At 29.2% G+C, this 72,089-nt stretch overlaps 2 protein-coding genes across 3 annotated transcripts in view; both read left to right on the top strand.

Annotated features, from left to right (window-relative positions):
• LOC107443446 (glucose dehydrogenase [FAD, quinone]) overlaps positions 1–27,095 on the top strand; it is a 27,795-nt gene extending 700 nt beyond the window's left edge. Inside the window, 10 exon segments of the mRNA XM_087158430.1 lie at positions 859–1,061; positions 2,735–2,927; positions 5,417–5,548; positions 10,573–10,694; positions 15,629–15,796; positions 17,147–17,297; positions 18,520–18,668; positions 20,163–20,340; positions 23,887–24,109; positions 25,570–27,095. Coding sequence (XP_087014556.1) covers positions 859–1,061; positions 2,735–2,927; positions 5,417–5,548; positions 10,573–10,694; positions 15,629–15,796; positions 17,147–17,297; positions 18,520–18,668; positions 20,163–20,340; positions 23,887–24,109; positions 25,570–25,705 — 1,655 coding nt within the window. The 3' untranslated portion in view covers positions 25,706–27,095.
• A 23,060-nt stretch (positions 27,096–50,155) lies between these two features.
• On the top strand, positions 50,156–71,304 carry Cds (CDP-diacylglycerol synthase). 2 transcript variants are annotated; one of them, XM_071188366.2, is made up of 12 exons: positions 50,212–50,482; positions 50,586–50,710; positions 52,293–52,453; positions 52,528–52,624; positions 55,373–55,549; positions 58,101–58,220; positions 58,312–58,394; positions 59,705–59,861; positions 62,919–63,071; positions 65,515–65,646; positions 66,094–66,197; positions 69,372–71,304. In XM_071188366.2, exons 2-12 carry the CDS (start codon positions 50,642–50,644, stop codon positions 69,487–69,489), a joined length of 1,371 nt encoding a protein of 456 aa, XP_071044467.1. In that variant the 5' UTR covers positions 50,212–50,482; positions 50,586–50,641; the 3' UTR covers positions 69,490–71,304. The 2 variants fall into 2 exon arrangements, with proteins under 2 accessions (XP_015912789.1, XP_071044467.1); XM_016057303.5 differs by lacking the exon at positions 50,586–50,710 and having other exon boundaries at positions 50,156–50,379.
• The last annotated feature ends 785 nt before the right edge of the window (positions 71,305–72,089 follow it).

The raw sequence follows: 72,089 nt of genomic DNA, 5'->3' as shown, positions 1-72,089 counted from the left end.
AGCAAAAAGTAAACAAATTTTAATTATCTTTCGCTCTACCGGTGTTCAAATAATATTATATGATATTTTGAAACTGCTGAGTAATGAAATCAATCTACACCTGATATTAGATACATCAATTTGAAAAGAAAAAATCTTTGTTACACAAATAAATTAATATTTTACATAAATATATGGACGTCCTCAAATCATAAAATTTTTCGAGAACATTCCCCTGATTTTTAGTCGTTAGTCTACAGATGTTAAGGGGATACCGGAAGTTCAAAATAAGAAAAATTATTCTAAAATTCATTATTCGGTTTTTTGAGGTATTTAAAAAATTTACTCTTTACTAAGTAATGTGCAACTAACCGTGTTTAAGTCAGAGTTTTCCTTTATGAGATTATGAATTTGTGAAGGATCCATACATCAATATGTAGTTCTCGTTGACAAAGTTGCTTTTTCTCGTAATGGAACTTTTCCATGTTCTCATAACTTCAAAAAATTCATCGTGCCCCAATTTTTGCCTTATCGATGTTTAAAAAAATTTCAGATACTCTTCGATATGTAGTGTTTAATTCTAAAGGCTTTTGATTAACTCAATAATAACTGAACAAACATAATTAAAGCGTGTTTTTGAAGAAATGTTTGGTGACAAAATAAAAATTTAAAGCCTAGTTACGTTATATTTTTATAAGGTTGTCATAACCACTTACCGCTTACACAGTGACAAAACTGTGTACAGAGCTACTGTGCTACTCTTAAAATTTGAAAGTGATCGAATAAAAATGGCACTTTTTTTTATTTGAATGTCCCCTTAAGATGAATTATTTTTGAGTGAAATAAGAGTTTATTTCTAATGAAAGCGTTTCTCTTCAGTTGGTGGAGGTTCTGCAGGTTCAGTGGTTGCAGCTCGTCTTTCAGAGATACCTTGAGTGAGTGTCTTGCTTTTAGAAGCAGGAAAACAGCCACCGATTCTGACAGATGTACCTTCTGTTGCGGGAAGTTTCATTGCGAGTGATATCGATTGGCGGTACAGAACAACCCCTCAACGATATACTGGAGCATCCCTTATCAATCGGGTATACAATTAATCATATTGTAGTTTTCACAGCGTGCAGATTGATTAACATTTCAGCTCTCCTTTATTTTTTTACTGGCAGATATACCCACGCTATGCTTGGGTAGAAAAAAGCAATTTATAATTGTTGTTGTTGACGTAGGAAATTTAGGAAAGGGGTGCGATTGTTCTTGTTTTCCAATGGCGACATCTATGGCTCAGAATTCGACTTCTGCCACACAAATACGTCAACCCCATTTATAGGGCAGATCCATTCATTCATCCACTGATCATCATTTTGACCTGAACCAGAGAACGATCCATCTCCAACTCAGCACCTCCCGGAGGCATAATTTGTTATTGGAACAGGTAGGACTTTGTGACCCGGCAGATTTAACGTGCACTAGTCACCATTGACTACACGGGTAGTCTTCGGCCGGCTGGATTTCAACTCCCGCTCTCACTGGCTTGAGTTCAGCGCCCTGTCAACCAGGTTATCCCGGACCACAATCAATTTATTAAGAGATCTGTATGAAATTTGCGTAAAAAGTATTTGTGATATTGCAAGTTTATAACCATTCTTAGCAAACAAAGCAATATAGTATTAAATTTTTTTTTCGCTTTTATAATACTGATTCGTGATAGTCAAGATTTAATCCAATCAAAAAAGTAATTTTCGACACTAATTTCTAATGGAAATAATGTTTTTATATTCATTTTTGGCGAACTGATAGCATAATACTGCAATTCTTTTTTTTTACCTCCTACCATTTATCTTGCTGATTTTGATTTTAATATTAAAAAAAAAAAAATTCTGTGATTATTTTTGCTGTTGTTGCACTTTCTAGTGCATTTACGTCATAAGATTTACTAAAAAATGATTTCGAAACGTAAATTATCAAAAGGAAGAAGAACTATATTCATAATGTTATTCAATCCATGAAAGTCAAAGTTGTCCGCAAACACAATTTTCTGAGTGAATTGGCAATAAATAACTTCTTTTATTTCTATAATTTTTGTTGACCACTCATTATTTGTTTAGCTGTATTGAAACATGTTTTAAAAGCACAATCATTCACTAAAGAAACGCGTTGTTTCATATACTTTTCAAAATACGGTGGTATCACCCTCATAAATTATCCATGCTAATTTTACTTGTGTTGACTTATCACAGCTAATGAAAAATAATAATTATTTAAAACTTTACAGGTGACGCTGTGATATTAAAGGAAGCCTCCATTTTTTCTTTAATTTTTATCAATTTCATTTTATTTCTTCTTCTAGATCATTGTTAACCATCATTTTGCTATAACGATAAATTAAAAATAAATTAAAAAACTAATCAGTCACTAAATTAAAAATAAATTAAAAAAAGGAAAGGAAAAGGAAGACTATTCCCGATTTAGAGTCTAGTCCTCCTTTTAAGATTTTTTTCGTTTTTATAATAAAAGGTACTAACGTATTATACCATCGACCATTTTCGACAACACTGCTCCTAAGTCATTTTGGTGTCTTTCAAATTTATTTTTACCCAGTATTTATCATAAAGAAATAGAGTTAATTTATTGTATGAAAAAATGAGGTAATATTTAACTTTGAACTACTTCTAAATTTATTTTCACACTTGGCGAGAAGGGTATAATACATAAGTACTGAAGATATTCAAACAAACTGCAGAAGTATTTTTGTTATTAGCAAATACTCTTTCCCTCTGCCAAAACTCTTGGAGGTGGTGGTAGTTCTATTAACGCCCTTATTGCCAATCGTGGAAACAGGAAGAATTATGACGAGTGGGCATCACTGGGTGCAGCTGGCTGGAGTTATGAAGACGTCTTTCAATACTTCATGAAGCTGGAAGATAACGCCAATTTGGAATCCCTCTCACAAGGTTAGGTGATGAAAATTATTGTAACAAATATAATAATGTAAATTAATATATACCTTTATATTCCAGTATTAAAAACCGATATTTTATGAAGCTAATGCAAATTTCAATTGAGAATTGTAAAAAAAAAAAAAAAAATACAGAAAAAAATATTTATAATAAATAAAAACAGTACTTAGTGAATCTTTACTTCGATTATAAGGACTTTGAGTTGATTTACTACTTCATGAAGCTTTCACCGAGCGCAGAACCACCAGGGTTCAGTACCCAAGCATACTTGGTACTCATTTTATCGACCCACTGAAGGCTGAATCGACCTTGCCGGCCGAAGATCGAACCCAAGACTTATGTCAGGAGATCACCACTCGGCCACTGGGCGTCTATTTGTAACTACTTAATTATTATGTACGTCAATAATATTATTGACGTTTTATTACGCTTCTCCTCTACCAATTAGTACCACTTCTCCTTTAATTTTACTTCTTAAATACAAAATACTTTTTCTTTTATTTCAATTACCCTTGATTTTAAAATTATTCAGTTCTACAAAAAAACCCTTTAAAACTGCTCCAATTACCGTGATGCCAGTAGTGCTTAATATCAAAATTGAGTATCATCGGTGTCAATAACAGTAAGGCGACTTCTTGCAGTTCCTCGTACCGAATAAGTACATTTTCTCCATTCATTTTACTTTCAATGACATAGCTTATTATTTTTCTTTCTATTAGTATCTAATATCAAAATTAGCTAAGCATCATTGACGTCAAAAACAGATTGGTGGCTTTTTACGCTCTATTAAATGAATTAGTACAATTTCTCCACTAATTTAGGCTTCTTGTACATTACTTATTATTTTAATTCAATTTGTAACTATTTATGAAGTTAATTTCAATAGGTGTCAATAATACTATTGGTGTTTTTTCTGTTCTTTTTTTTATTTATTTCTTATTTTTAACGTTTATCCTCAGTAATTTTACTCTTAAATTTGCTTTTTAAGACAATACATTTTTTTTATCACAATGGCCGCTGACTTTATTATTGTTGTTGTAAATGTTGATTAACGTCGCACTGGAGCAGCACAATGGGCCAAGGCGACGGTCTGAGGATGATCCGAAGACATGCCATAACAATTTTTATTCTCTGCAGAGGGGATGGCTCCCCTGCTTCAGTAGCCCGACAACCTGCGCGCGAAGTCGAACACTTTACAGTAGAGCAGTCTAACGAGGACCGATACCACACACCCTCGGTCCCTTTGCAGGCTGCTCAAAGTGGTCAGCCACCCGCACACTGATCGCAGCCAGTGATGCTTGACTTCGGAGTTCCACTGGAAACCGTGTCTTAACGATCAGTCCACTGCGGGAACTGTTGATTTTAAATTATTTAGTTTTATAAAAACACGTTTTAAAAACATAACAATAAACAAAATAAACGAGTGATTTCAAATAACCTTAAAAATACTTCTTTGGTGTCGTAGTCCGCCTATACTATCACGATCTTTCGGTGAACTTGTCACAACGAATAAAAAATAATGAAACATTACAAATCCCTCAATAAAAAACTTTTTTGATTAGAGCTGTAAACTAGCAAATATTAATGATGTTATCTTTAAAATATTTTTTAAAAAAATTGATAATGGTTCACTTTAAAATAATGGCTTACGCTGAAATAATGAGAAAAATCCATTTCTTAAAAGTCTTCTAATTTATTTAAAAATATAAGTACAAATCACAAATCGGGCTTCGTAATAAGTTTACAATTGTACTCATTCAATCTCATGTTAAATTTTGTACTCTTATAATCTACCCTTTACCCACAATCCGGTATAGAAACATACACTCACAAAATCTTTATTTTATTATATGTATAGATATATAGATTGTTTATCATGTATTAATATTTGCCACCGACAACATTATTATATTTTCTTAAAATATTAGAAAAAGATAATACAATTAGTATTTGTTGTTGTGGTGGCAGTGGAATATTGTCACTTCGATATAAATTCCCTAAAATTAAGGTGTTTGACTATCTGTTGAAAAAAACGGGACAAAAAAATGGAGAAAAGAATATAGCTATTACATTGATAACTAGCTTGTTTAAACTATCTATTGTTTTAAAAATGTTTGTGATAAAATAATAAGAAGCATTGTATTACATTAAATATTATCTTAAATGTAAAAAATAAAATGCATCTAATAATATTTGCTATTATCATAAATTATTTTATCGGTTGTTGAAAAATTCGATAATAAGATGTTCTAACTTTTTAGAACACTTTAATATTAACCTTATTTTTAAAAAAAATATCACTCTATTCTTGGTAAATTAAAAACAACAATGTTTCAGAATCAATTTGCATGCGATTCATTCAGAAATATTATGCTTAAAGCTTAGAGTTATGAAACAACATATTCAACAAATCAAAATGAATTAGCGTAATGAGAAATGTCTATGAATTGTAGTTTAATGTGTCTTTATTTTATATTTTCTAGGATATCACACAAGAGGAGGTCCGGTAGACGTTGAAAGGCCTCACTATCAGGCAGAGATTAAAGGCCCAATCATGGAAGCAGCGAGGGAAATGGGATTTGAATTTGTAGATGTCGATGGGCCAAGGCAGCATGGTAACTAAAAATCTGTATCATGTTAATTTCTATTTACCCTGAACATTTTCCTGACTTTTTTACTTTTTCATACCTTCTAAAATCCCGAAAAAATTTTTTAAAAAATTAGTGACAAAATTCCGTTATTTTCGAGATAGTCCGAATATCGATTTTAGATCCAGATCAAGCGTGATTTAAAGAAAAGAGTATTTGAAAACATTTTTTATGCCCCCCCCCTCCCCCCACAATTTGTTATTTAGTTGGAGTAGATATTCATCATTTTAGTGCAATATTCAATTTATGAATATTAAAAATGACTGACTGATTTCAAAATTAAAAAATCTCAAAAACAAAAGGCGATAGAGGTATGAAATGAAATAAACAGTATGTCTATTGTGGAAGCTGTAAAATTTTAAAGCAGAAATTTCTTAATTTAGTTACAAAAGTAGCCGAAAGATAGCGCTGTACTCTGCTCAGTGTTTTTTAAAAGAAAGGAATACGAGTTGGACTGCAACTTAACCTGTGATATTCTAGTATCAGAAACACATGTTGTTTAATAGAATACATGGTTTCAACCTCCTAGACCGGTACGACATTCTTCTTCCACGTTTTAACGAGTTCAAATTAATGTAATTTGAATGTAATTTTGTAATTAAATTCCCAAAATTTCTGCATCAAATTTTAAAAGCTTTGACAATTTTTTATTACATTTCTTCATCACCCTTTTTTTCTGAGAATTCTAATTTTTAAATTAATAAGTCCTCCATTAAGCACCCAGCATACATATACAGGGTGTCTCAGTTAAGCGTTTCAGAACTTCTAAGAGGGGTAGGGGGCATCCTGACGACTCGAAATCATATAGCAATGTGGGGTAGGAAATGCTTTCCTGAAGCTGTGACGTACACAGAAGCACCATAAAGAAAAGATAGCGTAAGTGAAAAATCGCTATAATTATACATTGAAAAAATTATATGGCCACCTCGGTCACCCGACCTATCATGTCTTGATTTCTGGAGTCATATGAAAACACTGGTTTATGACACCCCTGTTGATAATGCTGGTTGCAAGAATCGTAGTAGCTGCCTGCGAGATATGCCTGGAGTATTGCAGAATGTTCGAATGTCCATGCGCCGGAGATGAGAGGTGTACATTGTAGCCGGCGAAACTTCGAACACTTTTTTTGGCCCATGTGCCATATAATTTATTCAATGAATGTATTATTATAGCGATTTTTAACTTACGGTCTCTTGTCTTAATGGTGCTTCTGTGTACATCACAGCTTCAGGAAAGCATTTCCTACCTGCTATATGATTTCGAGTTGTCAGGATGCCCCCTACCCCTCTTAGAAGTTCTGAAACGCTTAACTGAGACACCCTGTATTTAAGGTGGAGCGAATCAGAACGCTTATTAAAGCTTTGGTAAAGGCGTGTTCGATTAGAAGTAAGGAAACACTGATCTTTAACGATAAGCAACTACTGTCTGCTTCATTCATGGTTGCCAACATTTGTTCGATTTGAGAAACTTTTTTCCTATGGGTAATGAAATATCAGTCAAATATTTTTAGATTTCTTCAACACTTAAAAGCAGCTTATAATGGTTATTAATAAATCTACTATACAGAACTTTAAATTATTAATAGATAGTGGTAGTCAAAATAATTTTACATTAAAATTAATAAATCACAAATGAAATATCAAAGCATAAATTTTGCTACCATTTAAAATATAATAAGAAAATCTTCCGTGGAGAGTTGGCATCTGTACCGATTATTTTACTCATTTAAAAATCTATTTAGTACTGAAATCGATCCGATTTTTTTCTCCAATTTATTCCGCTTTGTTAAGAATTTTTTCTAGTGGTAATAAAATCTATTTCTAAACGAGATTCCGGTGGAAAAATGTAAAATTTGTTTAAATTTTAACCTTTTTGAGTAATTTGAATTTAAAGTGATGTGTATTTTATGCTATGCATTTAAATGTCAGCTTGTACAAGTTATCACGCATAGATGTTTAGAAACAAAATTTGACAAACATTAGTTTGAAAATATCTAACACTTTATTACATCCCTTGCAGAAAGTGGTGTAAATCTGTAACCGACAGGGAAGTTCACAACATGGGAAAATTTAAAAAGTGGTGATCATGAATCCCTTGGAAATTTTGAAGGCTCTCATTTCATTTTAATTTTAAAAATTAAACTAACCACTTTTTAACGCATTGATATTATTTCCTTCAATTTTACAAACATATTTCGATGGACGTGAGTTTATAAAAAGAATATGTTTCTTCAAATTTTTTCTCTCAATTTTCAAATTTTCTCGGTTGAGTACAAACTTGATGAACCTTTTATTGGGTCACTTTTTCATACTAATGTTTTTGAAATTGAGATTGATTTGTTCAATGCTCTCTATTTATTTGGCTTTCTACCTAAAATTAATTTCATTATAAAGACTATATACTTTTTTTCTTTGGTGAGAAGGTGAGTGGGAGTTTTCAAAATTTTCCTTACTGTAAAGAATTGGGCATAAACTCGAATTTCTGTGAAATGAACGAAAGCATAATGAGCCTCCATCTCTCTTTTTGGTTTCACGCTACTTTTACTGTTATGTATACAAGGTCCTTTTCATTCTTTTCTCCTACTTTCGGAAGTTGACAACAGATGACAGCACACGTCATAGGTGAGACTTACCATCTGCATTTAAAAATGAATGAATGTAGCAAGAAGTACGCTGCTTACGATCTTATAAAAGATTAAATAACTTACCACCACATTTTAAGCTTTTGAAATAATTTATTGTATCACTTGTGATAATGTGGACAGAAATGCAATATAATCTCTGCAACATGGTTCCTTTTTTTTCCCCCGAAAGATAAAAAAAGACAATTATTTCCTTACCTCTCTTGACTTCGTTACTTTAAACAGTTTGCTACATCAAAACTAAAAAATTTCCAATTTAAAGATCCCAAACTCTCTTTTATAGAACTTAGGCAGAAACAATTTCCGATATTGTTGCCCATCCTCCAAAATTATACAAAATATTTTCACAGTGATAATGAACTTTAGAAAGACTTTTTAAAACAGTTAGAAGTTTTATAAACTTTCTTAAGAACATGTCGTCCATCTGTTTAAATTATTGGTAGATAATGGTGAAAAAAATGGGCAGGCCACATTATAAGAATGGAGGATAGCAGGACAACCAAAAAAGTTTTCTGTGCCAGGCCAACAGGTACAAAAAAAGGAGGACGACCAAACCTAAGATTTTTAGACTGCCTTGAAAAGGACCTACAAATTTTAAAGATAATTAACTGGAGAACCTTGGCTAAGGGAAGAATGTCTTGGCATAGGCTTGTTGAGAAGGCCAAGGCCCATCCTGGGCTGTCGTGCCAATGAGAAGAAGAAGAAGAAGAATGGTGAAAAAAAACTTTTTTCTTCTAAATTATTAAAATATTAGATTACCTTTGCTACTATCTAGGATAAAAAATTTCTGGAACTACGTAAATATCAAATTATTTACGTAGCATATTTTGAAGTATTCGAAATACGCTATATGCGTAAAATTTGAACATAATAATTTTGCTCGGCTTCCTTTGTAACTTCATTCACACATATATTTTTTGCTTAAAATCCCAATTAATTGTGTTTGTGTACTAATATTTTTTTTTTTTTTTTGAATTTTAAATAGTATTCATTATTTTGATTGCCTACGCATGCTAAACACCGTTTTACGTTTAAACAAATTTTAAAAAATAGAAGTGAAAAAAAAATGTATAGATCATAAAATTTATTGAGAATTTGATATTACTTAATTAGCTTTTAATAAAGGTAAAACAGCGACTGAAGCTCTTTATCATAAGATATTGCAAAATAAGATAATATGTGATTACTTTAAAATATTTTTACGAGTTTGTAGGTGTATAATTTTGTGAATTTTCTTTTGAGTTAAGGCTAAATATCTCAAATGGACCCTAAGTAAACAGTTTAATAAGAAAATTTACAAGAGAGTCACGTAATTCTAACGTAATTTAAAGCGAAAATGACGCCTAAGGCTTTTCTTATGGAAAACACGGATTAGCGACATTCTTGCCACCTTAGCAATAGTTGTGGTAATTTTGGCCACAAAGAGAAATATTCAGGAAAAATTGAATTTTGGGGTGATAGGATTAATATTATGGAGTTATGGGAGAATATTTTAGAATCATGTCGAAAACTCCAGGGTTACGCCTCCAAGCTTATCTAAATAGGAGTTCTTCTGATGAGTATTTGAAGTCTTAAGGACTGTTTAATTCATCGCCAATTGAAACGAACCTCTGTGCTTTATAGAATATGATAAAGGAACAATATTTTTAGTTTAGAGCCTCCAATTTCGCGTAATATTCAAAACGAAACTTTAAGATGACAGAAAATGTCATTAAAAAGGAAGGGTAAATACACTCATGGACAAAAAAATTAGCGCACCAAGAAGGTGTCGTCAAAATGAAATGAAATTTTACATACGTAATGACTACTTTGATATAAGTAAATGATTAGAAAATCAAAGAAAAACGACAATCTTTGATTTTCTAATCATTTACTTATATCAAAGTAGTCATTACGTATGTAAAATTTCATTTCATTTTGACGCTTGGTGCGCTAATTTTTTTGTCCATGAGTGTGCTAATAAATGAGAGATAAGTAAATCATTTACAGATTAATAACGTGAAAACTTTAATTCATTTTATGATGACGACAGCCAAAGTTATCAATATCTTTCTTAATATGAAGATCATAGCACGTGATCTTTTTAAAGAATACGAGAAAGGATAATCACCATTTAATTATTATGTGTAATTAGATTAAAATTTATTTAGAATGAACAGGATACTTGTACTTAATAAATATGTACCAATATTATATATACAATAAATTAAAGGTGAATTCAAGAATACCGGACCATCGTCTACTCGCCACAAAGTTCTCGACTTTTTCAAATTTTCCAAAAGATTTCATTTTAAAGTGATGTCTAAATTTATGTCTTATTTTTGGTTCATATATTTCATGACTTTTTAAGGGTTTTGGGACCATCAGGCTACTCTTCGTCGAAGTCAAAGATGTAACGCAGCCAAGGCATACCTTGTACCCAGTGAAAATAGAACTAATTTGGACATTCTTTCGCGGGCAATGGTTACTAAGGTATTTTATTCTTCTACTTCTTTTTTTTAATTCTATATTTAATCTTTTTTCACGCATAGCGTGTATTATTTATTTAGGGATCTTTTCTTCGTACTTCTTAGTACGACTAAACTCTGCGTCTTGGAGAAGAGGTTGGCGGCATACCTGAAATGGTTAAGCCGCCACTAGAGCTCGAACCCCAATCCTTAAAAGTGACTGTTCAATACCTTAACTACTGTTCCATCGCATACTAACATCATAAATATATCTAATATATATAATTCTCTTACGTGGCTCCCAAATTTTGGCTGTATTTCTTTTCCGCCGGTAGTAACGTTTGCTTTGTTTTGTTTACGTTACTATTTCTCTTACACGGCGAATCGACCCATGATTGCCGCTAAAAATGTCACATGCTAAATCTACTGAGGTGGCTCAACATATAGTGCTTTTAAAAACGGAAACTGAAATAAGCAGAGAGCATCAGCTGCGGCAATCTCATACTATTAAGCTAGGCAGAAGTGTGTAGTCTTTGTCGATAGATCTCTATTTTAGTATTTTGACGAAAGCGCTTTTTTTTACGAATTTATATATTACGAATTTATTTGACGATTTCTGATTTATATCACGAATTATACTATAGCACATTTCTAATAGGTTTAACAAATTACATGTCATTTATTTGAATTCTTATTTATTTTAATGACTTAGTACTTACTAAAAAGATGTAATTTGTTTTTAAAAAAAAGTTTTTATATGGATTTGAATGATTGTTTTGAATTCTTAGAGTTTTGTGCATTTGCAATGTACCTAAGTTAGTAGCGAGCGAAGCGCTACGAACTACTACAACCCCCGCTACTAACTACTAAGTTAGAAGTTAGTAGCGGGGGTTGGCGCTACTTGTTAGTAGCGCCAACCCCCGAAGATTGCGTAGCAATTTTCGGGGGTTGGCGAGCGATAGCGAGCAGGGGGAGCAGTCCACTAGTATAATTAAATTATATGTTAATATTTTACCTGGCTCACTAATATTTCGAAATAATATGGAAAGTGGTTCCAGATTCGTGAAAAAAATGAAGTAGATATTCCAAAAATATTAAAATGTTTTGAGGGATACGAATATTTTGCTATTCCAAGATAAATGCTTGGTATGAAATAATCGGGTTAGCTGTTTATGAAAAAAGAAACGTGAAACTGCGTTTGAGCGATAAATAGTTTTAAAAAGAACTACATCTCTAGGCCTGAAACCTATGATCTGTAGAGATTCTCTCAATCAAAAATCAGTGTTAATGATTGTAACGTTAATTTTATTACGTGATTCTCTGAACCGTAAAAGGTTAAGCGCTTAATTCATTGCAGTCCATATAGTTAGTGCAATTCTCAGTGCATATCAGTTAAGTGCATATTTTAAACTTTTTGTAAAGTAACGCAGTATCAAAATTTATTTACAAATAATTTAGTAAAATAAGTTAAATTCACTTAAGAGACAGCTGACAACTTGTGGGTGGGTTGATGTGTTTCATGCTAAAAAAGGATAAACAAATTATCATTCCACTATCAGTAGAAAAAACTTTCCTGAAACAGCAAAAAACTATGAAATTATGTCAATATTTCAATTTTTCCTCTCCAAACTTGTTTGTGTCAACTTTTGAGAGACTCAGCCATTAAGGAACAAAAAGGAAAAAAATAAAATACACAAATTGTTTGAGAGTTTTGTTATTTAATCACAAATTTAAAAAACGAGTAAAAGAAATATGAAAATTCGAAACAACGTAATAGCCAATGTTTCTTTGTAGGACGTTCCTTCCCACCCCAACAACAAAAGAATACTCAATCAATCTTTAATGCCGATCTAATTAAGAAGAGAAAATACAGAAATTTTTAACATTTAAGAGAACATTCATGTTAAACAGAATGAGATGAAGCTGTCACATTTGCTGTTTATATACAACTACAGTTCAACGCCATAAGTATTAAAACATGAACCAATTAGTAATAGATCTAGAGGACGTACAAAACTTTGATGTCTGGACTCCATTTATGTTGATTTTAAAACAATTAGTGTATTGAATTGATTTAACGACAAAGAAAACGATAAGGAGAAATGTTTCAACTTATTTATTAAGAGTAACTTATTTATAAACTCTATGTGTTTCAAGGAAGGCTCCTATTATGACAAGGATGATGATGAATTTTCAGTTTTCACCTTCCTGTATAGTACACATTTAAATTTCTTTTCTTTTTTTAATTTTCATTCGTCTACTGAATTATATTTATTTTTAGGTTAGTTGTTTGGTGAAAAAAATACGTACTTTTTTAGCTTAAAGTTCAATTTTGAAAGTCTTCTCGTTGAAATATTTTAGAGGAGCAAAGAATTCAAACAATTGATGTTTTGGAAAATGAATTTTTAAATGAGATAATATAGGCAGTAAAATTAGGTATTTGACGAGGATTAGGATAGAACACCTGACACGAACTGCTGTATCGCGTGTAATTTTAAGAATTTTTAAAAACTATTTAGGATTCGCTCTTAGACTTAAAGCAGTTTCTTTAAAAATGAAAATGGATAGATTTTTCGGCCTAATACACTCTTATGCTACCTTTAAATTTTGTAAAAATCCGCCAAATGCCATATTATTTATGATTATTAAAATAAAATGCATTGTTATTATAGTCTCAACTTAAGGGTAGGGCATAAATCAATAATGCTAAATCTGACCTTTTTCGATTTAACTTTTCTCACCATCTAAACAAGTTATCTCTTCAGATTTTTTTCACAGATTATTTACATATACATGTTAACACTGGAAAAATGTTAATGCATATCTTTGGCAGAAATTTAAAAAAAAAAAAATTATGAACTGTAAAATTTTAATTTCTTAAAAAGTTTAATCAAACATTTTTCTATTTCTCAAAAAGCATTCCCGTGAACGTTAAAACATTATCACAGCATACAACTGATATGATCTCCAATATCCCCAAAAAATTTCAGAGCTATATCATAAGTAGAAAAGGTACATCGTAAAAGGTGAGCATTAACAACCCTATATCGACTGCCCTTAGCAGTGTTAAGTTTAAATCACCTTTCTCTCCTCAGATCATCCTCTTAAAAATAGATTATCTTTCATTTCTGATAATCCCATTAAAAAAAAACTATATGAATTTGTTTTGAATTTATATTAATAGAACTTAATCTTGGTTTTTAACTATCAGGATTTCTTTATCAACATTTTCCCCTCACAAATGAGTGTCACTAGTAAGGCAGCTGATGTTGTTATCGTGCGAAAGTATACAAACTTATTAAATTTCGCTCATTTCGCAAGATTTTTTATCTTACAGATAGTCATTTTACATCCTAAACATTTGAATCTTTAAAAAAAGAAAGATTTTAAAGGAATCGGAAAATTCTTAATTTTTTCATTTTATAATACTTATGGACAACTGTTTACATGTACTTTGTTTATATTAAGTAATTTTACACTCATATCAGTTTTATTTTAGGAATTATTAAATTTAAGACAGCAAAAACATTCAATGGAAATTTAAACTAATTATAATTATTTTATATTTAAAAAAACTGAATCTAAATTTTTTTTAGCAATTTTGTGAAACACAAAATTCAAAAGAAAAAAATTCTCTATAAGAATATTTACACAGATCTCTCATTATCTGATTGTTCACAATCAGATAATGAAACAGCATTTAAGATTTTGATGACCACCACTAAAGGTCATTTTTCAAAATAAATCTGTTTTAAAGTTTCGGCCTAAGAGAATTCTAAACAATAAAGTAGCGTATTTAAAAAAAGTGCCTGATAGTTTTAACAATCATTAACAAATTTTTTAGGCCCAGTGAAAACTCTTTTCTCCCAATCTATTACTACATAATAATCCCTATCAACTACTACATAGTAATTAAGTAAACACATAATTTAGTGCTATTTGAGTTGACTCAGTATGCTACTTTAAAGTAACTATTTCTGAAAAATGGCATTATAACATTATAATACAAACGTTTTTACTCATTTGAATGTTAAGGCATTTCTTTTCCGTTCGATCAGATTTTTCTTGACAGATCTAAATACTTTCGTATCTCTGATACTAATTCTGTTATCGCTTTCTCTCTCTAAGATACAGTTTTTTAATGACATTTTTAGTCTATTTTGTGTTGAAATCTGCAAATTTGCAAACGTTATATATAATGGGGGGGGGGGTCACGTAAATGTTGCAAAACATTTCTAAGGGAGTTAGGGCACATCATCAGAATTAAAATTGTACAGACACCCATGCTCTTCCCTATTCTTTTTGTACTTCTGGACAGGTCACTAGAGGGAGGCGCCTCTAGCCGCGTGCGATGACATTTTCGAGAATGGGTTTCTTGCTGATGATGTGCCCTAACTCTTCTAGAAACGTGTCGCAACATTTGCGTGACCCGTTGTTATATATAACGTCTTTAAACTTGTATATTTCAACAAAAAATGTCATTTATAAAAAGACAATCAGTAGCTTTAGGAACAAAACATTCTACAAGCACTTTGAAATAAGGCAAGAGCAAAACACTATTGATTAAATCGAGATCCTATTGATTAAGCAATTAACACTATCGATTAAAGCAATTGTATAAACGCAACAAAACACTTGTTCTCCGACGTAAGTAATGAATTAGACGGGAATTTCATTAAGTAGTAGAATTTTAGCAGGCTGTCATTTAGGGAAATAGTATTTGAAGAAAAAAACGATAGCATTCACATGAAAAAATGCTCAGAGGTTATGGTCAAATTATTTGCCTTATTATTACAAAATGATTAATTGTTTTTCCCTTCAGTTAGCAATAATTTTTAATGAAGTATTATAATAATTATTAAAGTCTAGTTGTGAATAATAGCTATTATTATTACTATTTTCAAGAATAACCTTATTAATACTATTAGCGAGAGTAAAATTGTTGTTTCACTTTCCTAGATCCTTATAGATAATCATGAAGCTACAGGAGTTGAATTTGACTTTAATGGTATTAAAAGAGAAGTAAGAGCTAGAAGAGAGATCATACTATCTGCAGGTAGTGTAGGGTCAGCTAAATTACTCATGTTGTCTGGAATAGGTCCCATGAGTCATCTCATGGACTTAAAGGTAAGAACATGAAATTAGAATTACAAAAATACGTCATCTTCGGAAATTAATATTCACCTAGTCTAGTTTCGACTACCGTTGCGAAAAAGCAAGGCTTTGTAGTGATGTAATAAGCACCATTATTCTTAACGAAGGTGTTCGGGATCGTTAGACAGAAGATATGTTGGTCATTGAGAGGGGAAAATGCAATGTCATGCTCATCAAGTCCCATATGGAAGGATGCATTCACAATCAAAAATTTCTTTTTAAAGGATACAAGAAAATTTGTTTTGTTTTGATGATTCCATTTTCTCTTTTTGTGAAATCTTCTTGGGTGGTCTATGTTCAAGTTAAAAACTATGGTATTCACATGATTTTGTAGGCTGCTCATAACGTGTCCTCCCCCCCCCCTCTTATAATAGGAATAATCATTATTTAAAATGGTATTTTTATGTAAAAAAAAACTTTTTGAACAATTGAAAATCATTTGTTAATACCAATCATTCTTGCAGTTTCTTAAATATCGCATTGTTTGTCAAAATAGTTACATAAAAATATTTACCCTATTTTTGTCAGCACATCTCACTTTATAACATTTATTTTGAATGATTTGGAGTCGTTATATCGAGCTCTCACTATACTAATGTAACACAACCCAGCTGGCAGTTCTTTAATTTAAATTTAGAAATCGTTTTTGTCATCAGTAATCTGTCGTCACCTTATTTTTATTCGAAACAACGCAATTTACTGAAGTAGAAAAACAGATTAGTAATAAAATTGTTGCAAAGACATCAAAGAATCTGATAGAAAAATAAAGCAAGTAATTTCTACCCCATTAATAATATCATTTGGTTGGGGAGGGAAAATAAACCTTAAAAAAAAAAAAAAAAAAAAAAAAAACTTGTCATGTTTCTTGGCCTATGCTAACCTCGGCATAAAGGGATAGTCAAATCGGGCATTAGTTAAAAAAAAGGTTTATCAAAACAACAAAGAAGTATCCGTCATTCAAACAATATTACCGAAATGTTTTTGTATTTCATTTCAGCATTAATATAAGCAAATATTGAAAGAATAATGATTGGTAATAATGAAATTTTAAAAGTTCTCAACTTGTATTATATGTCAAGTAAGCATATTTGAAACAAAACTTATCGTAGTGTCACTCATTTTATGCAAAATTTAAACCAAATTAGAACTTTTGCATGCTCACTTTTTCAATACAGAGCGCTATTGTAAGTGAAAGATCTAGAAAAAAAATATCGTGTTTTTGATCCTTCACTACTGGACTCATTTATGCTTAGACTAAATTGATATTTTATTGTTCTTTATAGTTTGAAACTATCGCAGTCTCCTAATTAAATTTTACTACAGATTCCTTTAGTGGTTGATCTTCCAGTGGGTTTGAATCTTCAAGATCATCAAGCAGGATTTATTGCCTTTGAATTAAATGATTCTGTTTCACAAATACATAAGAGATTGTTCGACGAAAACAATATCCGAAATTACATCGATCATCGCACAGGTAAATTCCCCTTTTCAACTCTGTTTCGTATTTTACTTATTTAATCAACCAAATGATAATCACGAAAATATAGGGAATCCGTGTCCTTTGAAAACAGATGGTCTCGTCTTAGAGCAAATATAGTTCGATTATTATTGATCTAATGGTTGCAATACGACATTTTTTCTCCCCTCCCTCTTTTTCATGATGATGGACGGTCACGAGTTTCACAGTATTTCCAATTCAGAATAATTACATGAAAACGAAATCAATCTGTATTTTCTTAAAACTATTTCGATTCCATGTTCTTATTCATTTTCATTTTTTTTACCATTTCCACCACCTTTAAAAAAATAACTATTCCTAAGATTATAGGGAAAAAGAGATATCGAAGTAATTTTTGTAGTTAAAATTTTAATTAAAGAAATTTGTTGCCTACTTTTTTTCCCCATTTATCTATTAAGTATTATTATTCTGTATTTGCTTTGGTTTATCCAGTCATATGAATAAATCTTAAAGATTTTAATAGAAAATACTTTGAATACCTTTGTGTGTCAATGTTTGAATACCAAATACTTAAAACTATGTAAAATTAAAACTGTGTTTAACTGCCGAAGAATACTTAACCCATTCATCTCATTTTAGCGAGTAAACTCGTCATGCATGATTTTCAAGTAAATCAAAAGCGATGCCTAATATACTTTGCTATCAGTCTATTTCAGAAAAAGAAATGATGCATTTTTAGTAACCACATCTTAAAGCAATGTATTTAGTGTAGGAACCAAGTTAGACTTGGTAACTTTTTTTTTTTTTTAATGGCGGGCACTTGGAGCTATTGTCCATTGGCCACAGAAAGTGCCAGAACTGCTAATTCTCTTTTCGTTACCCAGTGGGCACCTGTGGCGAAGCCACGGCGGTGGAACAGCGTCGCCCACGTCACACTACCACAACCCGTTTATAGGGCGGGTCACATTCACACACAAAGGAGAAAGGACATAGAACACAGATAGAGGGAAAGAAACATCCATGCCTTGCCCGGGATTCGAGCCCAGAACCTTTCTGATGCAAGGACAGTTCCCTGCCCCCTACACAGACTGGTCGGCAGACTTGGTAACTTATCAACTAAAAAAAAAAAATCCTCTTCATTTTAATCGAAAATTAGATTCCAGTTTTAAATTTTGTTCAATCCTCTTAGTTTGATATTTATATTAATGGGTTAAGAATTTTTTCTTCTTCATTGTAGGCCCTTTGGTGTCAACGTCTGGTATAAGTCTAATGGCCTTTCTTAGTAATAACAAGAAAGGTGAAATCAGTGACATACCAGATCATTTGTTATATTTCTTGGAATTACCCGCTCTTCTTGCAAACATCAGAGTAGGATTCACAGAACATGTAAGTTTTCTTTTGTGCTGATAACAATGAAAAGAAAATAATATTCACTTTAAAATCAAGGAAAGAAAGTTATTCTTTTAACGTTACCATTTCATTAATTAAAGGCTACACATATTCCTGACAGATGTAGTAAGTGGGATGCTTTTAAAATGCGTTTTTGAACTTCTTACTGTGAAACAGTGGTTTTTAAAATTAGTTATAATTAGAAATATTACTAGATATTAATAGATATCACTAGATATTACTAGATATTACTAAATACTAATACTGCTATTACTAGATATATACTTGGACTTGGATAGCTTTAAGCTAGCAAGAGCGTTGAAAAATATTTCGTATAGTGATACCAAAATAGTAATTGGGTTAGTAATTAATCAAACGTTATAACATAAATTCCGTTACCACTAGAAATTTTTTCCCCTCATAGCGAAACATGTATCGCTGCTATTCGTAACCAGTATTTTCAGTCGAGGGAATATTGCAGAAATGCAAATTAGTGTCCTAAGGATTACCATATTGTAACAGAACGATTCAATTATTTTCATGGATGCTTCGTCAGAAATGCATTTTTTCCTTTTACAATTCTTCGGATGCAGACTCTGATTCTTCAAGCTTATTTTTATTTCCAATGCCCACCTGTGTTAACATTTCGTCAATTCAGGCCTTTTTTTTAGGGAAGATTTGGTGGCCACTCCTTCAGGGGCACCCTATTAGGTGGGCCAACATTGCTCCCACAGTAAGGACAAATAGTAGAGAGGATGAGAGAACATCCATGCCATGCCCGGAATTCAAACCCAGAACCTTTACGATGCAGGGCCAGTTCCCGGACCCCTACACAGTCCGGTCGATTTTTTCAAGCTTATTTATTTATTTAGGAAAAAAGTAGTAATTTTTTCCTACAGCAGTTGAAAAGTTTGACATTCAATTTTTCATGACAGATTTAAGCCGGCCAGGTGGCCAAACGGTCAGGGTGCCTGATTGCGAAGGCAAGGGCTACAGATTCAAATCCCTCTCGAGGCATGGATGTTTTTCTCTGTATGTTGTCCTATGCTGTGCGTATGTGGCCCACTCTATGAACTTGTCTGTGGTAGTGTTGCGTAAGTAATGTCGCTCGCCTCCCAGACTTAAGTTGTAAGTTCACAGGTGCCCACCGGGTACCATTACAGCATCTTCCGAGACGAAGGGAAAAAAAGTCAAGTGTGCCTACCATTAAGAAAAATACTTCAGATTTACAAACAAATCTGGAAATGTTCAAATTTAGATTTCAACATAACAAATGTTTTAATTATAAATACATTAAAAAATCCTAATTCCTATTTCATTAGTCCCCCAGTATTCAAAGTGGAATTGACGAAGGGATATCAACTCTCATATATTCCCACTATTAGTATAATTACTATTATTAATCGCTTTAAAAAATAATGAGAATGTCTTTTTTTTTTCATTAATTTTTTAATCTATGCAGATCTAAATGATTTGGGCCATTTTCCCTAGGCATACCGACAAGTTTTTGGTCCATATGAGAAAAAGCCTCTTATTGTGTGCCTATCGCAAATACTTCACCCTAAGAGTCGGGGAAGTGTGAGATTAAGAAGTAGAGATCCATACGATTTTCCAGAAATTGATCCTAATTACTTCGAAAATCCACAGGATTTAATGGACGTTGCCGAAGGTAACTAAAGAATATTTACTGCTCGACATAAAAGCGACAAGGTATAGGTTCAATATCTCTTACTACTTAAGATCAATTTTTATTAAATGTTAATCTATAAACATTTATCTATACATATAATAAAATGCAAAATTCGTGTGTATGTGCATAAATGCCCGTATACTAGATTGCGGGTAAACCGTAGACTCTAAATATACGAAGAAATAAGCTGAATCAGTACAATTGTAAACAAATGGTGAATCCCAGTTTTCCATTTCTCTTTAACTATATTTTTTATTCAGAGACATTAAAAAAAATGGAATTTTCTCATATACGGCTTAACGGAAACCATTGTTTTTAAGTAAACTATTTACCTTATTTCTGACTGAGGTTCTCTCTATTATCAGCAGATGACAGTACAATAAGAGGCGTTTATAACTTCCTCTTGTTCGTACGAATGCATTGATTTACCCTAAACCCTCAAATTAGAGTATAATTGTAGATAGAGGAGCCTTCATTTCCACTCATCCGTGCTGCTATGACGTCATAGGAGGACTGAGAGACTTTCGAATGTTTTGTTCTTTTAGGATAATGCTAGAAATTTTATCAAATAATTTGAAAATAACATCAATGATATTTGCTAGGTTATAACTCTGATCGAAATAGTTAGTTTGTTGCACATTCTGTATTACTTAATTTTTTTTATTCGTTACGCCAGGTTATCTAAATGATCAACTGGATAGTGATAACATAGGCAGATTATACTATATAATGCAGTTAATATTTCTAAAGTTACCAGAAACCACGTGTTTATTTCATTTATAGTTATGTTTTTAAACCGTGTTACTATGAAAGGGTAATTGAATTCAAAGAAAACAGTTTCGAACTGAAAAGCAAAATGAAGGGAGAATTGTATTAATTCGCTTAAGTGAGGGTAAAAAGCACTATTATTGATACCCATGATGCTTCATTTTGGTCATAGGTGCCGCTGCTATTAATTTTATTGAATTCGTCTTGATGACACGATAATAGAGTTAATAATACACGATATTATGGTAATAAATTTAATAATAGGGTTCAACTCAAACTGAAACATAGAGTTTCTCTCAACAAATAAATAAAGTCACCAGTAAATTTTCGTGATATTATAGCATTAGAAGCCAATAGTATAGTTCAAAATTAAATTGATATTTTTCCTTCAGATTGCATAAAAATGATGCTTAGAAACATGTAAAAGCAGTTTATAAAGTATCCGTTTGCATGAAAAAACTTTCATATTTCAAGACTTGGTAGAATAAATTAAGGTTCTATACTTATTGCAGAAGATCCTAAATTGTTTGAAAATTTGAGTGTTGGCAAAATGTTTCATAGCATGTTCCTAGGTTGGCAAACTATTGCTTAACCTGGGTAAGCATGGTTCTTAAAAAATTTAAAAGGGCGTGTTAGTATTCTATTACAGTAGTTACAAATTATTTATTAGTTTTCACTTTAAAATTCGTCCCTTCGTATTTCACGACAAGATATGCCTGTTTTAAAATATTGAGAGTTGTGGGCAACACAAATTAGTAAATTATATCTTATTTTCTATAATTTTGTAATTATTTTTTTAAAAAATTTTTACAAACTGTGACTGAACACATCTCCTGTTGAGGGGCTTTCTGTATTTATAACACTGCATTTATTAAGAAAAAACTGGCAAGACATTTATGCCTAAAATAAATAGCTTCTTCCTGTCATTAGCTACCACCTTTAGTTCAAAATTCATAGACAAATAATTTGGATACAAATAATGGTATTTCTATTCATAACATGTTATAGGGTTGGCACATCGAAATATTAAGTCACCACACAGAATTTTTATTCTTTAAAAAATAAATGAAAGATAAAGAAAAGAAACTGTTCCTAAAATTGTAACATGTGTGTCAAAAGAACGGGAAAACTTTTTCGTTTACAAAATTAAATAAAAATAAAGAAATTTTGAACGGAAAAAATAAAAACTGCTTTTGTGTGTTGAAGTTATCAAAATCTGACACCTTATCAAATCCCCCCACCCCTCAAAATTATTTTGCGTATTCGGCTGTGACAAAACCTTTCTTTCATAAATCTATCACGATTTTCCTTAATGGTAGAGATTTCTATCAGTTAAAAAACTATAGCAAATGGATATTGATCACGTGGTTGTGCACGGTATGTTAATTTGCTTAACGATTGGGTTTATTATCACACTGCATCGATTTTCGGTTCAATTTAATTGGATATCGGATCAATTTAATAGGCACGACGTTACGCGTGTGTGTCGAACCCGATTGGCTAACGTCCCTTTCAGGTATCCAAATGGACTGCAATTTCAAAAATCAAAGACCCGTGAGCTCGGACAACTCAGAAAGAACTATTTATTATGAAATCAATTTACAATGTACTCAACAAATTTAGTGAATGTTACTCCGAGCCTTAGAATATTTCAATAATGGTTGTAAATTTTAAAATAATAAAACATAGGTCATTACAAATAAATTGATCCGATGGAGAAAAAAAGTAACCTTCTTCAAATGATAGTTACCACTTTTTACTTTAAATGCCTTCGCCAGGTATATCTTAAGATAAGATGCAAAATCTCAGAATTAAACAGAAATTTTATTTTTTAAGGCATTGATTATGCCCATAATGATTAAACGTTCTCATGAAGAAGAAAAAAATTTATACCGAGAATGAATGAACTTTTTTTTGTTGCACATAGATATTTAGGCTTACTTTCTTATATAAGAAACATTAGAACGGCTTATAAGCCCTTATAAATTGAAAAACTGAGAGCACAAGTTGGTGAAGGGCATGACAAATATGCATTTGAGCCCGCTGCCTTCATGCTACAAAACATTTGATGGAATGGCCAGGGAGATCCAACTTTTTAAAATAAAATTTTCACATCAATATATTTTCTTCTAATAAAATAATAATGAAAGTGGCTTAAGAGATAGAGCGTTCCCAATGAGGTGACCCAGTTTCAAATCCCAGCGGTTTCTGGTTGATACGAATTCGGCTCCCATCGACAATGAAGCTGACTTACAATATCCTCAGTGGTAGACCGATCTTGGGTTAGAATCCACTTGCCGCTGGGCTAACCGTGGGAGGTTTTCGTAGTTTTCCTCTCCATTTAACGCAATTGTGGATTAGTTCCCCACAGAGGCTAGTTTTCCCCAATGCTTGATCCAGGAGTTCCCTTGTCTCCTAGGTAGGGTTCAAAATTACAAAATTTTGGAGTTGAACATCGATACACTCAGAATTGGGTTGGCTGTTCAAAGCCGGTTAAAAGAAAATATGGGTGAACGGAATTCTTTTAAAATAGCGATGTTGGGTTTTTTTTCCCCAGCAATTTTTTTAAATTTTTCAAACCTATGGAGACCTTGTTTAAATATTTTGTGGTCATTTTTTTAGGGAATAGAGAATTTTTTTAATGCAATTTTGACCATCATTTATTTATAAGGGATAACAGCATTTGTATGAGAACTGAGAGTAACATAAGAGTGGTATCTTAAAAAAGAAAATTAACTGTTGAATCTGGACTTTTAGGTTTAAAGACATGCATTCAGATTCTTTCAAGTCCTCCTTTGGCTAAACTGGGTGCTCAACTTTTCAATACAACGTTTCCTGGCTGTGAACCATTTCAGAATGATTTGCATATGAGAATCATGTGTACCATAAGATCGGCTGTCATATCCATTAGTCATCCAGTTGGAACTGTAAAAATGGGAGATCCAAATGATCCCACAAGTGTCGTCGATCCCCACCTCAGGTACGAAATTTATTTTTCTTCATCAGAATATAATTCAATCTTGTTTAATAATGGAATTTGTGATGACTACAACAAGCCTCTGAAATGAACACTTTTCATTTAGAATCCTTGTCAAAATGGCAAGTGTGTGTAACAAAATGGCAACAAAAATAAACGAACCACCCTAAATAAATTTTGATCTAAGGATCGGTTCTTCACGTTCTATAAGATAATCTGGATGATGCAAGAGGGGAACTTTAAATATGTTAATTGATTAGCGGACGATATTTTAAGTTGCGATGTTAGACAGAAAACGTACTTTCTTTGAATAAACTTACTTTTTTCGACGGATTCGGATCTCTGACCCTCAAATAATAGGGGTGAGGGGGGGGGTAGCTACACTCTGTGAAGTAGGGCCCCCATAGTTGGGTCTTCATAAAGATAATTTTACTTCTTCCATATTTCAGTACGTCTCAACTTTTTAAGTAACTAAAGAAATTTTGCACACAATTATAAAATTCTTTTATCCAAAGTTTTGAAAATGTTACATTTTAGAAATTCGATTTCTCGGAAACTATTCGACCGCTTTCGCTCGAAATTAGTATTTTTCTATGTAAAATTGCGTTCTTTAAAATGAAGTAAAAATTATGCGCCTTTCCATACAAAATTTTTCCGACTATAGTTAAATAAAATAAAAAAATAAAAAGTAATAGTTATTTAATAACAAAACTATATTTTGCATCTTTGTAAAAACGAATTTTTTAACTGTCGAAAATTTCAATTCTCGAAATACGCAAAGAGTAAAATTAACATTAAGGGATCCAAACTTTGGACCGCCCTCCTGACAACATATAGTATTTCCCTGATTGTAGATACCCCTATATTTTGTGGGTCAGAATTTCGAATTCGTCGAAAATAGGTATGTTTATTCGGAGAAAGTACGTTTTCGAGTCAGATTTCGTAACTTAAAATTTTATCTGAATGAATTAAAAAGCGTATTTGATATCACCCCCTCGATCTTTTAAGATTGAGTCCTTGAACGTCATTAGATCAAAAGTTGTTCATCAGGGTTGCCGTTTCTTATTTTGCTCACTGTATATTAAGGTTCTGAATTTAATATTTGAGAAAGAAAAAGAAAAACATTATCAAAATATAAACCATTATTCAATGATGGATCGTTATTGAAAAATGAATCATTCATAAATGATGAATCATTATTTAGTGAGAATCAAACTATAATGTATCATTACTAAATACAATAGAAAAAACTAAAGCTCCAACAATTAAATAAAAACTCAACTAAACCATGGAAAGAACCTTTAACTTATTATTAAATCGAATAAAAATATAAAGATTCGTTATTGAATTGCTATAAAAAATAAAATTGTTTAAAAATTTCTGACATTTTTCTCATTCATTTTTAAAAAATATAAACATGTCCAATTTCAATTTATATTAATATTTTCCGCTTTTTCTTTCAGGGTAAAAGGAATTGATAAGTTACGTGTTGTGGATGCTTCTGTTATGCCAACTATTACTTGGGGTAATACAAACATACCAACCATCATGATTGCTGAGAAAGCTTCTGACATGATCAAAACCACCATCACCTGCTGATGATGATTTGGAATTGATTGGAGAGGAGTTTCTCTAAAAACAGGACCCCCCACCACTCTTAAAATATATTTCATAGTGAAAGTGGCATCTCAAACGCCCTAAAAACAAATTCCATTTATTTTATGATTGTGTTTTAGAGTTCCGGCAGACCTCTAGTGCTTTTAACGTTTTGTTGATACCCATATGAAAATACAATAGGGTACTGTTGTTAAAATGTATTTGGCTGAAGAAGTAGGCCCACAGGCCATTTAGAAATGTGTAGAATAAACTTAGTTATAAAAACTTCGAAATGAAGATTTTTTAGTGAATAATGAGTGATTTGACGACGTGGAACTTCTTAAAATGTGCTCAGTTTGGAATATGATAATATCGAGCTCAATGGTTATTCATTCGTTCGCTCATCCGTATTTCGATATTCCATATATAGGATGCGTGAGTTACGAAAGATATAACAAAACGCTTTATAACAGAAATATGTATTTATTAACAACAACGAAGAACGATATTAGCGTTATAGTGTCTGAATGGAATCTGAATATTAAGTAATAATACATCACTACGCATAACGCCATCAGTGAAATATATTGTTAACACTTCATCCCGATGAACTTTCAATTCATTGAAAACTAAACATTAACAAAGTTATATCTCTCAAATATTTTGAAGAAGCAATATTTTTAAAGAATATTATACACAGTTTAATAAGGGTGAGTGGAACACATCTGAAAGATATACATGCATGTTGAACATGATGAGGAACCATTATGACTGATCTGTACAGCTCAAACGTAATAAAATGAGAACACATTTTCATGCAGGTTGAGCAACTGAAGTCACTCGCTTGGGAAAATTATATGCAGGTTGATCATGATTAAAAGACCTGTTGCAGGACTCACAGGGGTCCGTCAAAAATACTCAAGCAATAAACTAATCACTGAAGCAATTGAAAATTTTTCTGAGTTGTATTATTACTTAAGTTTAAAGAAGTTTCCCCTTGTTTGTGTCAGATTTCTATTCATGCATTTGTTACCGAATTATTTTAATAATTAGAAAAATCCAATAATTTTTTTTTTTTTCCGCAAAGCACGTTTTACCAAAAAAAAAGTAAAAATTCCGTCACTTCTTGTCAGACCGTTGAAAATCCTGCATCTGAAAAATTATGTAAAGGCTGTAAACTATTTCGAAGAGTAAAAATCGAATATAAATATATTTTATTTAAAATAATGTGCAGTGGCGATCACGAATATTCTGATGTATCGATGATTGTTTAATCTTTTATTATTTTTCTTCTTAAATTTCTAAGACCCAAATGTAATTTGGAAAAGGATGGACGTTTAATATTCTCCCAAACCATGTTTAATATGCGTCGAGAAAATAACTGAAAAAACTGTCAGCTTTAGTCATTGTTATAACTTGTACTTAAATCTGCATCTTTTTTAAATAAAAAGTTTTTCTTTCCTTTTTTTTTTTTCATTACGAGTGTACACATGACTCATAAAATGCAGAAATGGTGCGTCAGTAAAACCCTTTGTTGCTTAGGATTAAAAATGGCACCGATAATTGATGATTTTTGTGCAAACAATAAAGAGTTACTAATAGGAAGATTTTGTAAAAAAAAAAAAAAAACAATCACAGCACAATTCATTCAAAATAGATCAACGAAATCGTTCTAATATATTTATCACAGATCACTTTCGTTATTTCTATAATGGCTTTCATTATGTTGTAAATTTACCTTAGTTTTGATAAAATGAAGACCATGAAGAAACAACTTATTAGACGCTATTTATACCTTCTTTTCGTAACAATCTCTTCATTTTCAAGAAATACCCGTTTTTAACATCAAACGATAATAATTTTACTATTTCGTTTGAAATAGTTAAACTAATAATAATTATAATCCTTGCAACAATTTTTATTCGTTTCTTTTTATTTTTTTCGAAATAACTCATGAAACAAACATACATGTGTAAAAAACTGAAACACCCTGAATAACTTTTGATCTAGTGGTCATTTCAAGTACCGTCATTCGGGGCTACTTTGTGCAGCGGGGGCTACTTGGTGCAAATTCGAATTTGGCATTTTTCAAGTGCTACTATTCAGTATTATGTTTATTTCACGGTAAAAATGTGTGGAATTTGAAGATAGAAGTCTTTTCTATTATTACAAACATTTTTTCGAATTTTAAAACGATCTCAGAGTGTGTTTCGTTCATAAAATGTCAACAATTTTCCGAGGACGTCGGATGTCGAAAAGTGTGCGTGGAAACTTTAGCTGTGAAATGCAAAGACGTTGATAAAACAATTGTCGTAAGTGCAAAATCTTTTATTTTTGTTTAATAAACAATTATATCATGTTAGCGTTAAAAAAAATTTAAAATTAATAACAAATAAACGAAAAATGAAAAAAAATGCACTGTGGGGCTACTTTGTGCAAAGTTTCATTCGCTTTTTTTTCGACAGAAAAATTGTCAGACGTTATAAAAAAAATACCTCGAACGAGAAATTACCTTGATTACACTTTAGAAAAGCTGCAACAATGTTTACAAGCAGTTGCTGGTGGTATGTCGATTGCAGAAGCTTCTCGGAAGTACAAAATTCACAGAAATACTATCTCTAATAAAATTCACAAGAAACACGTGAAACGTGCTGGTAAACTATTATTTTTCGTCTAATGAATTAATCAAACGATTTAACACATGAAAATACATTTTATAGGACATCAGGAGATTTTGACAGAAACTGAAGAGCAAGTTCTGTCGTGTTCATTCAAGCATGTTATGTTCAAATTTATCAATATTATAAATGCTAATGAATATGTAATAATTATTATTTTTGAAATATCATCCATTTCTATGCTAAAAAAAAGTATATGGTTTCCTTTTGTTTAAACTCAAATGTTTTGAAATAAACATTCTTTTTAAGAAAAAATTCTTCAAAAAAAATGGTTTTTTAACGCTGAAAATTATTTTCAAACTAATATCTTTACATATCTTGATGTTTTTGTCTTTAAAAATGTCAACAATTAACTTTTTTTACAATTTTATATCAATATTTTACTACAAACATGATTATTAAACTGAATTCCTATCGCTGCACAAAGTAGCCCCCAAATGGGGACTACTTTGTGCAAGGTATGTTTTGACTTATTATTCGTAAATATTACATACAAATAATGCCAATATTGATCAAATTCACTCGTCTGAGTCCAGTTATGAATATAATATCGATAAATTTTACTAAAGTTTGAATTAACATAGTTTTTTTACATGTCAAAGTTCAAAAACTGCGAAATCCTGCACAAACAATGACAGTAGTAGGACATTCGATCCTGAGTACAGACGATATTTTGAGTCACAAAATCAGACACAAAACGAACTCTCTTTGAAGAGACATAACCTTTTTTTCGATGGATTTGGACACTGGTAGTAGCCGCAGTCTAGGAAATACAATCTGTATAGTAACAAGGAGAGCGGTCCAAAGTTTGGACGCCTTTATATTAGTTTTATTAAAGGAATAATGTTATTTTTAAATGAACGACTTGAGTAGTATGCATAGGTTTATAGTAGGCAAGGCGGGGGAGGGGAGGAAAGGGGGGAAGGGATGTGTGTAGGGTGAGAGGAGGGGGTGGGGAGGTTCGGTCAAGGGTTGACGTGGTCAAAGGTCATTGCCACGAGTCGTAGTCTAAGAGGACGGTATTTTGGAATAATAATTTTATTTTTTGTTATTTTTTTTTTCAATTAGTTTTAATTATGAATAATATTATTGAGCTATTAATAAAATGCTAATGCTATATGGTTTATTTAAATTTTAATTAGTAATATACACACTTTAATGATATATGACCCTTTTGTATTTTATAAAAACGTAATATTAATAACAATTTCTATATTTTATGGTATATATACATGTCCGATTAATTTGATTTACGGCTGGGGAGGGAAAGTTTTTTCTGAGCTCCTTACAAGTTCAGACATGGGTTCGTAATTCAGATATCAAATAATTCGTGCAATTTTTGTGATGATTGTTCTGTAATAAAAAACATTTTCTTTTTAAAAAAAATTGGGTATTCAATGAGTGAAAAAAAAAACTTCTTTTTTTTCAGGATTTATTTATTTATTATATATTTTTTTAATTTTTCCTGCATAGATAACTATTTTTTTCAGGTGTTTCTGGAGTTTTCCACTGTCTTTTAATTCTCGTAGTAATTTTTTTTTTTAAATATTTAAGCAATATATATATTATTTCATTGAAAGTACTATTTTGTGTCTTTCAAAAAAATATTTTTCTTATTTAAAACTATTAATTATAATTACATTTAAATATGTAAATAAAAATTTATAGAAAAGGATAATGTTTAGACACTATATAAAATAGAAACAGAATTACTAATTCAAACTGAATAAGCTTTATTATTTCTTAATTATCATTTTTACACCATATCTCATTTTTACAAATTGAAATATTCGGAAATCATTTTGTCTTCCGCTGAGTTTCTGAACAATACTTTTCATACATAATCCTTGACAACGTTTTACAATAAAGTAAATACAATATTGTCCACAGACATTTGAAGTTATATTTTGTAGGGAAAATTTTATTCCAATTCACATTTGAGATTTTTTTACAAATCTTGATATATCTTGGCCATATGTCTCTGGTGGTAAGCCAAAGGAATCAAAAAACTCCACATTAGCAGCATTTGGAATAAATATAGCTAACAAATGAGTTCCTGTTTGGTCGTGTTTATCAGTGTTCACTAACATTGCTGCTGGAAAGCGTTCAGTTCTAGGTATTTAATCTGATGGATAAATTCTTACAAAAAATTTCAGTGATGAGGGATCGCGAAATAATATTTTTTGAATTTGTAAGGAGTACATTAGTTTTCAAAATCAAATAGAATATTTCGATCTTTTTTTATTTCTACAAGATTGTCGAACTCTGCGTAAGCCAGTAAAGAAATAGTTAGCTGCAGTGGTGAGCTGAACTTCGCTTCTAACCTTAAATTGCTATGTCGTACCAAATTTAAATGATTTCCATTGCATAAATCTGGCGTTAAATCAAAGCGAAATAAGGAATATCCATCTGGAAATCCATTTCTTCAAAGATAAAGGCCACGTTCTTCATCATTAAGAAATGAATTCTGGAAAGCGCGTATATAATTATTGTTAGCAAATTCAGGCTGCAGAGGATTGTGAGGAACTGGTTGACCATCAACATATACACCTAAAAAGTTAATGCTACACTGTTTAAATTCAAAATGAGATTTCTTATAATTTCCATTAAATGCATCATTATCAACGCAAGATAGGACAATACGTTTAGGCATTTGTCCAACAAAAATATTATCTTGAACAAAACTCATATTTCCTGCTGGGATTGAATAAACTTTACAGAGTACTCTATTTATAGGAAATTTTGATGTTGATTTCTCCAAACTTTTTGCGTGACCAAGGACGACTCCAGGACTGACTTTAACTTTTCGAACGAATAAAGATGCATGTTCTAATACAACTTTATAACCACCTTCTCCCAGTAAACAAAATTGAGGCTTGCTTCGGATTAATTTTATTTTCATCTCAACCATTCTGAAATTGAGGGTGATTGTGAGATCCCCTCTTTAGATAAGGTTTTTATCAAAAGGAAGATTTTTATTATCTCTTCTTTGGAAAGTGGAAGAATTATTTGTATTTTCAGGACTTAGAAATTTTTCGCAAGCTAGTATATTTTATTATGCTTTCAATATTTAAATTAATGTGTGAATTATCATTTTCTCAATAAAGCATTATAATTTCATTGATTTAATTTTAAAAATGAACCTTCAGAGATTACATTTTTATTAATTTTATACTATATGACTAAAAATTCTAAACCGATGAAATAGTTTCATGGTCAGAATGTTTGTATTTAAATTAGCCGATATAGTAAATATGTAATAATCATTCTATACATATTCAGTTGAATAAAATGGCTTATGTTTTCATTACTTAAATTAATGTTCCAATTATTATTTTCCCATTAAAGCATTATAATAACATTGATTTAATTTCTAAATGAACCCTTCTTTTGAGATTACTTTATTACCAATTTTAAATGATGTGTCTAATAATTATAAAGTGATAAAATAGTTTATTAGTCAGAATGTTTGTATTTAATTAGTCGATATAATAAATACGTAATAATCATTCTAATAGATAACTATACATAATCAGTTGAATAAAATGATTTATGAGTTCGAAAAAACTTGATGAATTTGTCTACACATTATCAGTAATATAGTGAAATTATTATTCATTAATATTTTTCCGTTAAAACTCGTTTGATTAAGGCAGTTTTTGAAAATATCGATAAAATACTAGCGTCTTTGACATTAACCTAAGAAAAGCTAAGTACACTCATATCGTCACTCTGTAACTAAAGTTTTCGACAACTATGTCTCGTTTTTAATCACCTGTGTTCCAAAACTCATCAGATTGGTTGTTAATTTGATGTTAGAAAAATTTTCAGAATGTTTGTACTTTGAAAAGTTCCAATGTTAATGGTACTTAGAAAATTTCTGAAGTTCTTTGTACTTTGAATAACTTTCAAATTGTTTTGAGTTAGAAAAACTTACGCATTTTTTTTTTTTGTACTTAGAAATACCCTGAAGTTGTGCGAACATAAAAAATATTTTTAGTTGGTTAATACGGTAGTTATAAATTTTTTAAATTGATTGGCATTTCAAGAATTTGAAAAATTTGGATGTGTTGTTGGTAGAAAATTTCCGAAGTTGTTTGAACTTTGTATTATTTTTAAATTGTTTTAACTTTAAAATATTTTCAAAATTTTTGTCCTTTGAAATATTTTGAAGTTTTGTAAACATGTAAATTTTTGAAGTTGGTAAAAATGTATTTAAGGAGTAGCAGAAGTTTATATTTTTAGTAATTTTCAACTGACTCCGACTTTGAAAAATTTTGCAATTATATGTAATTTGAAAAATTCTGAAGTTGTTTGAACATAGAAAAGTATTTTAGTAGAAAAAACGGATTTACATAAAGTCGCAGAAGTTTAGTCGTGGAAAAAAATTTCTAAACTGTTTCGAATTTGTAAATTTTTCAAATAATTTGTAGTTTGAAAAATTCAGAAGAAATTTGTTTTTGAAAAATTCTGATAATGCTTAGAATTAGGAATATTCTGAAGTTATTGGTATTTTGAAAAATTCTGAAGTTTTTAAAAATGTACATGTAAAGAATTGCAGAAGTTCGAAGCTAAAAAAATTTTAAAACTGTTTGTACTTAGAAAATTTCTTAATTTGTTTGTACTTTGAGTAGCTATCAAATTGTCCAAACTTTTAAAAATTTTCCAACTTTTTCTACTTAGAAATATTTGAAACTTTGCCAATTAGAAAATTTTCATAGTTGGGAAAAAATAAAATTATTTACGGAGTTGTAAATGTTTGGTGTTAGAAAAATTTTAGATTTGTTTCGACTTTAAAAATTTTTCAAATAATTTGCACTTTGAAAAAATTCCGAAGTTGTTTGAACATTGAAAATTATTTTAGTTGGAAAAAAGAAGTATACAAAAAGTAACAGAATTTTTTTTTTTCAAATTGTTTTGACTTTGAAAATTTTCTAAATTATTTATACTTTGAAGAAATTTTGAATCTGTTTTTGTTAGAAATATTCTGGAGATGTATGTGCACAGAACTGTTTTTAGTTGGAAAAAATGGGTATATATCTAGCAGCAGGTGTTTGGTCATGGAAAATTTTTCAAACTGTTTTAAACTTTGAAAAATTTTCAAATTTTTTGTAATTTGGAAAATTTTAAATTTGTCGGATTTTAAAAAAAATTCTGAAAATGTTCAGTATTAGGGAAATTCGGAAGTTGTTGTGACTTCTAAAATTTCGTAAGTTCTTTTTAAAAAAATGGGTATATTATGAATAGCAGATGTTGTAAGTAATACTGTTGTACTGTTCATACTTTGAAAAATTCAGATGTTGTTGGCATTTAGAAAATTTTCTCAAATTGTTTGTTCTTTGAAAAATTTTCAAATTTTTCGTATTTTGATAGAAAATTCTGATTTCTTGAAAATTCTGAATTCTTCTTGTTTTGTAGTTAGAATTGTTTATAAATTCATTGAACATAGAATATTATTTTAGTTGGGAAAAACGGGTATATAAGAAGTCGCAGATCTTTTTTTTTTAAATTGTTTTAACTTCAAAAAATTTTAATATTATTTATACTCTGAAAATTTTTTAATCTGTTGGTTTCAGAAATATCCTGAAATTGTTTGAGCATAGAAAACATTTAGTTAAAAAAAAAAACGCATATATAAAGAGTCGCAAAAGTTTGAAATCAGAAAAATATTCAACTTGCTGAGACTGCGAAAAATTTCCAAATTGTTTATACTTAAGAAGAATTCTGAAGTTGAGTGAAGTCTAGAAAAGGTTTCAAACTTTTGTATTTAAAAAAATTCGCAAGTTTTTTAAATGTGAAGTTTTTTTTAAGTTTAAAGAAAACGCATTTAAAAGGAGTAGCAGGTGTTTGGACGAGGAAAAGTTTTTGAACTGCTTCGACTTTTAAAAGTTATAAAATATTTCGTGCTTTGATAAATTCTGAAACGGACGGTTATAGAAAAACTCTGAAGATGTTTAGAATTAGGTAAATTCTGAAGTTCTTATAAACGGGTAAATAAGGAGTCGCAGAAGTTGGAGGTTAGAAAAAGTTTCAAACTCTTTATATTTTGAAAATTCAGATGTTTTTGGTATTTGAAAAATTCTGAACTTGTTTGTGCTTTGAATAATTTTAATTTTTTTTTTGTACTTAGAAATATTCTGAAGATATGTGAATTTAAAAATTTCTGAAGTTGGGAAACAGAAAAGGTATGTAAGGAGTTGTAGAATTTTAAAGATTTTTTTTTTTTTAACGTGTTTCAACTTTGATAGATTTTCGAATTCTTTGCACTTTGAAAAATTCTTGATCTGTTGGTTTTAGAGAAATTCTGATGTCGTTTGAATATAGAAAACTTTTTGAATGTGAGAAAAACGGCTATATAACGTATAGCAGAAATTTGTTCTTGGAAAAATTTCAGTTTTGTAATTAGAAAAACTCGGATATGTTTATTGCTTATAAAAATTCAGAAAATGTTTCAACTTTGAATAATTTTCAAATTCTTTTGGCTTTGAAAAATTTTAAAACAGCTTGTACTTAAACATATTTTGCAAATGTTTAAACGTAGAAATTTATTTATGTTAGAAAAAAGCAGCTTTATTACGCCTAGCAGAAGTTTGGTCTTGGAAAAGTTTCAATATGTTTTGACTTTGAATATTTTTCAAAATATTTGAACTTAGAAAAATTCTGAAGTTGATGGTACTTGAAAAAAATTTTAAAATTGCTTTAAGTTAAAACATTTAAAAATTTTCTTTACCTAAAATGATAATGAAGTTCTTTGTACTTTGAATAATTTCAAATTGCTTTGACTTAGATAAACTTTAAAATATTTTCTTCTCAGGAATATTCTAAAATTGTTTGAATATAACACAATTTTTGATGTTGAAAAAAAATGGGTGTATAACGAGTCATAGATGTTTGATCTAGGAAAAATTTTCAAATTGGTGCAATTTTTGAAATTTTTTTGAATTGTATGCACTTTGAGAAATTATGAAACTACTGGTATTTTGAAAATTTCTAAAGTTATTTGTACCTATAAAGTTTTTTAATTTGTTTCGATTTAATTTTTTGTTGATACTTTTAATGTTGTTGGTACTTTTAAAAATTCTGCAGTTGTTTCTACTTTGAATAATTTTCAAATTGTATTAAGATTTAAAGAATTTTCAAGCTGTTAGTAGTTAGAGTCAAATCTTAAGTTGTGTGAACTTAGAAAAAATTTTCGATCTGTTTGAACTTTAAAATATTCTGATATTCTTGAACATAGAACATATCTTGAACATCAACATCTGGATGAATTTAGAAAACTTTTTTAAGTTGGAAAAAACTGGTATATACTAAGAGTAATCAGTTATACCTAATGAGTGAGGTAGTACTCTCATCCCTACTAGAGAAGCGGACTGCAGCTCTTGAATAACTTTCAAATTGTATTGACTTTAAAATTGTTTTCGAACCATTTATACTTAGAAATATTTTGCTCACATTCAAAAAGTTTTCTATATTCAAACGACATCAGAATTTCTCTAAAACCAACAGATCAAGAATTTTTCAAAGTGCAAAGAATTCGAAAATCTATCAAAGTTGAAACACGTTAAAAAAAAAAAAATCTTTAAAATTCTACAACTCCTTACATACCTTTTCTGTTTCCCAACTTCAGAAATTTTTAAATTCACCTTCAGAATATTTCTAAGTACAAAAAAAAATTAAAATTATTCAAAGCACAAACAAGTTCAGAATTTTTCAAGTACCAAAATCATCTGAATTTTCAAAATATAAAGAGTTTGAAACTTTTTCTAACTTCCAACTTCTGCGACTCCTTATTTACCCGTTTTTAAGAACTTCAGAATTTACCTAATTCTAAACATCTTCAGAGTTTTTCTATAACCGTCCGTTTCAGAATTTATCAAAGCACGAAATATTTTATAACTTTTAAAAGTCGAAGCAGTTCAAAAACTTTTCCTCGTCCAAACACCTGCTACTCCTTTTAAATGCGTTTTCTTTAAACTTAAAAAAAACTTCACATTTAAAAAACTTGCGAATTTTTTTAAATACAAAAGTTTGAAGCCTTTTCTAGACTTCACTCAACTTCAGAATTCTTCTTAAGTATAAACAATTTGGAAATTTTTCGCAGTCTCAGCAAGTTGAATATTTTTCTGATTTCAAACTTTTGCGACTCTTTATATATGCGTTTTTTTTTTTTAACTAAATGTTTTCTATGCTCAAACAATTTCAGGATATTTCTGAAACCAACAGATTAAAAAATTTTCAGAGTATAAATAATATTAAAATTTTTTGAAGTTAAAACAATTTAAAAAAAAAAGATCTGCGACTTCTTATATACCCGTTTTTCCCAACTAAAATAATATTCTATGTTCAATGAATTTATAAACAATTCTAACTACAAAACAAGAAGAATTCAGAATTTTCAAGAAATCAGAATTTTCTATCAAAATACGAAAAATTTGAAAATTTTTCAAAGAACAAACAACTTGAGAAAATTTTCTAAATGCCAACAACATCTGAATTTTTCAAAGTATGAACAGTACAACAGTATTACTTACAACATCTGCTATTCATAATATACCCATTTTTTTAAAAAGAACTTACGAAATTTTAGAAGTCACAACAACTTCCAAATTTCCCTAATACTGAACATTTTCAGAATTTTTTTTAAAATCCGACAAATTTAAAATTTTCCAAATTACAAAAAATTTGAAAATTTTTCAAAGTTTAAAACAGTTTGAAAAATTTTCCATGACCAAACACCTGCTGCTAGATATATACCCATTTTTTCCAACTAAAAACAGTTCTGTGCACATACATCTCCAGAATATTTCTAACAAAAACAGATTCAAAATTTCTTCAAAGTATAAATAATTTAGAAAATTTTCAAAGTCAAAACAATTTGAAAAAAAAAAATTCTGTTACTTTTTGTATACTTCTTTTTTCCAACTAAAATAATTTTCAATGTTCAAACAACTTCGGAATTTTTTCAAAGTGCAAATTATTTGAAAAATTTTTAAAGTCGAAACAAATCTAAAATTTTTCTAACACCAAACATTTACAACTCCGTAAATAATTTTATTTTTTCCCAACTATGAAAATTTTCTAATTGGCAAAGTTTCAAATATTTCTAAGTAGAAAAAGTTGGAAAATTTTTAAAAGTTTGGACAATTTGATAGCTACTCAAAGTACAAACAAATTAAGAAATTTTCTAAGTACAAACAGTTTTAAAATTTTTTTAGCTTCGAACTTCTGCAATTCTTTACATGTACATTTTTAAAAACTTCAGAATTTTTCAAAATACCAATAACTTCAGAATATTCCTAATTCTAAGCATTATCAGAATTTTTCAAAAACAAATTTCTTCTGAATTTTTCAAACTACAAATTATTTGAAAAATTTACAAATTCGAAACAGTTTAGAAATTTTTTTCCACGACTAAACTTCTGCGACTTTATGTAAATCCGTTTTTTCTACTAAAATACTTTTCTATGTTCAAACAACTTCAGAATTTTTCAAATTACATATAATTGCAAAATTTTTCAAAGTCGGAGTCAGTTGAAAATTACTAAAAATATAAACTTCTGCTACTCCTTAAATACATTTTTACCAACTTCAAAAATTTACATGTTTACAAAACTTCAAAATATTTCAAAGGACAAAAATTTTGAAAATATTTTAAAGTTAAAACAATTTAAAAATAATACAAAGTTCAAACAACTTCGGAAATTTTCTACCAACAACACATCCAAATTTTTCAAATTCTTGAAATGCCAATCAATTTAAAAAATTTATAACTACCGTATTAACCAACTAAAAATATTTTTTATGTTCGCACAACTTCAGGGTATTTCTAAGTACAAAAAAAAAAAATGCGTAAGTTTTTCTAACTCAAAACAATTTGAAAGTTATTCAAAGTACAAAGAACTTCAGAAATTTTCTAAGTACCATTAACATTGGAACTTTTCAAAGTACAAACATTCTGAAAATTTTTCTAACATCAAATTAACAACCAATCTGATGAGTTTTGGAACACAGGTGATTAAAAACGAGACATAGTTGTCGAAAACTTTAGTTACAGAGTGACGATATGAGTGTACTTAGCTTTTCTTAGGTTAATGTCAAAGACGCTAGTATTTTATCGATATTTTCAAAAACTGCCTTAATCAAACGAGTTTTAACGGAAAAATATTAATGAATAATAATTTCACTATATTACTGATAATGTGTAGACAAATTCATCAAGTTTTTTCGAACTCATAAATCATTTTATTCAACTGATTATGTATAGTTATCTATTAGAATGATTATTACGTATTTATTATATCGACTAATTAAATACAAACATTCTGACTAATAAACTATTTTATCACTTTATAATTATTAGACACATCATTTAAAATTGGTAATAAAGTAATCTCAAAAGAAGGGTTCATTTAGAAATTAAATCAATGTTATTATAATGCTTTAATGGGAAAATAATAATTGGAACATTAATTTAAGTAATGAAAACATAAGCCATTTTATTCAACTGAATATGTATAGAATGATTATTACATATTTACTATATCGGCTAATTTAAATACAAACATTCTGACCATGAAACTATTTCATCGGTTTAGAATTTTTAGTCATATAGTATAAAATTAATAAAAATGTAATCTCTGAAGGTTCATTTTTAAAATTAAATCAATGAAATTATAATGCTTTATTGAGAAAATGATAATTCACACATTAATTTAAATATTGAAAGCATAATAAAATATACTAGCTTGCGAAAAATTTCTAAGTCCTGAAAATACAAATAATTCTTCCACTTTCCAAAGAAGAGATAATAAAAATCTTCCTTTTGATAAAAACCTTATCTAAAGAGGGGATCTCACAATCACCCTCAATTTCAGAATGGTTGAGATGAAAATAAAATTAATCCGAAGCAAGCCTCAATTTTGTTTACTGGGAGAAGGTGGTTATAAAGTTGTATTAGAACATGCATCTTTATTCGTTCGAAAAGTTAAAGTCAGTCCTGGAGTCGTCCTTGGTCACGCAAAAAGTTTGGAGAAATCAACATCAAAATTTCCTATAAATAGAGTACTCTGTAAAGTTTATTCAATCCCAGCAGGAAATATGAGTTTTGTTCAAGATAATATTTTTGTTGGACAAATGCCTAAACGTATTGTCCTATCTTGCGTTGATAATGATGCATTTAATGGAAATTATAAGAAATCTCATTTTGAATTTAAACAGTGTAGCATTAACTTTTTAGGTGTATATGTTGATGGTCAACCAGTTCCTCACAATCCTCTGCAGCCTGAATTTGCTAACAATAATTATATACGCGCTTTCCAGAATTCATTTCTTAATGATGAAGAACGTGGCCTTTATCTTTGAAGAAATGGATTTCCAGATGGATATTCCTTATTTCGCTTTGATTTAACGCCAGATTTATGCAATGGAAATCATTTAAATTTGGTACGACATAGCAATTTAAGGTTAGAAGCGAAGTTCAGCTCACCACTGCAGCTAACTATTTCTTTACTGGCTTACGCAGAGTTCGACAATCTTGTAGAAATAAAAAAAGATCGAAATATTCTATTTGATTTTGAAAACTAATGTACTCCTTACAAATTCAAAAAATATTATTTCGCGATCCCTCATCACTGAAATTTTTTGTAAGAATTTATCCATCAGATTAAATACCTAGAACTGAACGCTTTCCAGCAGCAATGTTAGTGAACACTGATAAACACGACCAAACAGGAACTCATTTGTTAGCTATATTTATTCCAAATGCTGCTAATGTGGAGTTTTTTGATTCCTTTGGCTTACCACCAGAGACATATGGCCAAGATATATCAAGATTTGTAAAAAAATCTCAAATGTGAATTGGAATAAAATTTTCCCTACAAAATATAACTTCAAATGTCTGTGGACAATATTGTATTTACTTTATTGTAAAACGTTGTCAAGGATTATGTATGAAAAGTATTGTTCAGAAACTCAGCGGAAGACAAAATGATTTCCGAATATTTCAATTTGTAAAAATGAGATATGGTGTAAAAATGATAATTAAGAAATAATAAAGCTTATTCAGTTTGAATTAGTAATTCTGTTTCTATTTTATATAGTGTCTAAACATTATCCTTTTCTATACATTTTTATTTACATATTTAAATGTAATTATAATTAATAGTTTTAAATAAGAAAAATATTTTTTTGAAAGACACAAAATAGTACTTTCAATGAAATAATATATATATTGCTTAAATATTTAAAAAAAAAAATTACTACGAGAATTAAAAGACAGTGGAAAACTCCAGAAACACCTGAAAAAAATAGTTATCTATGCAGGAAAAATTAAAAAAATATATAATAAATAAATAAATCCTGAAAAAAAAGAAGTTTTTTTTTTCACTCATTGAATACCCAATTTTTTTTAAAAAGAAAATGTTTTTTATTACAGAACAATCATCACAAAAATTGCACGAATTATTTGATATCTGAATTACGAACCCATGTCTGAACTTGTAAGGAGCTCAGAAAAAACTTTCCCTCCCCAGCCGTAAATCAAATTAATCGGACATGTATATATACCATAAAATATAGAAATTGTTATTAATATTACGTTTTTATAAAATACAAAAGGGTCATATATCATTAAAGTGTGTATATTACTAATTAAAATTTAAATAAACCATATAGCATTAGCATTTTATTAATAGCTCAATAATATTATTCATAATTAAAACTAATTGAAAAAAAAAATAACAAAAAATAAAATTATTATTCCAAAATACCGTCCTCTTAGACTACGACTCGTGGCAATGACCTTTGACCACGTCAACCCCTGACCGAACCTCCCCACCCCCTCCTCTCACCCTACACACATCCCTTCCCCCCTTTCCTCCCCTCCCCCGCCTTGCCTACTATAAACCTATGCATACTACTGACTTGTTTTAAAATCCGATTTTTCAGTTACTATTTAACCGATTTCGTTCAAATTATGAATTTTGCCATACAAATGCATACAGGAATAATTATGTTTATAATGAATTCGTCAGTTCTCGATAGCGATTTTTTTTTCCTCCAGCTTTAATATTAATTTGTGCCCCCGTAATGTGTACATTTTTTTTTTCTTGTCTGGATATGCTTTAACGTTTGATTCATGATTCAATAAGTTTTTTGACTCATGTCTCACGACTTATGAGTCATTACATGGCTCATAAATAACTCAAACATGTATGAGAATGATTTTAAAATCACGATTTCAAAAAACGATTTTTTTTTTTTCGCTAAAGTTTTGGCCACATTAAAACATTTCTGTGGCAAGAGGGGCAATGGATAAAAAATTAAAAAAAAAGAGTTTTGAAAATCTTTATTTCCGATGTAGATGGTTACGATTTCTCAGAAACTATCACTCTGATCTAATAGAAATTTTTCTCACTTCTAAATTGAATTAACTAGTGATTAGATTATTATATTTCTTTTTTTCGTTTAGCAAGTAAATTTTTCCGAAAAATCGTAATTTTAAATAAAACCCTGCCATAAAGTCAAATTTCAATTTTCTCTTATATCCTTCATTCAATCGCATTAGCTTATATTATTTATCTACAGTCAAAACAATTTAATTTCTTTCTGTATATTATGTATAGCAGTCATGAATCATCCTGATCACCAAAGGATTAGTTTTCCCAAAGGGGTCTTTAAAAACCTGCTTTCAAAGTTTTTGTTAAAAAAGTTTTGGATGATAATTTTATAAAAACATGTTCAAAACTTATGCACAAAAAATATTTAATGAAAAAAATTATCTGAAAAATTAATCTTTCAAAACCCATACAACACTTTGAAATAATAGCTATTCTGTGGAGCTAACCGAAAGGGTCAGAGTTAGCAATTATGTATAAATACTGTACTTTACACACCGAGAAAAACTTTTTCATTCAAAATTATCATCCAAAGTTTAAGCTTACTTTTATTAGTTTTTTTTTTTTTTGTTGAAATTTTAAAATCGATGTATATCAGATATGTAGCCTTCGCACCAGCAATGAACATTTAGTGGTCTGATAGGACCACTAATAAACAAAACAAAAAAACAAAAAAAAAACAAATGTAGAGATAAAATTTCAAAAATGAGAAAAATATTATATGATGCCAGATATAAATTTTAACACTGTTATGGAAACCTTCAAAAATATAATGAGGATGAAAACCGTTTTAAATTTGAACTGTTACACGGGTTATCGTTATACGTTGTTCACGAATTAAATTATTTCTCGTTTATTGCTTCTCATTGCTTTACGCACACATCCCAAAGTTCATTTTTTCTTTAATTATAATTTTCAGTTTGATTATTTTTCAAATCCAACAACTTGTTCAGTTCGTTAACACACCAACAAAGTGTTCTTACATAAAATTATAATAATTATATATTTATAAACAAAATTATCTTTTTACTGAAAGAAAAAATACTTTTCAGAAGGAAAAATTTTATACGAGGTAACCACGTGGGTTGGTGAGCGGAGAAATCAAGGGGCGGAGTCTTAATTTAGTTTATGTAGCTATGATGGAATTACAATTTATGTATTTTAAACAAAGTTTTGATTATCTATAACTGCTAGTTTGTAACGAATGAATAGAGCCCAGCAATCCCTTAAATGGTAACCTAACCATGAAGTTGTTACTTCGTTAGTTTAAAAAAAAAGAGTTGCTATTTTGATAGCTCTGAATTCGACTAATTCTAAGATATATTTTGATCTCCCATTCAGTGCGACCTTGACGAAAATAATCGCACGCGTTTGCGGAAAGGCAGTTCAGAAAAACAAAAGGATAAAAACCAATCGTGACTTGTTCAAACATTCATTGAAAATAAAATTTATACAGACCGTTTCTTTTTACTGTAATCCATCCAGTTTTATGCGAATGGAATTTCAACACAGAATTTCCTGCATAGGCTTCTAAATAGGCTTAGCAACCGCGTGAGTTAATTTAAAATCTGCGGTAGTAAAGTTTCGGATATTAAAGGATATTCGAAATTCACTGTTCTAATTTAAGACTTATGTTTCTAACAGGTTTTATTAATGTATTTAACAGATATTATTATTACGGCAACGGGATTTGCAGATTATTATACCATTAGCAGATGATTTTCCATCTCAATTTTCTTTTTATGGTTAATAAGAAAGCAAACAATTAAAAGGAAATTGCTGAGATTTTTTTTCTTTTGTGAATTGATTGCAGGCTTAATTGTATACAGATTTATTCCATTTTTTTAGTTTCATTTTAAAATAGTATCATTTAATCTTGTTATTATTCATTTATTTTTTTGTTAAAGCATCATTTGTTTGTTTTTTTAGTATCATTAAATTCAACTTAAATTTAAACATCAAAGTTTTTATCAATATGGACCTATATATTTGCAAATTTTGCTATGTTAGATTAAATAATGATAATGTTAGATAAATATGTTAGATTAAATATGAATTTATACAATAATAATCTCTGTCTAACTGCGTTGAGATAGTAAACAAATTTAGATTTATAAGGATAGGGCTGCGGAGATTCATTCTGGAAATTTTTCTAACGAACATAAGCGTATCGTGAAGATTAAATTTATTTATTTTTTTCGGGGGGGGGGGGGATGTCATGCTTATTGTCATTTATTACAATATCATACTTGTTAATATACTTATTATTTATTCTCTAATCAAAAACGCTACATAATAGGTAGACGAAACATAAATGTATTTAAATGATAGAGAGAAACGTTTTGCATTTAATTGAGGTAATAATGCTGTGTCCTTAAAAGAACGTCTGGAGACATGTTAAATTCAAAAGGTGAGAGATGACAAGAGCGAAACTACATTTGATTGGCCGAAAAGAAAAATTTATCGTTGGAGGTTATAATGGAAAATCCTCCATTCAAATAACGTGAAGTGGAAATCGTTTGCAGTAGGAATTTAATATTCTGACAAAGCAAAGGTGCATACAAACTTTATTGCTTAATTTTTTGCAACAAGAAACTTCATAGATGTAAAAATTGCTTAAAAAAATCAGGTGACTTCTTCGTTATTTGAATTTATTTTTACTGTTACATACTCTCGTACACTTATTATCATATTTAGCTCGTTACCGAATGAACAATATTGTTACGGATTTGCATATATGTGTATAATTTTGTGAATATTCCTTTGTTATGAGGCTAAATACCTCAGACGAACTCTAAATAAATAGTTCAATTGGAAAATTTGCAAAGAAAGAAGCGTAATTTTAATGCAATTTAGACAGAAAATAACACCTAATGTATTCCTTACGAAAAATTCGATTTAGCGACATTTTTGACGACATGGCGATAATTTTGGCGACTTGCCATATTTGGCGACCATTTTGGTAACATAATTTTAGTTCTGAAAAATAAGAGTTTCGAAACGATATGGCAAATATATTTACGGTGTTATGTATGAGAATTGTCTAGAATTAAGTCGAAAGTTCCGAGGTTTCTATGCCAAGCCTATATAAATAGGAGATTGCATCGCAGAGAGAGCGAGTCAGAAAATTAGATGTATGTAAATATTGTAAATAGTTTTTCAGAATCTCATCAAGTTTTTTTTTAAAATTATTATATCGTAAATCTGCGCTACTTATGCCTCGCACCCCCTCTTCCCTCATTTTATAAAATTCACTTTAGATGAAGGAGCAGAGGTAGAGAGAGTAGTAGAGCCTTGGTCTGTTTGTGACTGCAATAGTGTTCTGATTTGCATTGAATCGACTGAGGTTTTCAAGCCTGTGTACTACGTTGTTACTTAAGTTGTAATTGGGTACTAGAAATAGCTGTATTTTCTGAATAATTCTGCTAATAAATGTTTGGAGTATAGAGCACCGTTTCAATCATCTCCAATCGAAACGAACCCCTGTGCTTGATACAATAGGGTGAAATAGTTATTGAATGTCCTAAGACCAATTTTTCAATCTAATCTACCCTAAACAATATTTCTATCTATATTATTCAGTATTTTTTCATATAAAGCCTTTATAATCGAATTACAAGAAATAAACATTGTGCGGTATTTGTCTGACGTTTTGGCGCCATGTAGTGCTTGCCGTTTAAGTTGAGGCTTCAACCATTGAGGAGAGCAGGGCTGCAATTAAAAACTTATTTTAGCTGCCGGAACAACTAAAAAATTGTGAACCTACCATATTGAGGAATTTATCTGAACTTATTACTGACATCTGGTACTTTGAGATTATGCCAACGAATTGGAATGTTAGCATTTTGTGTCCAATTCACAAGAAAGGAGATTCTATGATGTCGTGGCATTAGTCTGATTTGTATAACTTATAAAATTGTATCAAGAATTTTATTTCTCAGGATGTTACCAGTCTTTAACTCACAAATAGAAAAATATAATTGTAACATGCTGGAAAATCAACTAAAGTTCAGATATTTTGTTTCCCTCAGATTTCAAAGAAGTCAATGGAATTTAACATTGAAACACATCAACTTTTTGTTGATTTCAAGGCTGCTTTTGATCAATTGAAATTTTCTTCTTAAAACAATGAAGTATTTCAAAATACCTTCAAAACTCATTAAACTGACGAGACTTACATTGAAAGATACTAAGTGTAAGATTAATTATCTGGGATCTCTGTCAGAAAATCTTGATACATTTAAAAGTGTCAAAACAGGGAGATTTCCTATCCTGTCTTCTTTTTTATTTTGCACCTGAGAGAGTTATTCGTAATTCAAACATCAATACCAGTGGTCATATTTTTACTAGATCAGTACAACGACTTGCATATGCAGATGATATTAATGTTTGCTCGTTTCCTTCCTGCCCTGAAAGAGGCATTTCTTGTTGCTGCAAGACAAATGGTCTTAGTCATAAATGCAGAGAAAACAAAATACTTGTTATTCTCTAGAAATAGAGTCCTAGATTCCTATCTTGAAATAGATTCTTATGGATTTGAAACAGTAAGGAGTTTTACTTACTTAGGATCAACTATTACTATTGATAACTGAATGTCTCCCGAAATAAAAAATCGACTCTATCTGGCAAATAAGGGCTGTCTATGGGCTGGGAAGATTTATTAACCATAGGTTTCTTTCTAGAAAGACAAAGTTCTTAATTTACAAAACTCTTGGCAGGCCGATCTTGACATATGCTACTGTAGCTTGGACAATGAAAAAACTGTTGGAAAATTGCATCGCGATATTTGAGAGAAATATTTTGCGGGTATTTTGCTTGGTGGTATAAATGAAATCAATAACTGGAGAAGGAGATTTAACTTTCCACTGTACAAGATTTAAAAACAACCTGATATTAATAAATACATAAAAATAAATGGAATGAACTGGATGGCCCTCGTGATTCGAATGAGTGATGACTATACAATAAAAAAGATATTGCTTTCTAGACCTATTTGAACAAGAAAGCGGGGAAGGTCGCGTTTGAGATGAACTGATTCGGTAGAGTCTGATTTTCTTGCAATTAGCGTTAAGAATTGGAGTTCAAAGATAAATTGGAAGTCGCTATGGAGACATCTTCAGAGGAAAGCATTGGCCCACGTTGGGCTGTCTGGCCAACTATGATGATGCTGATGAGTGTTTGCAGTTTAACGTTTGGTTACGTTCTCGTACATGTTTTTAATTTAAACCATGCGTTAGCAATATTGATTAGTAATATTGATTATAGTTTTGTGTAATAAGTATGCATTTCAGAATGAGTGTAGAATTTATTTTCTAAAAAATTAAAAAAAAAAAAGGAGAAGAAGTTTTTTTTTTAAATACGATATTTTAAACACTATATTTTAAGTAACAAAATCAGTCACAAAAACATACAATTTTATCAACGGATTCGGATTTCCCCAAAATATAGGGGATAGTTGCAATCTGGGAAATATAGTCCTAATAGTCAAGAGAGCGTTCCAAAGTTTAAACCCCTTAATGTTAATTTTGCGTATTTCGCCACATCCCAAAAGATTCTTTAGCGAATCGAAAACTTTTTGCACATAATTGCAAAAAAAAAATTTTCAAAAAAATTCGATGCAAAAAATATCTTTTAATAAGATTTATTATTATTATTTTTTTTAATGTTTCATTTTATAATAGTTTAAAAAAATTTTGAATTGTAAATTATACAATTTTCTACGCTCTGTATTTTTACATGGCAAATTACAAAATTTGACCGACGATCATTAAATAAAAAGTTACTTAAAATGATGCATTTTTTTATTATTAATTTGTTTATTTATTTATTTCTTTTTTCGCGTACATGTCTTCCTAACGGCTTGAAACAATCGAAAGTAAAGGATATAATCTACAATGAACTAAAACACATTTAAAAATAGGTTACTTCGATGGTCTTCTATAAGAAGAGAGTTTGTTTTTTATTTAACTTTTGGGTTCTTTTAGGCAATTATTTGTCGCACAAAACACTAGTACCATCATTTACCCATTGAAAACATCAAAGCTATTTAATTGCCGGAGAAAACAGATAATGTTCATCAAAAGCAAGAAATTGTTTTTTCAGGCAATCTAACCGGTTTAATGTTTTGCCCTCTTTTTTCTTCACTCGCAATTAAAAAAAAAATCGCTAAAATTTTTGTTCTCTCCTCGCTTAAATATTACGTTACAACCCTTGTTTTTCATTTTTATTTACCTCTTTTGTAACAAGGATTCTAAAACTATACGAAGGAGCGTACAGCTGCCTCCCATGTATATCCTGTAAATAACATATAGCTGGGAGTCATACACTCCCTCAAGTCTCATGCAGTGCAAGAACATACGGTAGCAACAAAAAGAATGATAAGCACTCAATGCACATCACTTAACCTTGGCCAGGCAGTTCAAGCACCTATATCGTTTTTCTCAGCTTTATGTTAGTAGGGAGTCGTATACTCTTTCAAGTCTCATTTATATGCAATACGGTAATATATGATATAACAATAGAAGAAAGAATGTTGTTCACTCGACAAACCATCATCCAACCTTATTCAAATACTTATTTCAGTTTTTCAGAGCATTAGCTTTTAATGGCTACGGTAGGAATGCCACGCAATTTTGACTCGAATTAAAACGTGGACAGCACCTGAGCCGGTAAACTTTCTCTAAACTTCCATATCACGATCAACGAGAGGACTTTCAGTCACGAAAGATTAGAAGATTTTCTGGCATGAGCGTTGCAGGTGTCCAAATTTTGAGGGGATTAAAATACCCAACCACTAATTCTCTAAATTTCACCCATAGCAAAAAATATTTCTTCAATTTCCGTATGTCCCGCAGTGGACTGATCGTTAAGACACGGTTCCCAACAGATCGCATCACTGGCTACTGTCAGTGTGCGGGTGGGTGACCACTTGGATCAGCCTGCGTAGGGATCGAGAGTGTGCGGTATTGGTCCTCGTTAAACTGTTCTACCGTAAAGTGCTCGACTTCGCGTGCAGGTCGTCGGGCTACCGAAACGGGGGTGCCATCCCCTCTGCAGAGGATCAAAATTGTGATGGCCTGTCTTCGGATCATCCTCAGGGATGCTTCCCAGACCGTCGCCAATAGCCCATTGTGCAGCTCTAGTGCGACGTAAATGAACAACAATAACAATCAATTTCCGTAAGTGCACAAAAAAATTAATTTCTTTAATGTAATCAAATGTAAAACTAATTAAAAAAACTAATTAGTTTCACATTTCATGAAATCGTGTATGATGAATGAAAAATTTAGTTATCTATGTGACATATTGAGTGAGACTTTGGGATTTCTAATTATTGAGAGGCATATATACCCAGCCCCCCCCCCTTTAACGACGCCTGTGTTTTCTGGAAACTAGATTCACACAGGAGCCTTCGACTACGGAAAAAGTTTACGGGAGGTAGATAATAATAATAATAATAAATATTCTTTTGTAATTCCAAAGGAAATAAGCGTAAAATTTAACCTTTCTTTCGTTCAATGAACTGCAGAGATGTCCAAGTCAGAGACTGAATTAAATCAGTATACCACTATCATTCAATCAATTTCTTACCATTCAATCTATTTCTAGTGGTTGCATCTGTTACAGATTGATCATTGATGGTTTCCAGTGGACAGGTAAGGGAAATGACGTCAAATTAGACATATCTATGGGTGGTGTTTTCAATAGAAATGTAAACAATGCCAATCTCGAACTCGGCACCTACTCTAGTTACGGTTAAAAAGTTTACAGCTGCTTACTACATGTTATTCTGATAGGCGATGTTTTCAAATGAATAATTTTGTTTTCAATAAAAGAAATAAATTAGATAATTTCTGAGCTCAAATCTGCCATATTTCATACGATATTAATGTTAATATGTAATTCTGGTGAGTTTGAAGTGAAAATTTGTTTTAGTTTTTTAGAGATATATTGTTGAAAAAGGTGACATGGTTGCTAGATTTTGAATAACTCGCTTTTTTGGCAATCTTGATATGGCCTCTTTCCATAAGTTTATTAATGTTTCTTCTTGTTGCAAGCTGTGCACCATCTTACGTTAGTGTTAACACTTTTAGCATTGTAAACACCAGTATTGTTAGCATTGTAAACACAAGTAATAAGTAATCAAATACATTGTTTGCAGGAATCTCAAAACACAATGATGCCAAATGGCTTTAAAATACAACGGAAACAGTAACCCAGAAATTTAGGCGGTACCAAGCTTGCAGCGTTCCCTAGTGTAGAAAACGCCATCCATAGATACCATCCATAGACACCATCCATAGACTAAATAATAAAAAAAATTAAAAAAAAAAATCAGAATCCATAATCTCTTGGCCACTGCGTTTTTCGGAGGATTATTTAATCGAAAATAGAAAAGTTTCGTATGGCAACACTTTCAGCTGTTTGGCATTGCAGCAGCACTTTCGCTTTGTTGTTTGATGGGATTACGATAATGAAAAATTCAGACTGAGTGAATTCCTTATATTTTAAATCTATTGACTTACAGAATTTTCTCAATACTAAACGTGATATGGCTGAATTACGTCAGCGTAATGTTGAACCTATAAAAATGGGCGCTGGAGAGGTGAATATCTGTTTTTTAATTCAGTTTAGTAATGTAAACAAACCTTCGCTTTTTTTTATTTCAGGAAGTCAACATTTCTGACAGAAGTATTATTCCTGTTGACGTAAGAAGCATATACATTGAATCTAATTTATCCTTAATTTAAGATCCATGCCCGACGAGTAGTATTTGCTTCCTACTGTTTTTAATTTGCATGTTTTACTTAGATTTAATATTATGAAGCTATTGAAGCTCATGTCGGCTCTTGGCCATCGGACATGATATGGCTTCCGATGATATTTTTGGGATTCGTCGGAGATTTTCTGCTTTTATAAACCTCGAAACTGATATAGTAAGTCTCGCATTGATATTTTTTTTAAACTATTAAACTAACAGCATGAATTCGTGAGGTAATGGTTTTGTTAATTTTCTTTGGGGTAAATAAGTGTATGTATTGTTTACGTTTTGAAAATACAGTTTTTAGTAACTAATTGGTTAAACTTTTTGTATTATTATTTCAAAATTGTGTTTATAAAGGATTTTAAATAAAAATATATTATTTTTTTAAGCCTTTATTATTTTGAAGAATCAAAAAATTGTTTAATAATGAATTATAAGTATATTTTAACCAAGTTAGTTTTAAAATTAAAAAATAAAATTTCTTTTCAATATATTATTGCGACCTCTTATTTTATTAAGAAAATATACAACACATGCTTAGAAATTACTCTTATCATTTTATTTCATTGACTATTCTCAGTGTAAACAAAATAGTATTACATTAAAAAAATAATATCTAAGAACCTGTAAGTACCCTTAACATTAATATTTGCTTTATATGAGTTTATTTATCTTTCGTATCTATTTTTAAGGAAAAGATTAGAAATGAACTTAAATTCTGACCTTTTTGTTGATTTTTCTTTAGTTAAACTGCTGATCTAACAGTTTTAACAATACAATTAACTATGCTTTTGAGATTTCTTCTGTTTGATCATTTTTAGTTTTGTGAAAATTAAGAAACTACGTAATACTGTTTAAACTGTAGTCTCTTTAATGAATAAATTTAAGTAAATCAATGAAAGAAATTAGCTAAAAAAATGTATTTCAAAAATAAGTATATTTTGAGCTAAAATATATGAACAGAGAATAATGGGAACAAAGTGTTTACTTATTGTTACTTATTTCTAATATATTAATCAAGATTTAAAAATAAATTTTTTAATGTTCAAGTTAATAATTTATCACATAATTGACATCGTGTTCCAAATTAAAAATAAATACAAGTGGAAGTAAATTAAAAATTATGTGTTGTTATTGTTGTATTTTTGTCTTTCTAATTCAACAGAAATTTTTGAAAATGCTCTTTTTAGCCTGTATATTTGCAGATTATTTTTTGGTTTAAGATTTTAAAAGTTTTGAACAGTATAAAATATTTTCCCATATCATTCCTTTCCTTACTCATAGTATTATCTGGATAACCTGTCATTACTTTCTAAACAAGCAAGTACCTATTCATTTGAAGCTGGGTGGCTACCATTGGAGATAGTGCACTCATTTTTACACCAAGAATAATTTCTTTCTTAGAGCAATCTTAAAGTGTTCATCTGGCCATTTCCAGAAGTTGCTCATATTTAGTTTTAATTGAGTTTTCGTTTCACCAGTTTACCTTCTGTCCTATTTAAGATAGTTAAAAGATAGTATATTTTATGTTATAATTAAAAGATAAGATATAGTATATTATTCAAAGAGTACTATTTTTTTAGAGTTGCTCATTATGAGTCTAACAGTTTACCTTCAGTCACATTTAAGACAGTATATTCTATTTTCTAGTTTAAATATATGTATTATACACTGTTAAAAGACAGTATATTATTCAAGTACTTATCAATAATTATGTTTTAAATTGAGTTCTAATAATTCTAAAACTTTGACAGTCAGTTAAACCGGAAGAAGTAAAGAATGAAGATGCTGATGATTCTGATGAAGAGCACATTCCAGATGAAGCGGTTGTTGAATCTCTTGTGAAACAACTGCCTCAGGCCTCTGATAAAACAACTGAAATATTAGACTCTGCACTATCAACTCTCCCAACAAGGTAAGGAATCTTTTTTTTTATTTTTTCTATTCTTTACTAAATCTCAATTAATTTTTTTAAAAATAATTTTCCAGATGGAGGAACTGGATAGTTCGTGGAATTTTTACATGGCTTATGATATTCGGGTTTTTTGCTCTTATTTGGGCTGGACCTCTAGCTTTGGTTGCAGTTGTAAGTTTATTTGTTTTTTTAATTATAAAATCTATATATGTACCTATTATATAAACAAAAGTTGTGAAACATAAATTATTAGAATATAAGTTTTTGAGAGATTTATTAATATTTTTCAAGTAACAAAATTATTTTTTTATCTTCTCTCCTCTTTTTCCCCATCAATGATTGATAATTAATCATTTAAAAGTTTAATTTAAAAAAATTTTATAAATAAATTTAAATTACTCTCTTTTTGTCATCATTGTTCAGTGTGAGAAAATTGGGTTTTAGTGATGTAGTGATTCAAAGAGTGGGAGTGGAGTTAGAAATAATAGGCTACACAAAATAGTAATCCATGTATATTTTAAGTTTGATAGACAGACATAAACTTGCCAAGAAATTTTAAATTATTGATATTTTTTAAAGTTAAGGAACTGCCCAGTTTTTTTTTTCAATCTATTTACACCACACAGATAAATTAAGAATGTTCAAAATTAGTTATGAAGTGATGTGCAGTACAAATTGCTTGAAATGATGCAAGTACGAGACTAATTTTAATTACAGACATTTTGTTTTAAATGGCCCTACAAGTTGCGTGTGCGTTAAGTTGTAAATTTTTTTGTATGTAATTAATTAATTTGTCATTAATTAATCACACTTTTGTTGTGAATTTGTTTAAAAGAGAATAAGAAACTGTTATAATGTATTTTTTATAAGTATTATAGAGAAAAAAATAGGATACAATTTTTTAAACGTGAATTACTTCAACTTGTTTATTATTATATCTTTTTTATGTATGTTTACAGTCATTAAATAATAATTTTGTGTTTAAATATTGTTATATTTTTATGAAATTTGGAGCAGAGATATAACAAAATATGTCTATCATTATAAAATAAGTTATTTTCTCAATGTACAATCTATATGTATAATAGATGCTTATCTTTTTAATAGTTGGGTTTTACTTTTGCTCTTTCAGTGCCATTATATTTTTCACTGGTGTTTTTACTGATGTTTTTTAAGGTTAAATGCTTCACTGATGTTTTTTAAGGTTAAATGCTACTGCCCGGTATACCCTACACTGTTGGCTTGCAATTTCATGAGTTTGCAATATTTTATTTAGTTTTTGCTATAGAGTGCAGGCGCACAACAAAACATTTACCTGTGGCTAACATATGATATTAATCTGCAGTTATCTATGAAATGCATATTTTGTGTTAAAAACTACCGTGATACAATTGAACTACAAATTTTATAGGGTTGCAATATTTGATTGCATTTTCAGAATAGGATTAAAGCACACCATTAAAAATGAGCTAAAAGTGGTTGGCGAAAAGAAAAAATAATCAAGCATAAGAGGCAGGTGCACAACAGATCATTTGATTTATATAACATTGTTTGTAAAAAATATAATTTTTAGGTTGCTGCATAAATTTTTTTATAGAAAATAATAATTTTACTGTAGTAAATTGTTTTTCAAACTGTTTTGCTCAAAAATTTAATATTAGTGGATATTTTTCAATGTCAGGATCCTGAAAACAAGCTAATGAAAAAATGATTACATATAATTCAAAAATGATTTGCAATTTTGTCTGAAATTAGCAGATAGTTTTTTTTTCTTTTGTCATATTTTCTTTTGACTAAATTTTAACTTTATTGTATACTCTAGAAAATAATTTTATGCATTTACACAGTAAAACCTACATTCTTTGGAAAACAATATTTTGGTATAAGAGTCATTTTTTAAAATGGTGTCATACACTTTGGAAATATGTTTAAACTTAGTCTAACAATGACAGTCAAAAATTTTATATATTAGATGAAATTATGATTTAATTTTAGACATTACAAAAGACTCTTAAGAACTATTATGTGACTCATTTGCCCTGATATCAACATTCTCTCTAAGTATCATTTATTCAGAATATTTTTATAGATATTCCCTTCATTTGGAATATGCCCTATACCTTCAAGATTTCTCCTTCAGTTAGAATAAGCCCTGTAGCTTCAAGACATCCCCTTTAGAGATCAAAAGTATCATCATCATCAGTCTGATGATTATCAGTTAAGTTAATATGAATTAAAGTTATTGTCCAACATACTGAAAGCCATGTTCGAAGGGGTTAAATTGTCATCATACATTTTAAAGTTCTTTACAAAAATTTAGTCATCAAAATCTTAGGGCTTAGGGTAAAATATTACTGAAGCTTAAAATTACAAATCATTCTTTAAAATGATTTCATTCATATCGAAACAAAACTCATTAATTGTGCACCATCTGTCTGTAGTTCATGACTGAAATTCAACTTTTAGTCAATCAAGTACCCCATAATTGTACAACATTGTCATGTGTTATTTCATTAAGTATGAAATTAATTTTGCAAGTTTGCACACACAAAACTTTTTTTTTTTTACATCCATAAATTTTACGATAGTCATTCTTTAAATGGTATCATTCACTTTTAAACAAAACTCATTAATTGTGCACTCATCTGTCTGTAGTTCCGAACTAAGATTCAGCTTGTAGTCAATCAAGTGCCCCTTCCCTGTACAACATTGTCTTGAGTTAATTCAATAAATATCACGTTAAGCCTTTATTTCACATGTATGTGTTTTCGTAGCATATCTAACCCTTTTCTATGTATACTTTACTTTTTTTAACTTATTGTATGTTTAAAACTGTAAATTTAATCAGCATCATATGCAGTGTAAATAGTTCACTGTATGCAGGTGGAAACTCTTTTTAATGTTTAATTTGTATTTCAGACTTTAGTTGTGCAAGTCAAATGTTTCCAAGAAATTATATCAATTGGGTATGCAGTATATCGCATTCATGGTCTACCATGGTTCCGGTCCCTTTCGTGGTACTTTTTAATCACTTCCAATTATTTCCTACATGGTGAAGCTATTGTGGATTATTTTGGAGTTCTTCTCAATCGAGCAGTGAGCAATTTCCATCAATCTTAATAATTTATTTTTATATTTGTATTATCACTGGTGGAATATATTTGTAATTTTAAAATAATTTTATGTGCTATTTATTTTGCTTTGTGCTGTCATTTTGATCTTTAAAAATTTCAGTTAGCATTTTTATCCTCATCTCAGACAGAATTCTCTTGCGAAAATAAAGCTATGTAAATTTTAATTTCACAAAAAAAAAAGAAAAAAAAACTTCCCACTTATAAATTTTTTATCAGTTTCAATAATTTTACAAGTCTATGTAGAAATTAAAAATAATTAGAATAGATGCCTATTTAAAAATGCTTATTAATATAGTACTTGTTTTTGTTTTCAAAAAAGTAAACGAAATTAAAATATTGTCATTCGCTATGTCTATATCATTTTATAGCAAGGAAAAAAATATTGTTGGGGGAAATTTTACAAGACTTATTAAAAGTAATCAGACATTAGCTTAATACTTTTTAATTATTTTGTAAATATAATATTAAACTTTGAATATTTTGCATTAGGGATATAAGGAATTTATCTCCACGATTCGGCCCTTTTGCAGAATTTTCAGTTTGTCTCATTTTTTTCCAAATATTCTGCAAAGTATTTTTCGAAAAAATATTTTTCACTATACAGTTTTTGCAGATGTTTGTTAAGTTCTAAAACTTGCAAATTTATGTTCTGAAAAACAAATAGAAAATTTAAGGTATACTCAACCATGAGATTGTTCTACTGATTTTTTTATTATTATTTTTCTTTTATTTTAAATTCCAGTAAACCAATTTCATCTTTTTTTCAGTAGTTTGTGTTGGAAGAATTGATAATGTTTTGTTCTTAATTTTTTTTATAGCTATTTTTCTGTTTTTATTATAGTGCAGCATTTAGATGGAGCGTTTCTGATAGACTATATTATATTATTATCACTTTTTTTCTTACACAGTAAGACAGATAACATAGAAAGCTGCTGTTTTCAATGTTAGAGTTATATTTTAAGAACTAAGAACAATTCTTTTCTTTTTCTCTTATGGCTTTTTTTATTAACTTTTATTTTTATCTGCATTTTTTTTTTGTGTCACAGGATTTTTTAAAGAGAGTTTCTAATCACTCTATTCTTTTATCATCACTTTTTCTTTAAAAGTATGTCAAAAGGAAAAAATTAAATTAATTTTTCTTTTAATTTCTATCTAGCTTTTTTTTCTTTTTTTCAAAACTTTTGTTTTAATATATGTTTTTATTATGATGCAGTAATTAAGAGGGTTTGGATTAAACTTTATTTTTTTCTTTACAATAACAGTAATTGGAAAACAGATGTTCAGTTTTAAAATTTTATTTCAAAAATTAAGATCAACTTTTTTTTTTTCTTTTTTGGTTTTGGTTTTGTATCTTATCTTTTTTATGGGCGTCTTTTAAGGTAACCTGGCATTTTTAAAAGCGTTTTTAATAAACTGTACTTCTTTTAACGTTCTGTGGGCATTTTTTCCCCTATTTTTTTTTAATTTTAACAATTTATTTCCTTTTTTTAATAACTGTTAATCAGTTTTTTTTTATCTTAAATATTTTGAATGGATAACTATACTAGTTTTTTTCCCTTAACCCAATATCAATAATGTAGCTAAGTTTTCATTATTTTTCAATTGCGACAAAAATTATTTATATATAAAAATTAATATTTATTAATGTTTTTTTAAAAGAAAATATTTTGCTTATCAGCCCATTTACTATTTGTTCCATCCCTACTATGCATTTAAATTTATTAATGTTTAAGAATCATGCACTTAGATTTGAATGTTTGCTGTTTAAAATTGAATTAATTAAATTAATTTTAATGCATTCATTTTTTGATAAAATTTGAAATTGTGAATTGTTTTATCTTTTAAGACTATTTAACAGATTTGATTCAAAATATAAATTTTACCTCTACTCCTATATTTTGAGAATTTTTTATTTGAATTTGTGAAAGAAAGTGCTATCTTTATTAAAAAAATATATATTTTTGTGACTGATTTTGTTTCTTTATTATATTCTGTACTATTAATTTAGTATATCAAGTGTGTGCCACCCCCTCAACCCAATAAGATTCTTGGTACACATGAAAACCTGATCATTAGATCTACTCTATATAAAACGTGAGAAAAAAGTCCCAAAATAGTTTTGAAACTAATTGTTGCTAACATTCTGAAAATTGCAACAATTTTTGTGTGGAATGTATTCATTTTAATGAGGGGAAGTCATCTTTATAATTATTTGTTTTTCTTATTTACATCATATTTTGTAAGTATAGTTTTTGCTAAACTGAATTTAGTCTATTAGGTTGTTATATGTTGCAATATAATTTTACAACAAAAAATGTTTTTCTATGAAAAGTATCGAAGTTAAAATACAAATAATGTTTAATCGGTTAATCTTTTTCTAATTGTGTCAGTAGTGCAGATATTTGATGAAATAACCTTAGCATACATTTGTTTCTATTTTAGTTTTCCTTAACTAACATGATGTGATTTTATAGTTTAGCTATGCTATTTAAAACAGTGTTATCAATTTATAGGATTTCCTAAGACCATTGGTGACTTATCATCGCTTTATTTCCTTCAGTTTGTATATCACTGGATTTGTCTGGTTTGTACTCAGTCTTGTTAAAAAGTATTATATGAAACAGTTTTCTCTAGTAAGTTGATTTGACTTCAATGAGCTTATTAAAAATTGTTCTATATTTTCTGTCAATTTATTTGATTTAATTTCTAATTATTTCATTACAGTTTGCTTGGACTCATGTTACACTTCTTATAGTAGTTACACAGTCTTATTTTATTATGCAAAACTTGTTTGAAGGTCTCATATGGTGAGAACATATTTTATTCCTTTCATTAAAAATGTATTGTTCGTAATAATATCTGACATTTTAGCAATATATAGGATACAACTAAGCCTGTTCAAGTAAAGGAAGTACTTTGTATTAATTTATCAACTCGGGGAGAGATGAATAATCCATGGCCTAGAAATGATGATGGATAAACAGCTTCTTCCATCAGATACTCCCCATCCAGTCCCCACTTTATATAAAATTATAAACCCTGGGGAGGTGAAGGAGTTAGTAAACCATAATCCATGAATAGAAATGAAAATTGCTATTCATTAAATGTTTTATTTCTTAAATAATTCTTAATGCTGAAGAGAAAGAGTAAAACTAGTTCTCTTCATAAATAAATAATTAATTGATGTTCAAAACTTTAAAGTTTGACATGCCTACTTCATATATGTATTCATAATTTTTTTTCTCCAGCTTTTGTGTTTAAAATGCAAAGAAAGATGCGCTGTATTTAAATTTTTTTTAAAGTTGATGTCATGTTGTGAAACATTGTTACAGCCACGTTTTTAAGTATTACATTACAATAATGCTAGTCAACAATGTTTATACTTAAGTATGTTGAACTTGACATTGGTTTCAATTATTATTTTTTTGGAATATAAACTTTTAGAACAATGTTACTTAAAAAAAAATCCTTTAACATTTAGTCAAGAAACTTAGAAATTTTAATCTTGTCAATAGAGTCAAATCTGATGCAAAAACTTTTTAACCCTTTGCTTACGGCTGGTACAATAAGTGGGGCAAACTAACTTCATCATGCTAAGCCTTGTAAACAAAAGGTTAAGCTATTTTGTTCTTTAATTGATTTGAAAGTATAATGATAGGTTATGCTGGCTTTTTTTTCTTCTTTTTTCTTAATTTAATTCTATGCAACAAACTTGTTTTGAAGAAGTTACAACAGTAGTTTTCAAAAATGATTGCAAATAAATTTATTCAACTACTTCATAGTCAAATTAATAACAACTGTTGGTTTTTTAACATGTCATTGCTGCCAAATAATACGTTTCAAGATTTCCATTTACCTGATATATCCGACAAGATATATCTGCCGATTGTTTTTACTATTAATTGTATTGGCAATTGTACTTACATAGACAAGAACTTAGGAGTAATATAAGTAGAAATTCCTTTGAAAAAATCAATTATTCATTATTCTTAATAAAGTTATATGTGTTGGACTAAACAAAAAATTGCAAAGGTATAAAGTACTTTTTGTAGAATCTTCATCAATTGTCTTAGTATTGATTTTTTGTATATAATTGTATCACATATATTTTTAACAGGTTTATTGTCCCAGTCTCAATGATCATATGCAATGATGTAATGGCTTATATGTTTGGATTTTTCTTTGGTAAAACACCTTTGATTAAACTATCACCAAAAAAAACTTGGGAAGGCTTTATTGGAGGTTGGATTTCGACTGTTGTTTTTGGAATGCTGGTGAGTAAAAATTTTTTTAAAACAATGCCAACAGGTATTTTAAAACTTCTTCCATTCTGATTTTCGTTATTTTTTTAGGTATTTAGACATAAAAATCTTTATGTTCATTTTCATTCATTCTCACATTTTCGAACTACTTGGGAGCTTTATGTAGTTTTAAACTTTATTTTTATCTTCAGTTACATTAAAGTTCTGCATCAATTCCATTAAGTTGACAATTATGACTCTTAATTTTAGTAAATAATAGAAGGCTTGTTTTTTTATGTTCCTAATAAATCCAGTTAAAATTTTCTAACCAATTTTGTTTTCATGAAGACTTCTATTAATGGCATGTTTGTTTTTATTCTAGAGACTTGGGTTCATAAGGCATTTAAATTATTTTCTACCATGTAAACATTAATTAAAACTTTGTTGTGATCAAAGTTGGTATCGTTTCATATATGTTTATATCTTGTGTGTTCTGTTTTTTGGAAACTTTAAAATTTACTCAGGATTTTTTTTTTTAAATTTTTTTTAAAATTATTAATAATGCAGTTCTCCCAATTTTTGAAAGTTGATATATTTTTAAAAGTGAAATGAAAATATATCTTAAAATTATATGGTTTCGTCTTTTTTTTCTTCATTCTATTTAATCTTAGCTAACTAGAAAAAAAAATTGTTTTGCAATTCAAGATTTTTTAACTTATCTTTTTTGTCTTTATAATGTGTACTCTTTTAAAATATTTTGAGCCATATTGAAGTAGTTAAGCTGCTAGCATCAATCAAGATAAATATGTATTCTTCTCTGCTTTTTATTCCTCAATTAAATCAATAATAATAATTCTTTCAATATCAATTATCAATAGCTCTAAAAAATTACTTTAAAATAAAACTGCTTCTAATGGAGTTAACTCTCTTAAAAGTATCTAACATAGCAAAATGTAATTTATACGAAATTAAGTAAGGAAATTTTTTTTTATTAATTTTGAAATTTGGAAAAACATTTAAAATATACCTATTAAATAGGCATCATCTTGTTTTGCTCATTTAAATAAAAATTATTTCTTTTTACTAGTAAAGTTGAACCATTTTATTGTGAGTAAAAATTAATGAGATCTTATGTTACACCTGGAAATGCTTAATGAAGGTTAAATGTGGATTCTAAAAATATATATATATATAACTGAATCTGTTAATACCAGCTCTAATGTAACAAGGGATTTTTTCAAAATTTCTTAAAAATTATTTTATTGCAGCTATCAGAAAAAGTATCCATTTGTTCATACAAATTTCATTCCTTTTGAAAGTGTTAAAAAGCACCCATTTAATCCAACTAGTTCAAAACTTGTTAGTAGATTGTTGGTAGATAATTAATAAAGAGAAACATTGTAAATTATGTGATCACAAATTATGCCATTTGCCTAGAATCACAAATTTTGAATAACTGACAGAATCTGTAGTCTTGAAAATCAGGAACAGATTCTATACCTACTGATGGTCATACATTTGAGTGCCTTTTTATTATCTAATTTTTCTAATATGCGTTACCTGATGCTGATTTGCTAGGAAATTGGCATCAACTCAACATTAAGAGGGAAGGGATTAGACAATAATATATTAGAAATTTATTTAATCAAAAATGAAAATAATTTTGAGTCATGAAAAGATATTATTTAATAAAGACGTAATAAAAGTAAATGTAAGATATTTACAGATGTTAATATGATAGCTTCAAATAATGGAATACCTGCAAATGACACAGTGTGACTATCTTAATCTTAATTGGTTGTTGAAGCGTTGCATTTGCTTATGTTAGCAACTGTTCTTTCCATTCTATTTCAAGTTAGCCTAGTATGTCAAGTATCGTTAAGTGGCACATTCTATATTCTTTCACTGTATATTTCTTACTTAACATGAAGCCATGCAAAACATAAACAAACTAATTATGCGTTGAAGTTACCAGGTACAAAAAGCAAAAATATATCATGGTTACAATAAAATACATAAACAAATAACAAATCTAAATTAAGTAAAAGATGTAGATGAGAAAGAATTATATTTTAACAAATTTGATGTGGGATATGGCGTTGTATTTAATTAACTTCATGTTATTAACGGTCTAGCTTATGTGGAGAAATTTAGGTCAACTTTAACATGCCATCTTGTTTATAAACGATCAGCTGTGCGCTGAGTTCGTAGGCTACATGTTCGTATCAATGATTGTCTTCTTTTTAATTTTCAAATACCAAATTCTATACTTTTTGGAACCTTGTGAGTTTGAGATCATATAGCAGGAATATTTTATGCTTAAGTCAACCTTTTAGAAACAAAGTCAACCATTACTACAAAACTATAAAACTACAGTAATCTGCATCCAAGAACATCCAGTTAGCTGTGAAATTATTAATTTTTTTGGAATGATAAATCTTAGATAATGTATTTAACACGCAATTATCAAAATTCAATCATAAAAAATCACTCTAATGTTTTGACGATCAGTGTCATTAAAAGTTGTAAAATGTTAGCTAAATTTGACCCACTGACAACTCTGCTCATAGAAAGTCATAATTTTTTTATCCTTTCAAATCCAGTTAGAAAAATCCTCTGATTTTTGTGTCCCAAAACACTCACCTATATAAAATTAGATAGGCTAAGAACAACCACTCGTACTGAGCTTTTCTTATAAGAGGAAAGATTAGCCTAAACCACAATTAGTATTAAAAAAAATGTAATCATTTGAAGACAGTAGAATGAAAATATCAAAACCACCATTGGGTTTAACATGTTCAAGTTCACTTCTTGACAATTTTGGTTGACTCAGGTTTTACAATTACAAATTGTTTTGATTGTTAGGTTCTTGTTAAAATGAGTTCTACAGCGATACTTCATAAAACTGTCTACCCTAATGACTTTATGGGTAGATATTATTCTAAGTAAGAATATAGGATTTTTAATTTCGGAGTTGGACTTTTCAAAACATCTTTAATGATCATTTATACTTAACTTTATTTCAAAAGGAAAACAAAACTAATTAGTTTATTTTGCTGGACTCTCAGTTCAAGTATTTTTATATTCCAGATGTCCCATTTCCTTTGCCAGTTAGAATATTTTGTGTGTCCAATAGCTTATTCAGAGACTTTACAAAAAGTAACGATGGACTGTACACCCTCCCCACTCTTTCAGTTGACTGATTACAGCTTACCCGGACCTTTCCAAACATTTTTTGGGCTGGTATGTATTTGAGATTATCTTCATTATTTTTACACTGTTTTTACTGATTTGACATCTTAATTTCACAGAGTTTGAGTATAACAAGTGTTTAATACTGTTGTCTTTTATTATTGTCAGGAGATAAGAACTATAACAACAAAGTGTTTGTAGTTAAACAATAATAGTAACAACCATGAAAGCTGCTTCTGAGAAAAAGCAAATCGTTTCTCCCATCTTTACTATGTAATTACTCTCAGGGACAATTGATTTTTTACATTATAGATTTACCAAAACTTAGTAAAATCTTGGCAACAGATAGAGACCCGATTGTCATTTTGAGAAAAATAGACAGAAACCTTTCTTCCCCCTTGATCTTCATATAAGAGACATTGTGATACCATATTTGTTTCATCATCAACATAATATCTCTCTCAATATAACATGTCTCTCAGTAAAACATGTCTCTTAGATATCAATTACTTTTATAACGACATAAAAAAAAAGACTTAGGAGCAACTATTGTACCAACCATCTCCAAAAGACTAGAATGCAAAATTTGAAGAGAGATAAAACCTCTTCAAAATTTTGTCCTTTTCTATTGTTATTTTATTTATTTATTTATTTTTCCTTGAAGCAATATCACGTCAATTATTTCGTTTAATCACGTTAATTATTTTGCCCCTTCAAAATTATTTAGTTCTTCTGTTTCAATTGAACTAGAGTTGTTCAAAATAAAAGAAAAACAATAGCGATCCTATGCTTGCTCTTAATAATTTGCATTAAAAGTTTAACCTTCATTTCACCGGATGCTGTCCAATTACTGTTTTTTGCGACTAATTCTACAGGTGTGGTTTTTCTTTTTAAAATTTTATTATAGCCACTACTTATTCTGTTTAACTTATTAAAAAGCCAGCATGAAAAGATCCTCAGTTTCAATTCCTGGTCTTGAGAGGGTTAGATAATTGAAGTTCTACTGTTCAGTAAAAATTCCCAATGGTAGATAGAATATTTTGTTTCAATAAATAAACATAATTATTAAAATAGCTTTTAAATGATGAAATATTATTTTGCCCTTTTACTTAGAACAGATATTTTAATTTAAAATGCATATGAAGAGTAGATTTCTTTTGACAGACTTGATGTTTTTTGCAAGATACAAGGGAAGAAATTAAATGAAGCGCTTGTAATGAGACTGAATATTGGTTTCAATAGTATGCTGCTAAGAAGGGAAATAAGAGATATCAACAAAAGTGCATTTTTTTACAGCAGAATCCTAAAAATAACAGCAGAATTTTTCTTTTGTAAGGAGGGAGATAAGTTGGCCAGTAGCTAAACACAGGTTTACTTCAAAAAAAATATTCAGGTTAAAATTGTAAGAAAGAAATGGTGTTCCTTTTTCTGTATTGATATAAATGAATGAAAAAGCACTATTTGAACTTTTATCATGTTGCTTTCTTAAGCATAAAATTTTTTTTTTCTTTCAAAACAAGTTTTTCTAATAGGCTAGTAATTTTTGTTTCTCTCACCTTAGCAGTTTGGTGACAACTTAGAAATGTATCATAATAGCGAACTCATAATATTTACTTGTTCTGTGTAGTTATTACTGTATTAATGATTAAACACAAATTTAATTTTGTAGATATCCAAGGATGCACTCTTGACCTTCCTTGCTTGTACCTTTACCATTTCAGGAATTTTTTAATTTAAATATATTCTTTTCTTTATTTTATAAAATTTTAAAATTGAGAAATTCAAGAAAAAAGCCTTTTGAGGGAAGGGGAAAAAAAGAAAAATAACTAGAAAGATTGTTTTCGGTCAAAACTTGGTTAACTTTTCAAAGAGTTTCAATGTAATTGTGTAGAATGAAATGAATTATAGTTCTTTTTTAAATAAAAAAAATAGCATGCTGTCATAATTTTTTTTATAAAATGGAACTATGTATGCCGTAAGGTATTTTATTATTAATATAAATTATTATTTATTGTGATAAAAGTGTCTTTAAATTTCTTTCTATTATATATAGGCTTTTTTACACAATACTTTATTTTTGCATTTATTTTCATTTTTAAAGGATAGTATGGAGATGTGTCTATATCTTTGATTAATGGTTTATCAAGCTGTTTTTTATTAATATTAAGCATTAATAAAATATTTCACCTGATCTTTAATTGCTGAATGTGATAAAAAAAAAAAATATATCTAACACAATCGAAAAAAATCAAATTTTTTTAAAAGTTGATGACTTTTGCCAACACCAATTTCAAAATTGCATGAAATTTTCCATTATATATACTTATGTGGGTATATAAATAGAGAGAGAAAGAGTGAGGGAGTCTGTACAACATGTGATCAGCAGCCTCTTTTGTTTCTCAGTCAAACCTGGATGAGCTAGTGTGCAATTTTACTATGAATTTCCCATGTAAAATTTTAATGTCAGTTTTAAAATAGTTAATTTTAATTTTAGTTAGGTTTCCCATCCAAGATAACCATGTATCCATTTGTTCTTCACTCCATTTCCCTGTCGATGTTCAGTTCCATCATTGGTCCATTTGGTGGATTTTTTGCTAGTGGATTCAAAAGGGCTTTTAAGATAAAGGTAATTTCAATGATACATTACTTGTTGTATTGATGGCTATGTTATTAAAGTTAATTGTAGTTGAAATTTTCTAAAATGTGTTGAAACTGCAAGAGACTGCTATATTTTAGAAATTTTCATTTAACTTCATGCTAGTAGTTTGAAGCAGTAGCTTAAATTATATAGTAAGCTTTGTTGAATTAAAAACGCTCCATTGGTACACTATTGACATATTTTGCTTCATTGATTTGTGTACTAGTTATATTTTTAAAACCATCTTTTAATTTTACTCAACCAATTATGGAAGTCTAAGTTGTTTTAATAATTTTTTGTCATTTTTTTTATATTTGACTATTTTAAATATTAAGTTTTTTTTTACAATTTTATTTTATTATATTTACTATTATATTAAATATAAATCAGATACCATATATTCTACCTTTCTTATTGACTCTATTTTTATTTTAGGATTTTGGTGATATCATTCCCGGCCATGGTGGAATTATGGATCGATTTGATTGCCAGTTCTTGATGGCCACTTTCGTAAATGTTTATATCTCGAGTTTTATAAGGTACGTATTTGTCGTAAATTTTTTTAAAATTAAAATACTGTTTGGATAATGTATAGAAAAAAGATATCATGTGGATTAACTTTTTTTTTCTCGATATGATCATTATATCAGATATAATTTTTTTCAATCTTATGCATATTTGCAAACTTCTGCTTTTTGAAGGAGATTTTTCTCTTGTTCATGAAGTGGTCGGAAAATTTATACTTTAGTATTTTGTATCTTAATTTTCTATGAATTTTAAATTATATATCTTCTTAAATTTTGTTATGATCAAAATTATAACATTATTGAAAAATAGTCATCAATGTGGCTTCAAAAAATTTTCAATTCTTTTTCACATGCTATTGGGTCCGCAATTTCATAACACCAAAATTGTTGGATGAAAAAATATGAAATTTGGCATAGTTTATGTTACAAATGTTTAAGGGGCATTCTTGCATGAAAATTGTTCGCAATGAGATCATTAATTTTTTAGGTAATTACTCATATTTTGGTAAGCAGAAAGTAATGATAAAGGAATTAGGGACTTTTTAACCTCGTTCTCATATGTCTGGAAATGAACAAGACATCTCACTTTGTTTAAATATCATATTAGTTTTGAAATGAGTAAATGATTTATTTTGACAGTTTTTTAATTTTTTACTGTAAAGGAAAACTAAGAGTAAAATAATAATTTTTTTCTGATGTTTACTCTTATGAAGATTTTAAAAAAAAGAACTTATGAACTTTTTGATGAATCAATTTTTATTAGTTATTAAGATTAAGGATATATTTCAAAGTTTATATCTTTTAATGAAATTCATATATTTAATTCTGAACTGGCAAGATGTCAATTTTTTGTTGAAGATGCTAAAAGTTAGTAAACAGATTCTAATTATCTAAATTCTAGTATAGAAGTTAATGTTTAAGGGCTTGAGTAATAAATTGTAATTCAAAAAAATGAAATAAGCATAGCAAGTTAAGTTCACAGTATGTATAGATTATTTAATTATGTATATCAATAGTTTTTGTGTAAAAAAGATGTATAGCGAATATAAGTTATAAATTATTTATGTTGAAATTAAAGTTTTTCTTCAACACATAATTTAGTTTATTTGAATATAAACAATGTGTCTCACTTTATTTAAATTTCTAGCTAGCATTGAAATAATGATTTGTATGGTTGCGTTTTATTACAAATATCAACTGACCCCAATATCTTGATTTTCCAAAATGACTGGTGGTTTTCCACTGTGTGCTGGACAGGAAAAGTGATAAAACAAATTAATGTAAATAGAACCATTGGCAGTTTCATGGGTTAACTAGGGTTAATGATATTCGAATGTACGTGTTCTGTAGTTTTTAATATCTAACTACACACAAAAATTGAACGATGGTATTACAGGATTTAATAAAGTGTTTGACAAATTACAGTTAAAGAGATTTGTTGAATGATTAAGCTATTCAATCAGCTTCATGCTCTTAATTGTGTTTAAAATGTATCAGCCTGTTTCGTGAACAAAAATATTAAATAATGTTTGTACACTCACCAAATTTGTAATAACAATATAGCTCTAATTTTAAGTGTTATTTTAGAAAAAGATTGCTAAGAAAAATTATTTATGTTTACTAATAGATCTTAATCGAATCATTAGAGAAATGTTTAGATGGGGGAGTGAGGGTACAAGCATAAACTAACAGAATTCTTTTTAGTACATATACTTTAGGCGAAAAATTTAAACTTATGTAGAAGCATATAATGTATAAAAATTATTAAATTATAAAATTTGTTAAATTAAGGAAGAATAAGGTGAAACAGGTGAGCAAAGTGAGCTCTGTTAGCAAAGCATTTTAAAATGACCTGTTTAAGCAGCTCCAAACACTTACCAGCAAGGAATGGCACCCCTTACTATTGTCAAAAAGCTTTTACAGAACACTATTTTGAAGAAATACCAAGCAAAATTTTTTTTTAAATTTTTTTCATTGCATTAAAAGTAAACATAACTATAATGAAATTCAATTTTATTTATTGAGAACTCACTTCATTTCTTAATTAAAATATTCACATTTGAAATTATCATAATAATTTTTTACTTCAAAATATTATTCCCCTGTTACTTGCCATAAATTTAAAATATTAGTTGATTATGTTGTATGTTTTATATATATTTTTTCTGATGTTCTAATTACAAGTAAAAATATATTTTGGTACTTTTTCATAATATAAAACAGCCTGATTTTATAAAGTTTGAAGAAAGTAGTCTTTTTCTTTGCTTTCATTCATATTCAAAAATTTATTAATAATTGATTTTGTAAATTAAAGAAATTTCAGTGATGAATAACTGTTTCTCTTGCATCTAAATAACTGCAAAGAAGTGCAAATTTGAAAAATCATTGTCTGTAAGTGAACCGTGTTTACAACATTTTATCATTAATGCAGAGAAAGACACCTATGTTTCATTCTGTATTTAATAATCATTCATTATTAAAATGCTAAATACTATAATATGTTTATAGCACTTATTTTGACCTATACGTTAAAATAGCACTTATTTTGACCTAAAGTTTTGCAAAATAATGAAAAAAGTAAGAAAAATATGTTTAATAAAAATTCTGTTTCAAAGCCTTAAGCAAATGATTTTCTGATTATAAAATTATTTTTAGTTTTAAACACTGTTTGCAATTTAAAAAATAGGAAAAGCACATAGGAATGCCAATTTAAAAACAATTACCTATTATATTATTTATTTAATTATGTGGCCAGGATAGTCTGGTTGGCACAGTGCTGGACTCGTAAGAGCAGGAGTTCGAATTCAGCCGACCGAAGATTCCCCGTGTAGTAAATAGCGAGTTAAATCTGAAGAGTCATTAAGTCCTCTATGCTCCCTTAACAAATTTAACCTCTGGGGGAACTGAATTGGAGATTAGTAATTCTCTAGTTCATGTCAGAACCAGGATCTGTGGAATGGATTCGCCCTATAAACGGGTGTGACGTATAAGTGTGGCAGCAGTAAAATTCTTTGCAATACATGGCGCCACTAGAAAACAAAAACAATCATATCCCTTTCCTTAATGGCCTACGACAGAAACATTTAATTCAGTGGATTTAGCCTGTTTTTAAAATGATTTTTTTTCCTTCTAGATGGGCTTATTATATTTGTTGTGTAACTAATATACTATATTTTCTTTGTGCAGAGCTCCAAATCCTCAGAAGTTACTGCAGCAAGTTTTGTTGCTAAAAACCGATCAGCAGCTGCATATATTCCGTTCCTTAAAAGACCACCTCTTACTGAAAGGTGAAATTCAGGTGTAAAAAGAAAAAAAACTTTTATTTTGTGATTAACCAGCAACTTTCCATTTGATCACTTATTATTATTATTATAGGTAGCAGCCTGTGATGTGCCAATTTATATTAGTTTAGTAAACATATGATTATTTAAATAGCATATATGTTACGATCAAGGAACAAAAACAAATGCTTAATTTGTGCTTGAAATGTTTGTTTTAGATTTATTCGGATATGTGAATACTCACTGTATGAGAATCACTCTGATTTGTGAATATTCACTTGTCACTAATATGTGTTTCGCCAATTGTATGGATAATTTCCTTCACTGTATGAAATATTTAATGTCACCTTTAAGTGTATGAATATTTTAAATCAATCGAACATTTTAAATATTTACTTCATTGTATCAGACATTTTTAATCTAACAAACATGTTCATAATTTCTCTTTTATTTATTTAGTTTTTAATAATTTCTTAAACGCGAGAGATTTTGTTTGTATTTTCCATTCTGGTTCTCTTGTTTGAAATTTCTCTCCAAAAAAAAAAAATCAAAGTTTCCATACCGGTTATAAACATCTTAACTACCTTTTACCTCTTTATGAAATGTTTCTTTTAAATATAAAATGGTGCAACCACTTTATCAGTTTATTGCACTTGCTTGCGCTTAATGGACAAAATGTGTAATAATGCATGAGGTGATCAGTGTTTTTTAAAAATTGGGCAGCCTTACTTTTATTGAAATGACTATTATAAATCTTTTTAGTGATCTTTTTTAAATTGGAAAATAAAGTACGTGTTTGTATATAATTTTGCATTCAACCATTCATTTTTAATTGTGATAACTTGTGTAAAGTGAATTGAATGCATTCTTACTCTATTTATAGATAAATATTATTATTTTTTACTCTTATTTCATGTTGTAGTGCTAGAATTTATACTCTCTTCATTCCATATGGTAAGAAAAGTTTATTTACTCTTAAAAATATTAAATTTTAATTTTACTTAATCAAAATTGGTAATCAAATTTTTTATTGTTTAATATATAAAATTTTAAACAAGTGTTTGCTTTCTTCTCTATGACCACTTTTTGTGGTTGATACTTCGATAATTTCTTTAATGCACTATCCTAAGTACACATGTTTATAACTGATATTTCACTGTACTGCTGATTGAAGAAAGCTAAAACAAATTTTAAAAAATACATAGAATATCAGACATATAATTGTTTTGGTACTTCTTTAGTAACAAAACAAAAATTACACGAAAATAAGGGATTGACCAATCACGTGAGGGAACAATCTTGTTGTCTCTTATTTTCTTGAAATCCTTTTTTTATTTCTTTTCATCTCTTTTATTCTATATTTTTTTGTCACTGAAGAAGGCGCTTCCTTATTGTACCTTAAAGATTATATATCTATCTATGTGACATTCTATGTACCTTTTTTTTATTGTTTTAGCTTTATTCATATACAGTACAAATTTAACCCTTTCTTTGTTTGAATGCTGTTTATTGGTTTTGTCTTCTTATTTATATTTTTCTTTACGTGTATATTTTGAGTTAAATAGAGCCTAGCTTATTTTTTAGCGTAACTTTATTTTGTAAGGCTTTTAACTTTACATTTTGATGTCATGATCTATTAAAACAAATGTATTTGTGATGGAAATGTATTTACCTATCGGTAAAGCTTGGGTGCCTAGGCACCTAAAAATTTGATAATTGTATATTTCGTAATTCATGTGAGAATGGTCCAAGATATTTTGCACTTTTCTCTATCCCTGCCTGTCACGCGATTCTTGTGTATGAACTAATTATTATAATAAAATGTTGATGAACTTGTTTATGGTGCGTGGTAGATTAATGTTTAGAGACACAAATAGTTTTATTTATTAATGTAATGTTGTAATTCATTTTCTAACTAGTATAAATTGAAGAATATTAATTTTTATTTTAAATTTTTTTTCCCTTTAAATTATAAATATATTAAGTGCATATAAATTTTGTTCTGGTACACATTAGATAATTGTGTAGAGAGTTAGATGCTACTTTTTTTTCACTCTAATAAATATAGTGTTTTAATTTTTTAAATATTTTGTAGCATTTTTAGATAGATATATTTTGATTAATTAAATTATTAAATGATGATGTAAATGTACAATAATACATAATTTTTTTTGGTTCTTTGTTGAACTGTACTGGAAGAACTTTAATCTATTAATCTTGTGTTTTTATTTCCATTTATCACTTGTTAGTATATAATTTTTTTTTCATTGTATACTGTTTGAATACCCAATGAACAGTTATTAACAATTTTATCATTTCTAAAATGGTACTTACTTTATTATTTTTTTATAACGAGCATTTTTGTCAAACAAACAACTTCAATGTTTGAGTGATTTTGATTTTTATAATTAAATTTATAATTTAATCCAGAAATATGCTACGTACAAAAATTCTTTCTATTTAACTTTTATAAGTTGCAAAGTTATTAAAAAACTGTTTTAGAGTGATGCCATGATTAAAAGAAAGATTCAATTTTCATTGTTTCTTACATTGTTAAGTAAACATTTTAAAGATTTAATACTGAATCTCTAAAAATCAGGATTGATAATGAAATACTATTTTC

Source organism: Parasteatoda tepidariorum, chromosome 1 (assembly GCF_982258835.1).
Source record: "Parasteatoda tepidariorum strain Cologne lab strain chromosome 1, Ptep-v5.0, whole genome shotgun sequence".
Taxonomy (NCBI): Eukaryota; Metazoa; Arthropoda; class Arachnida; order Araneae; family Theridiidae; genus Parasteatoda; species Parasteatoda tepidariorum.
Note: the sequence above shows the minus strand (reverse complement) of the source record. Positions and strands in the feature narration are given on the sequence as shown.

Coding starts and splice junctions, on each gene's coding strand:
- Cds (XM_071188366.2), top strand. CDS start 50,642: ATGGCTTCCGATGATATTTTTGGGATTCGTCGGAGATTTTCTGCTTTT. Junction 55,550..58,100: donor GAGTTCTTCTCAATCGAGCA/GTGAGCAATTTC, acceptor ATCAATTTATAG/GATTTCCTAAGACCATTGGT. Junction 63,072..65,514: donor TCCAAACATTTTTTGGGCTG/GTATGTATTTGA, acceptor TTTTAATTTTAG/TTAGGTTTCCCATCCAAGAT.